Raw genomic sequence first — 72089 nt, forward strand, 5'->3', positions numbered from 1 at the left:
TTTTTTAATATGATATATTAATTATATAATTTAGAAAATTAATTTATAATAATTATTACAAACAATTAAAAGGTTAAAGTTAAATTACATTAAATATGGTTTTTTTTTTTTTTTTCAAACTAGGTGTAACCCCCTGCAAGCCACACACAATAGCAATTAACAAGAACCAAGAGATCTGAGAGGTCTGCTCGGGGACGCCTACTCTTCTAGCCAAGACACAACAGTCCATATACTCTATGAGATTTGAACCTCCATCTGGTGAGTTTCACCCAGTAAAACTTACTGTTAAACCCCATGACACTGTATAAATAGATTAAATATGTTAGGAAATTCACGTTGAGGCATTAGAGGGCTCGATGGCTACCGAGACCTAGCCTCCTTTCCCTTTGGTTCGTGCTACCATTTCCTCGCCCCTTGGTCCACGGTGCTGTGTTTCACTCATCCTCCATCTGGTGTGTCGTCTTGTGGAGTTTGCGTGCCTCATTTTTTACGGGAATTTGTGGTGTGTCGGATGCCGTTGGTGTCAAGCTATTCCTCTGTCATCGCTACAGCCTCTGCTGGTGCTCTCGTCAGCCTCTTCTGCCTGCTTGGTGATGGGTTTTTGCTGTGGTCGTGTTCTGCTGTCAGGCTCTACACTGTCGACAAGCGTTTTACTGCAGGTTTGTGCCGTGGCCACTCCTCCAGCTGCATTTGTGCTCTATCTCGGTGTTTCTTCTTGGCTCCATCGATGGTGGACCCTACCGTTGTAGTGCTTTCTTTGTAGCTGCTCATGCACGCCTCCTTGATTCAATCCGATTTTTTGGACTTTAAGATGTCCATTTTGGGTTTTTATAATTGGTTATGTATGGGAGTTGTCTATAATGCGATTTTTTGGAGATTCTCCGGCCGAATAAATTGAGGTTAAATTTTGATTTGTTGTAGTTAAAATGGTTTTTAACTGCATATTTGGATTCAGCACCCTGAAAAACCCCTGTGACGCCTTGATTGTGCAGAAACTAGCTATCAAACTTGGGATTCCAATAAATTGTGGCCGGATTTTGACCAGAAAAACCCACCGAAAAAGCTTCCAAAAAATCCCACCAGAAAAGCTTCCAAAAAGTCTCATTATAGACAACTGAGTTATGTATGTGGGCCTTTGCATCTCGTTTTTCTTATAGTTTTGACCACGTTTCGTTTGAACGTTTTGTTTGATTGTATTAGGGGCATCAGCATTGTAATTAATTTTTTGGACAGTGTATTGAGGTTTATTTCTTAAATGCATTTTATATATACAAAATGTAATTTAGTTTTTGTTTTTTTAAGAAAAAAATAATAAATAAACTTAAATATATGTGAATATATTAAAGTTTTAATTTATTAAAAAAAACTCATTCAAAATAATATATAGGCTCATTTTGAATATATGATTTTTAACATTAAAATTAACTCACTTATTAAATATAATTGGAAAACAAATTAAAATTAAAAACAAACCAAATAAAATTGGCATATTAAAATCAACTCATATATTTAGACCAGTTCATAAAATTTTCAATTTAATAACTCAAAATTAATATAATTATTTAATTAAATGTATTTTGACTGTGTGTTTATTTTGCATAGAAAGTAATCAAATCTTTCAAGTGTTTGATAAATTTTAAGTTAAGATGGATGTATGTTATTTTTTAAATATTATTTATATTTATATAACATGTTTTATAATATTTTTTAATGTGATATGTATAGTATTGATTGTATAGAGAGATGTTCTCCAATCCAATATAGTAGAGATGTTGTAATGTTATCTTATGTAATCATTTTGACTTAGTCAAATTACATACAAATAAAAATATTTTTTTAATAAAAAATAAAATATAATTATAACTATTAATTAAAGCATTTTGACTTGGTCAAATCACACAAAAAAACAAAATTAAAAAATAAAATAAAATTATGAATTATTAACAATTAAACCAACCTAGATCCATTTTAACTCGAGATCTACCAAGCATATACAGGGATTAAATCTCTTGAGATGCAAAGATATTTGTTTCCTCTCGGCCTTTGGTAGATTTACAGTGAGGATGGATCTAGGCTATTTATATATAGAGCTTAGAAAAAAGGTTTATTGTTGATATTAAGTTTTTTTAATATTTATTAGTTAAATTTAAATATGAAGTTATGGAATACAATGGTTACAAATATTAATTATAATTATAATTTATATTGTAAAATGGATCCTTTTCTTTGTGAAGTAAATTCTTCATTTCATGGAATGAGAAATTTAAAACCATGTATTTTGAAGCCTATTTTGGTTTGCCACTCGAAAACCAAATATAGAACAATGTTCATAGTTTTAGGAATCAAAACACAAACTCTAACGAAAAAGTCTCCAAGGCCATTCTAAAACTACGGAGTACAAAACAAATCATAAAAGTACTAAAAACAAAGAAACTAAGAGACATTCGTGGACATTTATCTGATTCAATGAATTTGATGAGTATGGGATTCTTGTTACTACCAAGTGAGAAACCGAGATTAGGAGGAATTCCTGTAAGCTTCTCTACCCTCTCAAGCTTGTTATACATTGCAATCATGTGCCTCTGAATTTGATTTAGTGTCAAGCGAATAACCTCCTTGATTTTGTTTTTTTCCACACGTACTTTTCCCAATAGAAACTTTAGATGCTAGTAAATGTCAACGATATACATATATTGGCTGTAACTTCCTCTAGTGTGTTCATCATATGGAAGTTCCTATTTTCTACCTCTTCCAGCACCTCATTTTCCATGAGGGTGCACCACTCATTTGTCAATTCCCCCTATACTTAGGTAATTTCCTTTTAAACTAGTTGGGAAGTAAGATCTCTTAATCTGGTAGGTGAGGTTTCAACTCACACCTATGATCTTGAGTGCCCATGCTCTTGATAATAATTTTCTCCCTATTCCCCCTAGCTCTTTGATGAGCCATGGTGTAAGACCATGAAAAGAGCTCGAACCAAATGTTGGTGAATGGCCCCTTCAACTATTAACGAACTAACGAGCTTGAGCTTAATAAAAACAAGAAAGGTGTTGAGGACGTTGCTCCATAGTAAGAATGGAACTTCACCTTAGATGAGGGAGCCTGCTCGTTTTGAATGAATAGTGAACTTTGGAGCTTCCTATGAATGATGATAATAGAACCTTATATGAGAAAATCATGAGATTTGTTCAATAGGAATGAGATAATAGTATTGCAACTATGCCAGTTTGTGTTAGTGATCCATGGAGGTAGCTTGCCTAGGAGGCTAAGGATATCCAGAGTCTTCTATGGATTCAATATATGAGGAAAATCCCCCTTGGGCCCAAAGCATGCAGCTAGAAATACTTGGAAAATATTGCAGGGAATGCAAGCCATGGTGAGGGAAAATGAAACAGCCTGGTTGTTTTGGATTTTCCTTCCTATGCCTCTGAGAGGAACTCCATTATTTCCTTTGGGATATTCATCTGACTAGACTAAGATGTGAAGGATGAGTTCCCTTATAAAATAAACAATAATAGGGAAATTTTGAACTCTAGAATTCTTATGACTTCCCATATTAAAAATAATGAAGCTAACCTAAGTTGTATTCCAAGTGAAATAACGTGGTCTCCTTTACGAGGCTAACATCAAAGTTAGATTTCCCAATGAATGTTGCCTATTGAGTGTGGAATGGGTGAAGGGACATTGTGATGTTGAATCCCCACGGGGATGATACAACCTACCATAAGACTCTGCAAAGGACTTGCGACATCCTCTCTCTAATATTTTGAATCAACACAGGATTGAATGCCAAACTAGTTTGTCAAATGGTGGTCTATTGCACCATCCCTTGCATTCAACATGGCACGTAGGAAAACTTTATGGTGGTGTGATTCCTCATTCCACTAGCATGTGGGATGGTGGGATGCTTAGATGGTGGTAACACAACCCCACCTTCTCATGTCACATGCACCCCATTTGGGGATGATAAATTGGATCTTAATTTATATCTACTCTTTATATATTATCTATATCTCATGCCTCCATATATACAAATGATTTAATTTCCAACCGAGGATGTTTATTGCACTAAGAAGCACATTCTACGACCTAGTATGAGTTATATGTGTAATTCCTTCCATAATCAACCTCAAGTTCACGTATGTCCCTTTTAAAAGATAATTAAAATATTCTCTAAATAAAATAAAAATGTGGACTGTAATAAAAAACCAATAATGAGTATATATATTTGGTTAATTTTAATTAAAATTATTATAAAAGCATTAATAATCCCACATTATTACGGGTTTCTCTATTCTTGATAGTAAAACCTAGTAAGATGAAGACGTGGTAAAAATATTCCTCTCACTCTTAGTCTTAGCCGTGTTAAGTTTCATTTTTGTTAAAACCCTTGTTGGGAAATTAGTTTCCATGAGGGTCTAGGGTGGGGATCTGGTGCAAGATATTAAGTTGAAGATTCAATAAAAGTTGGGTATTCTAGAAAAGTTTCAAAGCTTGATTTATGCAGGGAAATAAATCCATGTGGTCTCCATACTGCAATATTTTCGCATTGAAAATGATTCAACTATCATACTAAAAATGAGATTACGTGGAGGATGTTTTGGATCTATAAACTCTAGAGGTTGATTTTATTTCAAGGAAGTTGTAAAAGGAAGAGTTGAAACACATAAAAGTTTTGATCACCTTCCAAATACCCTTTTCCCTATATAGTGGATCACACAAATCAGATGTCAGATTGCAGAGTAAATTTTAAATAATTCAATGACCTTTACACTGATTTCTAAATTTTACATAATTCAAAGACCTTTACACGGATTTCCATTCTAGAGGAATTATATACAGATTTAATGGATTTTGGTCCAAGATGAAGGCCCTTCACCAAAGGATATTTCCCACCTAGACTGAAAATTGTGATATTGAATTATTTTCTAGGGGAATTTTTGTTGTAAAATTTGATACCTCAAAATTTTTGGATTTTGCATTAAGAAAAGGGACCATGGTTCTAGGGTAGTGCAGGTCTTTTTATGATCCCATAATTTCCAAGATTTTATTCTAATACCATGGTGGTTTCCAAATTGTGAATGTGGGCCACGCTACATAATCTCCCTTTGCATTTTTGGCATGATAAAGTTTTAGGAGGAATCAACAATTCTTTAGGGAATTACTAAAGGTGGATGCACATAGAGTCACAAAAGGAAATTTTACTTTTTCTACGATATGCTTAGAGGAATACCTCAGTAAAGGTTTACTCGATTGTATCATGTTGATTCATAATAATATTCATCGGTATCAACCATTAGATTTAGAAAATACAACATTCCAATGTCATATTTTCTTCAAACTGGAGGCTTACAAAATTTGTGTCCTAAGGGAATGAAAGAGTTGAAAAGAAAAAAACGAGAATCCTAAAGGGGTTGGAAATTTTTAAATCAACATAATGTTGAAGTAGACAAGGAAGAAAATACACCAAACACTACAAATATTGTTCATCATAATTCTAAGGAAGTCATTGAGAAGAGAGGGGCTAACTGGGTAGGACTCGTGATTCCAATTCCATCCAAAGCACCATCAACTAGAATGCACCAACAATAGATTGAAAAGACTATCTCTAAAAGAGGGGTGATCAACACAAAAAGAACTCGTGCATCATAGAGCTCAAACTTTGATAAATAAATCCATTTAAATGTGGAAGAGAATCAAATGGCTATGGTAACTACCAATCCCAACTTTGGTTATTGGCAAAAGGTGGAGAAAAAGAAGGGTAGAAAAGGGTAGTTTAGTGTTTTTCTTCTTAGGTTTTTTTATGGGGTTCTAGGAAATGACTAGTTATGATCAAATGCTTTTTAGCTTTTGCAAAATGTAATTTTGTTCTTTTAAATAAAATTGTGATTTTTCCTTGGGAAAAACCATGTTAAGTAACATAATTTTATATCAAGTTTCTAGACATAAAGCTACAAAAAAAAAACACTTATATAATTCTTGTAATTAAAAAAAAAAATTAAAATAGGTTCAAAAAGATAAATTAGATGAAATTAAAAAAAATTAATTACATAAGGATGGACGCTTAATATTTTTGAAGTCCCCTTGCAACTTAGTTTTTTGTTTCTTATTTTTCTTGTGATTTGCTGCATTATAAGATTCTTCTTGATTTACCCCCTTGTCTCCTTCCAAGTGCTAAGTATGACTCCCTTCAAGAACATTTTCACCCTACTGTACTTGTTCCTTTTCTCTGCCATTATCACTAGAGATGGGTATAAGGTTCAGATGATTTTGGCAATCATAAAGACCTTTTAAGATTTTCTCCTGATCACGCATCAATCTTTCATTGTCGACCCATAGATTGACCATTTCAATCCTCAACTGTTGAACAAATTCCAATAGCATGACCGTGGGTTTTTGTTGCCTTCATCCAATTGTATCCACATCTCACGATTGGCTCCTAAGGTGGGTGTACCTCCAACTCCTCTTCGTATTATGCCTCCACCCTCTTTCTCTTTCTTTGTGTTCACAACATATATGCAATTATTAATCGAATTCCAAAATAGGCCTCAGTTTTGAACCTAGGCTCCGATTCCACTTATAACACTCATCAATTGTCAATAAGGTAAAAAAAAAAAAAAAATTGTATTCCTCGCAATTCACTTAAATTATGCTATTAGTAATTGTTTTTACCTTTGGACTTTATTGTACTTTTACATAAACATATACTCTTGGTTTATCACCTTAGGAATACATTACATCCATATTGGGCCATGAAACTTAGATTACATTGTTGGATATGTCATGTAACATGAGTTCAAGGTTATAATTAAACTTTGAGTGTTATGGTATGATGTTACAACCCATGTAGTGGGTTCGAACTATTGAGGGTTCATAAGTTCGACAGTCTTGTCATCTTTGCCAGAACAAGAGGTGGTTTCCTCTAGACCATCCGATTTCAAGCCCTAGATCCGATCGTAATGGAATGTTGGGTTGGTTTATACCAAACGCTCCCCCTTGGTCGCTCGACAGATCCCTCTCATTCGACTTTGTAGCTCGCACTACTCTACCTTCTTTGGTTAGCATTTGATTTCCTTCATCGACTTCAACCGGGTAAGGGAGGCTTTTAAATATTTAATAATTTATACTTTAATTCCTTTTTATCCTTTTTATGACACTACCCACTTCTGTGTTTTCTCCAGGTCTCTCCACTATGATTATTCCTCACACAGGTAATTCATGCGGATGGAAGGGTTTTTATTTGCATGTTTTATTTTGGTTGGAACGAGTACACCACTGGTGTGTTAACTCTGTGTTCCCTTTTCAGGTGAGATCCTTGTTTCCCTTCTCAACTTCTGGTGTGTGGCTTCGAAGGTTCTGCAACACAATTTAATTCTTGGCACACTTCCTTGTGTTATAGACATATTTGGGCACTGCAACCCCAATCACATATGTCCATAAACCAATGGCTTATAAGTCCCTAAAAGTGTTGTTTCATACCCTAAAGGAGCAAGTTCAGCTGATTACATCATCTCCCAGAAGTTCTCCATGAAAAACTACTCAGAACTAGTTAAAGCAGGACCATACAGATTGCCCAGTGCTAAGGGTGTGATGCATCTCACCTGCCACATGCAAAAAGTGCGATGCATATTGGAAAGCCCTTCTATAGGGTGTGATGAGTGAGAGCAGAAAAATGGCACAAGCAATTTTCTAGGTGGAAACATTGAGAATATTCTAGAAGCTGCACATTTGACACTTGCCTCCCTGAATTCGCCCAAGGATGAGTAAGAGATGATGAAATCTCTAAGTGGAACCAAGAACTATCAGAGATATGACACTAATCAAAATCCCAGAAGCTGACTCACCCCCCTGCAAATATCTATATATGGATCCCTCATCCCAATGATCCAGAGGTTGGAATTTGGTAATTTGCAAAGAAGTGTTGTTGGTTTCTCTTTGAAGACATTGTTGGGTGATCTTGCTTTGTATGAGGTGAAGAGGGCTTTCAAGCTAGGAGGATGGTGCTGGATCAGACCAAGTGGTTGTAATCCTCTCTTCTACTACTTTTATCAATAAAGTTATTTGAGTTTTCCTCCATATTCTTGTGTGTCTCTGAATATTGTGTTGATATATACATTTGTATGGTCAATATATATCTGATCCAATATTGTTTACAGTGATAGATCTCTATGCTTTGATGGTATTGTGTTGCTATGGTTCTATATGTTTTCTTTGAAGCGGGACAAGTAAGGAAGCAGTGGCAAGATTTGTCGAAGGGGAAAGGAAACAAGTAAGGATCCAAGTGAAAGATTGAGGTTGGTACTCTCTGCTTCTTTCTCATCTATCTCTTGTAAAGGAAAGCACAAGTGACTTTAGTTTGTTTGTTTCTAAGATAGCTACCCGTCTTAGTGGGACTAGCAGTTCTGAATAGACACTAGTTTTCCCGGTAACAAAATGGCGACTCCGCTGGGGACGAATTAGTTTGATTGCTTGTCTCTATTTGTTTGATTCATAAACCATAGACGAAGCCTAAAGTTAAGCCAGCTAGCCTTGAAACTGCATTTGCTATGCAAGTGAAAAGTAGATCAACGTTGCTTCAGTCAATCTCCAGGTTTTTTTATGAACTGAACAATTGACTTGCAAACATCCCAAGTGCCCTAGAGGTAGCTCAAGTAACCTCATTAGATCAGCCCCTATACTTTGTATTTACTGACTATCATTAGCTCGGCCTAGATCCCTAAAGTAAGCTGCAAACTGTGACCAAAAACCAAGTTAAAGTCTCATCCCTGGACCATCACACCTTCTCTTCTTGGCAATCTGGATGCATCACACCTCCCATGTGCAGTAGGTGAGATGCATCCCTATTTCCCTGTGATACAGGTGCGATGATCAGATAAGACTGTTTCTACCTCTAGATTTTGGTTTTTTCTTCACTGTCTTTAGCTTTATTCAGGAGTTTTGCTACCTGTGATCAGTAGACCACTGTTGGAATCCCCTTCCTTTGCATCATCCAACCTCCATTGTACAAAGATTTGTGAATGTTTTTATGTATTTTTCACCATTCACAGTTCTCATTTACAAAATGGTAGCTTAATCGCACCGTCGTCTTTTGATTTGAAAGTGTCGCAAGTGTCATTTTCAGTCAAGGAAAAGAATACTTCTCTTTTTGATAGTTGATTACATTGTTACTCTTGTATTTGAACTGAATTAATAGTATTTCAAGTGTCGAAAGCAGTTTTCAATTCAAAATCGTAAAGTGTCGTCTTGTCTCCTTTCGTTTTTTCAAAAGAAAATTGTTAGTACTGTCGCTTTGAAAGAAGATATAATTCATATTTGTACTTAGCATTCTTTTTGTCATTCACACATTAAGAAAGTGGAAAACAAATACATGCATGTGCATTTGAATTTAGACTGCTTGTTGATTTTGATTTAGGACAGTGCATCTAGTGTGTGCTCTCTGCTCTATGTTGAAACGATTTCATTTCTCTTTCCTTAGTGGCTAGGATTTTCATTGCAAAAAGAAGAGTAAACGACTATTTATCATCTTAGATTTCATATTTAGGAGTTGTATATCTACATCACGTGGTGAACCTTAAAGGAAAACTTCTTAAGAAAGATCAACTGTAAAATAAATTCAATGAACATAAAAATGCTTTGGAACCTAATGCACAACATCTAGAAGTCTAGGCTAGAGACATATTCCGGCATTGTAAATCCTGGTAACTGTCGCTTTCATCATAGGTTGGGTGATTCCTCCTCTTTCAGACAGCAAGTGCCAGTACGGATTTGTGCTCCCACGTACCATTGAGTATATATTGGGAGACCACAATATGCTATATCCTTTATCCTTAGGAAGCCTTGTCTGTTGCCATATCGATCATATTGCACTGAACACAACATTCGGGAAGATTGATTGCCGTACTGTAAAAAGTATTCTGCAGTTTTGCGATTGGTTTGGTAATCCCTCCTTCTAGATTTCCAGAGTAGTCTCTTTCGTTCCTTTTAAGACTCCTTAAAGGAAAAGGTCCATTTGAGCACTTGTCACTTTAGGCTCATTAAAAATTGAAGGCGACTAGAGTCATCTTTAGCTTTTTCTCGAATCTTGAAAATTGAAAAAGCAAGTTGTGTCAAAGCGTCTAAAATTTATTTTAATCGGAATAATGTCATTGTTCCCTCGTTGATCTTAGGTTGAGAAAATGGATTCCACCAACCAAGGATTTCCCCTTGGGGGAAATCCTAGTCCTTTCTCCTCTTGGGGAGATGTTGGTGCACCTCATATGGCCACATTGTCCCTTCCAGGATTGACAATTGGCCTGCCGGTATGGCTTTTCTCGACCTCTGTCGTTCAAAGCACCATGATTCCTGAGCAATCAAATCAGCAACTAGATGATACTAGAGTTACCCCCCAACCTTCTACTTCGTTTGTTTCTCCCTCTCCTTCTTCCTCTTTGCTTGGTGAATATAGTAAAACTAAAAACCATGTAAATGAGAAGAATAAGAAAGGGAAGGAGAAGAAGAAGAAGGAGCCAACGACAAAAAGGGGCAACCGTGCACCGTCTAGTGAAAATCCACACACTACACCATCCAGATCTAAATCTCCATGTGTCATCTGCAAAGGGGACCACTATCATTGACATTGTCCTTGCATCCCACGGATCCTAAGGGACTGGTCTCCCCACTTGCACAATCTGGTGTCGTCAACCTCTGACGATCATGTTGAAAGTACACCGTCAACTAGTGAAAACAAAGTCACTCAACAGAAAGGAAAATCTAAATTTCCTTACAGACTGTGCGAAGGCAATCATTCCCTCTACTCTTGTCCCTTCCTGGACGAAGCTGAAAGAGTCTTGGATAACCGTCTTGCGTCACTGCAACAACTCCCTCCTAGATACAAGAAACTCTTGTTGAGTCCATTTCTAGTTGAAAATCCAACTGATGCACCTTTGTTGTCGGTCAAAGCACCTATCATTGAAGATAAACCCTCTAAGTCCACATCGGACCAAAGTCAACAGGTCGAGATGGTAGTTGACCCCATCTTGTCTTCAGAGGATTTACCTTCAGATGATACAGTCACCAAAGAGAATGAGAACGACACCGCTAAAATTCTTTTTGTAAATACAGACTCCGATGAGCATGGGGGAAATTTACCCGTTCCTTTACTACAGGAAGGAAGTTCATCAGAGATGTATCTGCCCATTTATTCAATCCCCCCGCCAAACAACCTAGTTGTCTCCTTCGATTGGAATCTACTAGGCAGACCTCGTTTACCATCTAATGTACCATTCTGAATCATAGTACAAACTTATAGAATGGTCATGGTTGGTACCATCATAGATGAAGGGGCTTCTATGAGTATCCTTTCCTCAATTGCTTGGAAAGCACTTGGTTCGCCATCACTTTTGCCTGAGATGCAAAATCTAGACAGGCTTCGACAAAGGAACCAGTTGACCATTAGGGATCCTTCCAAATTTTCCTATAACTTTGAGAAGGAAAACTGTTTATCTGAACGTAATGGTAGTCCAAGGACCTTTAGATTACAATCTACTCCTTGGGCGTGACTACATTTATAGCATGGGAGCTATTGTTTCCTCACTCTTTTGAGTGATGTGTTTTCCGCATGAAGGAAGAGTGGTCCAGCTCATAGACCAGCTTTCATTCCCTGGTTCACACATAGATAATAGTCAAATTCCATCCCTAGCAGGTCTTTTTATGCAAGGAATGTCTCGTCAATCTCCAGTCCGTTCACCTGATGAACGCAAGTGATTCAGTGGTTGTGACTGAAACCCAGGGGGCATGCACCCTGGTCTACTTCAGCAGAAAAAATTCAGGTATAGGGTAGGATTCCGTGGAGGATATATGACTAGTCTGACACACCCTTCCATTTAGGAAAATGGGATTAGACTGGAATAAGATACCTCTGTCAGAAGGTATGCCTTTCCTGACAGAACAAATGTTTTGTCTGCAAATTGAAGGGTAACCTGGGAAAATCTACTTCGTTATACCTGGGGGCATGCAAACCTTTTTACGTGAAAGTGAAAAGCGACCATTTATTTTCTTGGCTTGTAGGTTCTTAACCCTTTAAACTCATAGGATTGGTCGTTCCTAGCTTACATAATAAAAGTAGTCGGAGCATAATTTCGAATGGTGCAAGCTCCCTAAAAAATGAACCTATCGATGAGACATCCTTATTATACGACTGGCACGAGTAGTTTTACACGAAGTTCAAGCTCGCTAAAACTTAAACCTAGCAATGAGCATATGTTCCACCAGAGTTTAAGCTCATTAAAAAATGAACCCACCTCCAGTAAATAACCATTACGAACACATTATCATCAGCTTTTGAGCCTTGGTCGTGTTCTTACTATCACCTCCACTCTGTTTTAGCCAATCATATGCCTCCATTTGATTGCTTACCCCTTTTGAGTAACAACTGCGATGAGTGATTCTGTTAGCCATCTTCTTAACACTGGCATGATTGGAAAGTTCCAACCCTCGCCCGGAACCAGCTGCTACCCGAAATATCACTCGTTCCTAAAAATCGAGTCTCCTTTAAGCTCTTTTCATCTGACTCGTAAAATACGAAAAGATTGCTGAGCAATTGGCCTCTCCAGCTCGTTAAAGTGATTGGAAGTGCCATCCCTCCTCTAGATTTTAATCTTTTTGGACCTGAGGGATTATTACGTTCGGCTCATTAGAACTATCGAAAATTCATCCCTTTCGCATTGTTTTATACTTTTTCGGACTTAAGGGATTATAGTATGAAAAAAGGAGTATTGGAGTTTCCTTTCCGTCTCTTTTTAGACTGTTTAAAATTGAAAAGGACCGAGTTATCCTTGTCGTTAAACTCGTTAAAACAATAGCGACAAACTTGTCCATTCAGACAAGAGCGAGTTTCACTGTCTCTAGGCTCGTTAAAACATAGTGATGGGTTTGCCCGAAGGGCAAATTATAGAACAAACATATGTTATCCTCGTGAAGCTTAACAAAAATAAAGAGGTACTGGTCAGAAATGATTGGGGAAAATTGGGAAGAAAACTTGAAGAAACTTTATTAGTAGCAGGTCGCTCTTGAACATGACACTTTCACTCCATCACCATGATTGAGTCGGGTTGGGTTATTCCATTCACCGGTCATATCACCATTAGTCCACCGTACCATCCACTTTTTGGGTTAACGCTAGCAATCCATTTCAGTGTCGTTGATATGTTCAAGAGAAGTCACTCAGAGAATTCACCTACCCAACTTGTGTCTCATCCACTGCAATACCTTCATGCTTCATTCTTTCATGACTGCCACCCTAAACCTTGTATCATTAGATTGTTTTCACCTCTACAAAATCATTTTCTCCGTTCTGTGTCGTAGATGTGGGATCCATCAATGCCCTCCTACGACGAGTCACTTCTTGTCGACATCAACTCATTATCCAAGAAGCTGACCTAGGAACAACCCTTTAAGTACTTTGAAGCTTGCATGCCTCAATGGCAAGTTTCTCACTTTCGGTGACAGGTTTACATTAATGGCCTTTGACCGAAAGATTTTGCGTGGTGTTTGACATCGACTCATGTATTCACACCACATGAATTGTACTGTAGTACCTTGAGGGTCATCATCATCATCTGTGATTCCTCTCGCACCTGTTAACATCTTACATCATTGGATAGTAATCAGTCGATGTCCTTCCATGTTCGACATCATAACATCTTTTCACATGGATCGACTTGTACTTTCGGGTGAAGATTGAACGAGTTTTGAAGACCCTAGATCTAGTTTCAATTATTCGGGTTGCGATATATTCAGGAAAATAAAGACATCAAATGTACATCATTGTTGCACAGATAATCATCCAAACTAAGGGATGATGGCTTTACCAGAATCATCAGTCTGCAAACAGACGATTTTCTATCCTATGTACATGAAAATGAATTTATCAAGCTGAGCATGGGAATGCCCGCCTCATCTAGATCATGAAAATATTATGAAGATAATGTATTGTATTGTATCTTATTATAGGTCACCTTCCAGTTCGAAAAACCTCGGATCCTCATTATAAAGCATTTCACCCGACATTAAAAGATTTATGACCTCATGCTTCAGGGGGCAACTGTTATAGACATATTTGGGCACTGTAACCCCAATCACATATTTCCATAAACCAAGGGCTTCTAGGTCCCTAAAAGTGTTGTTTCATACCCTAAAGGAGCAAGGTGAACTGATTACATCATCTCCCAGAAGTTCTCCAAGAAAAACTACTCAAAACTGGTCAAAGCAGGACCATACAGACTGCCTAGTGCTAAGGGTGCGATGTGTTAGCGTTGGAATCTGCCTTAGGCTGAGGGAAGGTGAGACTCAAGGCCACATAAAACCAATCTCAGCCTCGTAGCTAGCCCTACGAGGACAGGAGAGGGCTCTCTCCGGGTCTATCTCGGCAAAAAGGTCTTCAAAGGGGCTGAGATGACCTATATTAGATATTGATTTTAGGCTAGTAAATTGATAGGAAAAGGGGTTTTAATGAATGATGGGGTTTTCTGGGCAGCTTGGGATCAAGAACAGCGTGAGCAGGGAAATTAAATGAAAGATGCAGATTATTACATAAGGCAAGATAGGCAAAAGCTTAACATTCAATTTGAATTTATATGGAATGTGAAGAATGTTTCAGAATGCTGAAAAGGGAATCAATTCATGAATCCTTTTCAGATGGAGGAAAACATAGAACTTGAATACTTTCCCAAGGCAGAGCAGCAAGCTGAATTCTGCCCTTCGCACTTAAAAGTATTCAACAGGCAATGATTATAAGTGAAACAATAAACATAACAAGAAACATATGAAAACAGAGAAAAACATAATGCTAAGTTGTTACCACATGGATCTTATGAAACAGAGCTACAAACTTTCAATTAAATCTCTGTCGACTGTACAATAAAACTCTGTATTTCTCCTCACACCTCTGCCAGAATTCTCTCTCCTTTTTAAATGATTTTCAATACATTAAATAAAACTCAGCTAGGAGAAAACAGATCGACCCAAAAATAAGGGCATTGTTTCAACTGAAGCCATGAAAATAGTAAAAGAGCTACTCATCGGTTTTCATTTGAGACTTTCTGTGACTAATACAAAGGCGGAAGCTGTAGTGTGAACCTTCCAAATCATATATGGAGACAAATATAAGCGATTTGTCCCTATTTTTCTACTAAGGTTGGTATTCCGCGTTTAATTTGGGTTTGACTGTCTATTCGCTTCCATTACCATTATACCACCCAAAAATATGATATTTGACTCCGATTGAATAGAGCTGTCGTGTTTGCATTTCTCACATTTATACTTGGCATCACATTTTATCCAAAATTTTAATGTTGTATACATCGATCTGGATTCACTTCAAAGTGTTATGTAGCATAACAGTGGCAGACACATCGGTCAACATTGCTACACTACCACATGGCTGTGGTGTAGAGTGACACCGATATTTCAACATTCTCACTTAAAATATGCAACTTTGATATTTATCCTCTTCCATTTGGCGTTACACATCTTGAGTAGGAAACTTACAAAGTGAAAACTCCAATTTGCTAATGGCAATAATATCCTAGCATAAATTACCAGGTCCATAAGGCTAAATCATGAGTGGTCACTCATGAATAAACTGTTCCTTGCATCAGATCTTAAATGTGGTGACTGAAAGGGCCTTCTTACAAATGCGTCGTTTGACTCCTGTCTCCACAAACTGGGTTAGAATTTGCCAACCTGAATTTTCGTACTTTTTCCATGTTCAACCATAATTATGGTGCAAGTAAACTTAGGTTGAAGCTCAGACTCAAACGCATGCTTCTAAAACAGGCATAGACAGTGAAGCTTTCGCAAAGCACATTTTGCTTTCACCCAGTGATTTACAGGATACACAACTATTTCAGCAAAACCCAGAAAGTTAGAAGAATCAACTTATATCTGAAGCTTGTCAGTTCATTAATAGTTCACATGCCTGCAGATATCTGTAAAATCCGAGCACTCATGTGTCATCAGTTGTTTGAGAAGAATCTTTGTTTCTTCATCAGGACGGATATTGTCTTCTATCATAAGCTTTGATATTTTGGGAGGATTTTTACCAGAATGCACATAAGTACGAAGCAAACAGTTGTAAATTTCTGTGCTCACAAATTTCAACCCTCTTAAGTATTTTGAAAAATTCCTCCGCACTTTTAACATCACCTTGCTTCTGCCCATACTTGCGCCAATTAAAGCCATCATCAGAAGGTCTTTCTGCAACAGGATAAACCGGTGGTAAAGATCTCTGATTGGATTTAGTAGATTGTGAAACCATTTCAGGACACCGAGTTGTTTTATTACTTTCTGGTTGTGCTGGCATCTTCTGTTGACGAGAAACTCCATAAGTATTGGCATCAGCTCCTGCATTTGGCTGATAATACAGCTCTACTGATTCACGAGTATATGCATGGTTCAATTTATTTGGTGAAACACATGGGAATGGCAACATCACATCGCTCACTCCACCACTTTACCTCATCGAAGTACTTTGCTCTCGTATAAGTTTTCAAATACTCCCTTAAGCTTCGTTGTTGAACTTTAATTTCTTTCAAAAGATTTAACTTCACATAATCAAATCCTTCCTCATCGAGCAAGTAACCTCTTGAATTTGATACTGTAACTGGCACGGCTCTGGGTGAATGAGAGAAATTTTTCGGGCTCTGAGACTATGTGTGTAGCGTGTTTACCCAACGCATAGCGCACGGCATACACATACCGCACTTGATTTTTAACACGGGCTGTGGGCGTTATATGCGTAGCGCCCCTTATATGGGTAGCGCGCCTCCTGTATGGGTAGCGCGAACCTTCAGTCCAATTCCACTGCTCTAAAACACTCCAAACTTAACTCTAATATTTCAACTCGGCCTTGCATTTCAGTTTTCACGGAAATGGGTCCACAAACGAAGTAGAGGTGGATGCCCAATCGAAAACAATTTATTACACCATTAACATTTGAAGTTGATCATACAAAGAACTAGACCTTTTATCAAGGATCTTCTGTCGAACCAGCAGCATGTGTGATACCTCTAATTTTATGCCACTTTTTGCCTTTAGACACTGCCTTTGTCTTTTAACTAATTTTCCAAGTTGAATCGATAACTCTTGTCTATCTGTTGCAGGGTTGCTGAAGCTGGTGCCATTGAGGAACTGTAGAGCTTTGGAACACTTTTGACAAATTACATATTCTGAAAAAGCACATTTGATGATTTCTTCTTCAAAACAGCGTTTTGAAGAAGAAACAATCTCAAGCCTTATTGACTATGAAACTTAGCAATGGAAACTGAACCTTTCATGCGGCTAAGTCAACAAAACCCTAGACCAAAAAAACTCTTAAAGACTCTTTGCCATCCATGACTATAAATGACGAGAAATGAACCTTGGTGAATTTGACTACAGTGGGTTGACAAGACGGAGTCTAACATTGGCTCCAATGGGGATGGCAGCTGCCGCTTCTTGGAGGTGCCAAGAACAGCAGAGCTTTGGGAGAGCAGATAGTGCCTCTGTCCATTGGGCGATGGAGTCATTATTTCAATCAATCACACAAGATTTTGACTCATTTATTAATTGAAATTGACTGAAAAGATTGAAAAATTGACTTAGCAAACTTCACACTAAAACTGTAATGAAACTCAGAACGAAATGTTTCCTTTTGGCTACTTATTTATTTACAAAATCTACCCTACTTTGCTGTAAAAATAGTAGATCAGGTAATACTGAAATGCCAGATCAACCATTCAAGTAAACCTGAGAATGATGCCGCTTGAGAATGCTTCCACCAGGACACAGATGTAATTGCTGGCAGCCCTTCATGCACGTAATGAGCCTGGTCACGTAAAAGATAGCCTGATCTATCAATCAAATTGAAAAACATTTCCATGTATGTTGCAATAGGATCGCAAAAGCCAGACTCTGTTTGCTGCCCCAACTCCGCAATACATACCTCCAGCTGCACACTGTCAATGCACACATCTGTAGGCAACTCTATTATTTCTTTTTTCGATGGAGGAAGAGTTTCCAAGAACTTTTTAGGATCTATGTTAGTGCTCAAATCTGCCTCAGGCTGAGGAAGGCAAAACTCAAGGCAACATCAAACCAAGCTCAACCGACAGGAAAGGGCTCTCTCCAGTCAATCTAGATAAAATGAGCAATAGGGTGCGAGATGACTTAAAATGGGAACTGGTTTTAGGCTAGTAAATAGATATGAAATGAGGTTTTTAATAAATGATTGGGTTTTCTGAGCTGCATGGGGCAAAGACAGTAAGAGCAGAGATTTAATCAAAGGCACAGATTATTCCATAAGGCGAGGTAGGAGTGAAGTTTAGCAATTAACTTTGAAATAATACGGGATGAAAAGACTATTTAAAGAGCTGAAAAGGACATTAATCAATGAGTCCTTTACAAAGAGAAGACAATTACACAAATACTGAAACACTCATTCGAGGAAGAGCAAATAAATTGGGTTCTACCTCCCACATTGTAAAGCATTCAGCTGGAAATGATAATGAATGAAACTATGAAACATTACAAAGACATATGAAACAGAAGAAAAACATATGCTAAACTTTCACACCACAAGAATCTTACAAATCAAAGTTGCGCCATTTAATTATTTACTCTGTCAGTCAATTGTACGATAAAACTCTGTTTTTCTCCTCCACCAGCTTTCAGAACTCTCTAACCCTTACAAATCATTTGCAATACATTAAATATAACTTAGAGATGTGGTAACTGATCGATGAAAATAGAACATTGTTACATCAATCATCACAAAAATAGGAAAAGTCTGCTCTAAAAGGAGTAGCGTTACATTTGTTTGTTAATAACTAATGGAGAGGCGGCAGCTGTAGCTGAAGACCCTTTAAATTTGTAACTGAAGACCAAAATAGACAGTACGCTCTATTGTGGCAGATATCTCCATTTAAATTTAAACTTTCTACCTTTGACTGCCACTTGTTTTTCCACGTATTTCAGAGGTATTACCCGGATGACATATTTTTTGGTCAACAATTTCCAGATAAGGAATAGAGATTGTAATTGTGTTCTCAGATTCAGTAGGGGAACTGAGATCTTTGAGTGAGGCTATTTTCGCAACCTTAACAGGAATGTTATGAACATTTTCATCTTGTGTCTCAGTACCATCCATATTTTCTTCAATCAGGATTTTCCTTCTGCAGGCTGAACCATTATTGGACTGATCCTTAGTTCCCTGCTTTCTCTTGGAAGATTTTTTGGTTAGCTGACTACTTCCATCATTCCAGGTCTCACACTGTATGTTTGCTTTACATTCTCCTGAGAATTCGAAAACCTTAACTTCATTTTGATTTTCATTGGTTTTATTAGATCCTTTAACTGATTTTGAAGCCATATTCTCCACATTTCTGACAGAAAGCAGTGAGCACTTTGGATTTGGTTCTTTTATTCCCACATTCTCTGAACTGCTAACCCACTTGCCGTCTATCCAATCCTGATGAATCCAAAGCTGTGTTATATTGTACTCCAATTTCTCCAAAGTCTGGCCGAAGTAAATAACATATTTATTTTGAGGCAGAATGCCATCAACAACTCCCTTCCACCAACCATCTTGATCATATGCATCCACTTCTTCATTAAGGAAAAAGCATTGTCTATTCAAAGCTGGAGGTTCGGACCTTATCAGATGTGCTTTTACTTTTTCCTTCAATTTTGATTTCTCATCATCAGTCATCAGGTCCCTGAATTCAACCAAGAAAACACTGCCAATTTTCCTGAGTATGGTTGCAGGAAACCAGGCTCCACTGAAGCCTTCTTCATCACTTGAAACCTCCATAGAGACGCCCTTTTTTAGACTCATATTGGCCTTTTCTCTCTTCAAACTAGTTAGGAGACTGTCACAAAATGCACAATGGTGTGCCCAAATGAGACATAAAGGATTCTGTGAGAACCCAGATGAAAGATTTGGATCATACTCATTGCCAAAATGGATCTTAAATGAGGAAGGTGCACGGATCTCCTCATTTTCTAAAATGATTCAAAGAAAATGGGTAGTACTGTCAAAGAAAGAATGGAAGAATGTGGTGGCACTGAAATGAAATCAGTGTTGATGTTGCGTTGAGGATTATTAAATTGCATCAGGGATGGAAATGGTAGATATTCAGAAATCCAACGCAATGATCACATATTTGATTGATCATAGGCCACTACACACTGCAGGATTTGGATGCTCGTCGATAATAGACATGGCTTTGAAATTCCAATTTCATTAATCATGATAGAGCATAAAGGCAATTGCGAATGGTCTCAAAGCCTCATATCTAAGTGTACACACAAATCTTATTCCAAGGTTTGTCCTTGCATGGTTCTAATTGATGTAGCTCCAACAGAATGCTCCGAACGAAGCTCCAACACTGTATGAAAGATTTTGTTGGTAGCATTGCAAAAATACCCATAGCTATCTTCACAAAAATCCACCATGTTGTTTACACCATAAATCGGTTTATCAAACCAGACTTCAACTTTATTGGGATTCTTATCCAACAAAAGTATCACTCGACCTTTGGTACCAATTGATGGCTCTTTGCTTCCGGTCCCAATTCCTGTACTCGTCTCAAGAGAAAGGGAAACTCTTTTAATTAATTTTACTACTCAGACAGTGAAAACAAAATTCAAACAACTGTTTGTGTATTCTTCAAACTGTGTGCAGGTGGATGGCATATAATAATGGAGATATTGGACAAAGACTAGATTCCCTTCATGCTTTCCCTGTTGCAAGTCGTTTCACCACCAAAATCTGTTGCACTGCTTAATTTCTCAGAAAACCTCATCAGTCTTCACAACGTTTCTAAGACAACAATACTCTTTAATGGTCAATGGAATCTAACTTGTTCTTTGCATCTTCAAAATGTTTCTCAAGCAAGGTTTTGATGAAATCCCTCAAACGGGAAGCTTTCAACAGGTCTGAACCACTATTTTCCAAAGTGCTATCCCAGCTTGTGCTATTGGAGAACAATTTAATATTGCATTGTTTTGCAGCATAAGCCTATAAGCCCATGACTTCCTTCCATCCATCCAGCACTTGCAAGCCGATTGAGGCGTTTTGCATGAAACTCGACGCAAGGGCAAAAAAAATTTAAAAATTTGGCTCTGAGACTGTATGGGTAGCATGCTCACCCAATGCGTAGCGAGCTGCAAGTGCGTAGCGTCCATGGTATTTAACACTGGCTAGTGAGGTTATATGCGTAGCGCGCTCTATATGGGTAGCGCACACCCTGTATGGGTAGCGCACACCTCCAAACACTGTCCACTGCTATGAAAACACGGCTTCAGCCTTCAAGAACACAAACACGATTTCTACCTTGAGATTTTCGAGCAAATGAAATTGTTTGCGTGATTTATATGTGAAGAAAATATCTCATCAAATCAGATTTGATTTAAATTTGTTTGCTAACCCACTTTATAATGTTTCAGCACTTTGACATTTGATCTTTTAATACAATGCTACTCTTTGACTTTCTCTTGCTTTTTCTGAGTCTTTGACTGATAATACTTTGTTGACTTTTGCAGGGATCTGGCATTTGGCTTTGCGAAGGATAACCAAGGCTCCTTCTGAATTCTCAAGACTGGAATCTTGAAATATAAACTCACTGAACCTTCTTCTAGCCTGTAGGAATCATTTGACAAGTTTGTAGACCAACTATAAAACCTTGACTCTGAAATGACTCTTTTCTGGACCACAATAACATCAATGACTGCGAATGACGAGAAATGAAGCTTGGAGAATTTGATTCTGACAAGGGACTGATAGAACCGAGTCTAGCATTGGATCCAATGGGGATGGCAGCTGCCGCTTCATGGAGGTGCCAAGAATCTGCATATCTTTGGGAGAGCAGACAATGCCTCCATCCATTGGGCAATGGAGTCATTATTTTGATCAACGACACAAAATTTTGACTCATTTCTTAATTGAAACTGACTGAAAAGAGTGAAAAAATGGCTCAGCAAACTTCAAACTAAAACTGTAATGAAACTGGAACAAAATGCTGCCTTTGGGCTGCTTATTTATTTACAAAATTTACCTTACTTTGCTGCAAAAATAATAGATCAGGTAATACTGAAATGCCAGATCAACCATTCAAGTAAATCTGAGAAGAATGCTGCTTGAGAGTGCTTCAACCAGATCACAGATGCAATTGCTCGCAGCCCTACATGCACATAATGAGTCTGATCATGTAAAAGACAGTTTGATTTATCAATCAAACTGAAAAACATTTCCATGTACATCGCAATAGGATCGCGAAAGCTAGACTCCGTTTGCTGCCCCAACTCTGCAATACATACATCCAGCTGTACACTGTCAATGCAAGCATCTGTAGGCAGCTCTATTATTTCTTGTTTCGAAGGAGGAAGAGTTTCCAAGAACTTTTTAGGGTCTCAGAATTCACAAGACTGGATCTGATCATTTAAACACTGAATTTCCTTCTCAATTCTTTCAACCACTAACTCACAGACACCAGTTTTAGCTTCAAAAGGAAGCTTCGGAGATTTCGAACATTGAAGCAAGGCACTGAAAAAATCTTCATTAATTTCAAAATTTGCTGACTGATTTCTTACTTCTTTTACAGCTTCACACAGTGCAGGGTTTGCCACATACCCTACCATTGCATAAATGGATCAGCGAGCACTGGAATGTCTGGATCGAGTTAGAGTCACCAGGTGAATGTTTCAGCCTTCATATGCGTCTGACTGCTGTCCACCATCAGCATCAGATCTGCAACTTGATTTCATGTACTGTGGCAAGACAATCTTCAAGTCGAATGTCCCATCAACAGCAAACCATCTTCCCCAGTATGGTCGCCAGATTCGAGCGCTAACATAGTGGCAACCATACTGGGGAAGATGGTTTGTTGTTGATGTGACATTCGACTTGTTGATTGTCTTGTCCCAGTACATGAAATCAAGTTGCAGATCTGACGCTAATGGTGGACAGCAGTCAGACACATATGAAGGCTGAAACATACACCTGGCGACTCCAGCTCGATCCAGAGATTCCAGTGTGCACTAATCCATTCATGCAATAGTAGGGTATGTGGCAAATCCTGTACTTTGTGAAGTTGTAAAAGAAATTAGAGATCAGTTAATAGATTTTGAAATTGATGAAAGATTTTTCAGTGTCGTGCTTCAATGTTTAAAATCTCCAAAGTTCCCTCTTGAAGCTAAAATTGGTTTCTGTGAGTTAGTTGTTGAAAAAATTGAGAAGGAGATTTAGTATTTGAATGAGCAGATCCAGTCATATGATTTCCGAGATCCTAAAAAGTTCTTGGAAACTCTTCGTCCATCAAAACAAGAAATAATAGAGTTGCCTACAGATGTGTGCATTGACAGTGTGCAGCTGGAGGTATGTGTTGCGGAGTTGGGGCAGCAAACAGAGTCTGGATTTGGTGATCCTATTGTAACATACATGGAAATGTTTTTTAGTTTGATTGATAGATCAAGCTGTCTTTTACGTGACCAAGCTCATTACGTGCATGAAGGGCTACCAGCAATTACATTTATGTCCTGGTAGAAGCATTCTCAAGCGGGATCATTCTCAGGTTTACTTGAATGGTTGATCTGGCATTTCAGTATTACCTGATCTACTGTTTTTACAGCAAAGTAGGGTAGATTTTGTAAATAAATAAGCAGCCAAAAGGCAGCATTTCTTTCTGAGTTTCATTACAGTTTTAGTGTGAAGTTTGTTGAGTCAGTTTTTCAGTCTTTTCAGTCAATTTCAATTAATAAATGAGTCAAAATCTTGTGTGGTTGATTTAAATAATGACTCCATTGCCCAATGGACGGAGGCACTATCTGCTCTCCCAAAGCTCTGTTGTTCTTGGCACCTCCAAGAAGCGACAACTGCCATCCCCATTGGAGCCAATGTTAGACTCCGTCTTGTCAGCCCGCTGCAGTCAAATTCACCAAGGTTCATTTCTCATCATTTATAGTCATGGATGGCAAAGAGTCTTTAAGAGTTTTTTTAGTCTAGGGTTTTGTTAACTTAGCCGCATGAAAGGTTCAGTTTCCATTGCTAAGTTTCATAGTCAATAAGGCTTGAGAGTGTTTCTTCTTCAAAACCCTGTCTTGAAGAAGAAATCATCGAATGTGTTTTTTCAGAATATGTAATTTGTTAAAAGTGTTACAAAGCTCTACAGTTCCTCAATGGCACCAACTTCAGCAACCCTGCAATAGATAGACAAGAGTTATCGGTTCAACTTCGAAAATTAGTTAAAAGACAAAGGTAGTGTCTAAAGGCAAAAAGTGGCATAAAATTAGAGGTATCACACATGCTGCTGGTTCGACAGAAGATCCTTGATAAAAGGTCTAGTTCTTAGTATGATCAACTTCAAATGTCAATGGTGTAATAAATTGCTTTCGATTGGGCATCCACCTCTACTTCATTTGTGGACCCATTGCTGTGAAAACTGAAACGCAAAGTCGAGTTGTAATGTTAGAGTTAAGTTTGGAGTGTTTTAGAGCAGTGGAATTAGACTGAAGGTGCGCGCTACCCATACAGGAGGCGCGCTACCCATATAAGGGGCGCTACACATATAACGCCCACAGCCCGTGTTAAAAATCAAGTGCGCTACACGTATGTCGTGCGCTACGCATTGGGTAAACACGCTATGCACATAGTCTCAGAGCCCGAAAAATTTCTCTCATACACCCAGAGTCGTGCCAGTTACAGTATCAGATTCAAGAGGTTACTTGCTTGATGAGGAAGGATTTGATGATGTGAAGTTAAATCTTTTGAAAGAAATTAAAGTTCAACAACGAAGCTTAAGGGAGTATTTGAAAACTTATACGAGAGCAAAGTACTTCGACGAGGTAAAGTCGTGGAGTGAGCGATGTGATGTTGCCATTCCCATGTGTTTCACAAAATAAATTGAACCATGCATATACTCGTGAATTAGTAGAGCTGTATTATCAGCCAAATGCAGGAGCTGATGGCAATACTTTTGGAGTTTCTCGTCAACAGAAGATGCCAGCACAACCAGAAAGTAATAAAACAACTTGGTGTCTTGAAATGGTTTCACAATCTACTAAATCCAATCAGAGATCTTTACCACCAGTTTATCCTGTTGCAGAAAGACCTTCTGATGATGGCTTTAATTGGCGCAAGTATGGGAAGAAGCAAGGTGATGTTAAAAGTGTGGAGGAATTTTTCAAAATACTTAAGAGGGTTGAAATTTGTGAGCACAGAAATTTACAACTGTTTGCTTCATACCTATGTGCATGCTGGTAAAGTTCCTCCCAAAATATCGGAGCTTATGATAGAAGACAATATCCGTCCTGATGAAGAAACATAGATTCTTCTCAAACAACTGATGGCACATGAGTGCTCGGATTTTGCAGATATCTATAGGCATGTGAACTATTAATGAACTGACAAGCTTCAGATATAAGTTGATTCTTCTAACTTTTGGGTTTTGCTGAAATAGTTGTGTATCCTGTAAATCACTGGGTGAAAGCAAAATGTGCTTTGCGAAAGCTTCACTGTCTATGCCTGTTTTAGAAGCATGTGTTTGAGTCTGAGCTTCAACCTAAGTTTACTTGCACCATAATTATGGTTGAACATGGAAAAAGTACAAAAATTCGGGTTGGCAAATTATAACCCAGTTTATGGAGACAGGAGTCAAACGACACGTTTATAATAATACCCTTTCAGTCACCACATTTAAGATCTGATGCAAGGAACAGTTTATTCATGAGTGACCACTCATGGTTTAGCCTTATGGACCTGGTAATTTATGCTAGGATATTATTGCCATTAGCAGATTGGAGTTTTCACTTTGTAAGTATCCTACTCAAGATGTGTAATGCCAAACGGAAGAGGATAAATATCAAAGTTGCATATTTTAAGTGAGAATGTTGAAATCTCGGTGTCACTCTACACCATAGCGATGTGGTAGTGTAGCAATGTTGACCGATGTGTCTGCCACTGTTATGCTACATAACACTTTGAAGTGAATCCAGATCGATGTATACAACATTAACATTTTGGATAAAATGTGATGCCAAGTATAGATGTGAGAAATGCAAACACGGCAGCTCTATTCAATCGGAGTCAAATATCATATTTTTGGGTGGTATAATGGTAATGGAAGCGAATAGACAGTCAAACCCAAACTAAACATGGAATACCAACCTTAGTAGAAAAATAGGGAAAAATCGCTTATATTTGTCTTCAGTTATGATTTGGAAGGTTCACACTACAGCTTCTACCTTTGTATTGGTCACAGAAAGTCTCAAATGAAAACCGATGAGTAGCTCTTTTACTATTTTCATGGCTTCAGTTGAAACAACGCCCTTATTTTTGGGTCGATCTGTTTTCTCCTAGCTGAGTTTTATTTAATGTATTGAAAATCGTTTAAAAAGGAGAGAGAATTCTCGCAGAGATGTGAGGAGAAATACATAGTTTTATTGTACAGTTGACAGAGATTTAATTCAAAGTTTGCAGCTCTGTTTCATAAGATCCCTGTGGTAACAACTTAGCATTATGTTTTTCTCTGTTTTCATATGCTTCTTGTTATGTTTATTATTTCATTCATAATCATTGCCTGTTGAATACTTTTAAGTGTGAAGGGCAGAATTCAGCTTGTTGCTCTGCCTTGGGAAAGTATTCAAGTTCTATGTTTTCCTCCGTCTGAAAAGGATTCATGAATTCATGCCCTTTTCAGCATTCTCAAACATTCTTCACATTCCATATAAATTCAAATTGAATGTTAAGCTTTTGCCTATGTTGCCTTACGTAATAATCTGCATCTTTCATTTAATTTCCCTGCTCACGCTTTTCTTGATCCCAAGCTGCCCAAAAAACCCCATCATTCATTAAAACCCCTTTTCCTATCAATTTACTAGCCTAAAATCAGTATCTAATATAGGTCATCTCAGCCCCTTCGAAGACCTTTTTGCCGAGATAGACCGAGAGAGATCCCTCTCCTGTACTCGTAGGGCTAGCTACGAGGCTGAGCTTGGTTTGATGTGGCCTTGAGTCTCGCCTTCCCTCAGCCTAATGCAGATTCCAGCGCTAACACGATGCATCTCACTTGCCACATGCAAAAAGTGTGATGCATACTAGAAATCCCTTCTGTAGGGTACGATGAGCGAGAGCAGAAAAATGGCACAAGCAGTTTGCTAGGTGGAAACCCTGAGAATCTTCTAGAAGCTGCTCATTTGACACATGCCTCCCTGAATTCGCCCAAGGATGAGTAAGAGATCATGAAATCTCCAAGTGGAACCAAGAACTATCAGAGAGATGACACTAATCAAAATCCCAGAAGGTGACTCACCCCCCTGCAAATATCTATATATGGATCCCTCATCCCAGAGATCCAGAGGTTGGAATTTGGTAATTTTCAAGAAGTGTTGTTGGTTTCTCTTTGAAGACATTGTTGGGTGATATTTCTTTGTATGAGGTGAAGAGGGCTTTCAAGCTGGGAGGATGGCACTGGGTTAGACCAAGTGGTTGTAATCCTCTCTTCTACTACTTTTATCAATAAAGCTATTTGAGTTTTCCTCCATATTCCTGTGTATCTCTGAATATTGTGTTGATATATACATTTTTATGGTCAATATATATCTGATCCTATATTGTTTACAGTGATAGATCTCTATGCTTTGATGGTATTATGTTGTTGTGGTCCTACAGGTGTTCTTCGAAGTGGGACAAGTAAGGAAGTAGTGGCGAGATTTTGTCGAAGGGGAAAGGAAACAAGCAAGGAGCCAAGCGAAAGACTGAGGTTGGTACTCTCTGCTTCTTTCTCATCTATCTCTCATAAAGGAAAGAACAAGTGACTTTAGTTTGTTTGTTTCTAAGATAGCTACCCGTCTTAGTGGGACTAGCAGTTCTGAATAGACACTAGTTTTCCCGGTAACACCTTGTTATAGGTTTCTAGGTCTTACCTTGTATACAATGCTAGTGTTTTCCCCAGTTGAATTTCTGGGATTCGGGTCCACTTTTAGTTGATAGACTATACTTTTTTTTTGACAAGTACAGTTAATTTGTTAATGGCAATGTCTCTGCTACCATTGAAATTGGACATAGATCCATTGTGAGATGTATTAATTAATTTATGGTTAAGGGTTTCTTGTGAAACATGCAACTGAGTTTATTTATGTGAAAAAAGGTTTTTAATGAATTTATGGACTAGCTCTTAGAATACTTTTGTATGTTCCTAGTTTATAATGTAATGTTGAATGCTTCAAATTCTGGTTCGAACAATTGTACGTCCTCTTTTCTTGAATGATTGTCGACCTTCTCGATATTCCTCGGCTTCTGCGAAATGGACCTTCTTAGTATTTTTGTAGTGACAATAATGTCAGATATCTATACCATCTATAGGAATGATACCTATGTTGTTTTATTTTATCATTTGAGGTTATATGGTTATTTCCATATTGAAGTGGTGTTTCTTAGAATGTAAATCTTGTGAATGATAGCGATTATGACCATGAAAGAAATATGGAAGTGAATTTAATACAATTTTTAGTTTTGGGTTTGCAATAGGAAAGTCAGGATTATTATCCCAAAAGGGTTTCTTCCCTACTACCAATTACTAACCATTTCCTGACCCATGTTTTAGGGCTTATTCGTAAGCTAACTCTTATATTAGATTGGTGCCATCTTTTAAATTATAGTTATTTCCATATCAATTGGGGTTTCTGCTAATATTTCATATTTTCTGTTGTCGTGTCTTTGTACTTGCAGTTACATACATCAGAGTATCTTTTAGTATACAAATGTTCTTTAAAATCCAAAATTTTGTATGCGACCCTAAGACCAGATTCTATTAATATTCATTTTTTTTAAAATCTTATTAGAGTCTTTGTTTAGGAGCTCAAATGAAAAGCCACACCTTTTACCAATCCATTCTGGTTCATAATACCCAACCCTTTTCTCCAATAGTTGACATTTGACTGTTGGCCTAAAATGTACATACTGTGTTTTATTTAACATTGTAATCACAGATTTCATATGGGGACTTTTATGTCTTCATCCAAAAATGATACCATTTTGTTCGTAATTTATATAAAATTGTCAGTAATTGCTCACAAGAGTTAGCATAAATAAATTCAAGATACATAGATACTATTTCTTTTACTCAGTACAATGACTTACTTAACTGTATTAAATTTCATATCCATAAATATCTCTATCTATTTTAAAATCAGTATAAGCACTTATCTAGTTGTCTTCTTGTGAGAAAATAACCAAGGGAAGACCGTTCCTCCCAACCAGTGAGATCGGCTATTAGGTCTAGCTTCTCTCATTAAGCCTCCTTATTGCTAGACCAGTTCAAACAATGATTATTCTGTAACCTCAAGGCTACTAGTACAATCCATAATGTCTTTATTAAGTTTCCACTAGTTTGACAAACTCAAGAGAACCCAACAAATCCCATTTTCTTCCTTGACAACGTCTCATAAATGTTTTCTTCTATTTCTTTCCTACAAGCACTCATTACACACACATGCCTTTCCCTTAGAAAATATTTTTCCTTTTATCACTTCATATAAGAAAAGATAAAAGTAATCATGTAACACCATGAAATTAGGATTTTCTTTCACATCTTTCTCTAATCATTTTCTCACTATGCATAATTTTCTTTAAACACAATTTAAAATAAAATAACACATTTCTTTTAAAGTTTTTTTCTAATTACATTAGCTAACAAGTCTAGCATAGGAAAAGTAAATGCTCGTTATTTACATATTCGAGAGCATTACAATCATTTAATTAACATAAAAAAAATATAATATATATTGTTCACATATAAAATTGGAAAAAAATATTATGAATTAAAAAAAAATAATATACAAATTAAAAATTATATAAATATTTGACTTTAAATTAAAGTCTAAATGAATAAATACTTGACTTAAATGTTTATAGACAAAATAAAGAATTAATATAAAAAAATTTAAACTTTAAATAGATTGGATAATATATAGGGAGTTTTGAAGACTATTTTTTTTTCAGAGTTCTTGAATTCCCTAGGGTTAGAGAAGGGAATACAAAGCCTGTAGAGGAGTATGTTGAAGTGCTCACAAAATATGAGCCTATGTTGAAACCTTAGTAATAAGAAAGGCCAAAGACATCTTTAACACCGATATCCTTAATTGAGAAACTGGAGAAATCTATTGATGGATTAAGGAAGCTTGTGGCACGTCGAACTAAGTGCAATATCTGAGTTGTCAAGATGATGAGTATTTCTTTTGTTGTTTATGTATGTATATAGTAGAAGATTGTGTGTGCATATTATATGTGGCAAAACTGATGAGTATTCCTTTTGTTGTTTATGTATATATATAGTAGAAGATTGTGTGTGCATATTATATGTGGCAGTCAATGCTTAAACATTAGAGTTGTTTTTTCGTAACAATAACTAGATAAACATGTAAGAGAAGTGATAATGAGTGTGTGCATATTGTATGTGGCAGTAAATGCTCAAAGCTTAAACATTAGAGTTGTTTTATCTCGTAAGAATAACTACAGAAACTTGTCAGAGAACTGAAAATGAAATTGACATTTTATATATATAAAGGGGAGAGACTAAGAGAAAGACACCGAGAGAATATATTCTTTTATATATTTTATTATTTATATATTTAAATTGATTTTAATATTTGAGTATTTTATTATATAATATTATTATTCCCCATTAAAAATTTCGAAGAAACCTCTTTCTTGAAACCAGTACTTAAGTTTACAATGTTCCCACATTCAAGAAACTAACACAGATATAAAGTGATACATCTCATATAATGAATGGCATAAATTTAGAAATATTATAAGACTACCAAATTGAATTATTTTTTTTACCTTCATGATATAGAAATACTAATATTATAGGAATCAACTTATTTATATTTCATTATTTCAATAAAAAAATGCATATGCAATTGTATCGGTTTATAATAATCAAAAGATTTATATGTTATTATTTGAATAACAAACCAGAGAAGTAAAGATAATCCCTTTGTTGAGCATAGATATTATTATGATTTGAGACTCAATATTTTCAACTCGATAATAATCAAAATATTTATATTTATTATTTGAATAACAAATAAGAGAAATAAAGATAATCCCTTTGTGGGGCAGAGATATTAATATGATTTGAGACTCAACCTTTTCAGCTCGATGACTTCTCATAGGGAAAACCAAATGCAATCATCGATAAAAAAGAAAGAACGAACCCTGCAAATTATGTTAAATTTTTTTAAAAATGATAAATATAATGAGTGAAATGGAAGTAAAGACAATCCCTTACTCTCCCGGAGAGATTAATATGGTTTGAGACAACATTATGACTTTCAAGAAGGAAAATATGTGTAGTTACAGAAAATATGGAGAGATTAATACTATGTTGCACAAGATTCTGGGTACTTTTGATAGGGGAAAGAGTATTTGGCATGGTTAGAAGTATTCCCAAATTTACAAGAGACGACTTTAAGTTGGGAGTGGACTAATATAATATATTAAAATTTAATATATATTAAAAATAAAAATAAAATAATTTATTTATTTCCATTCAAAATGTGCCAATCAAATTCTACCTTGCAAAAAAACATGCAAAATATTGAACTTCGAAACATTGCCAAAAGAATCAAAATATTAATCTATCAGTGATTTCTCAATCAAATTCCTTCACAGAGAAAAAAACATGCAGAACTCCCAAACCAAAAAAAATATTTTTATTACTTGATTTCATGCAAAGCTATATGTTAAGTCATTGGTTCAATTCTTCACCCTTGATGTAACCTCACCAATATTATATATATTACATGTAATTATAATAGAGATAAGAAAAAATAAAATATATATTAGTAGTAATAAAAAAAAATAAAACAATAGAGTTTAAATCCAATGTTATTTTAAAAATCATTTGTATAATAAAATTATAAATTTCGAAGTTAATTATATTTTATACTTAAATAAATATGAGAATTAAATAAAAAACTATTTTTCTAATAATATTTATATTTCATGATTTCAACTGTTTTTTTTTTAGTATTCCATTTTTTTCCATTGAGCTTGGGTGATAATGATGGTTTTGCCATTGGCCAACAATCTTCTTAAATTCTTTTATATCCATCGCCATCGCGTATATGAGTGGAATGAATAGCTTTCCAATGACAAAGATCACGATTGGCCAGATGCCGCATCTTCATTTGGATAGAAGGGTTTTCCATAAACAAGTTGTTTCTTTTAGTTCCAGACCCACATCCAAAAATCTAAACCCAACGGCATACCCTTCCCTTCACACAGTGCCATGAGGTTAAGAAGCACCCAAGCTGGCAATGTCAAATACGCCTACTTTTGCATTTATTCATTGCACTGAAGCTCCCAAAACCTCAAAAATCAGATGCAGTGAAGCTCTTGAAAAGCTCCAAAGTACTGGTTGAAGCTTCCAGCGGTTTTGGAGCGTTTCCGATCAGCCCCCAAGCTCCCAAGGGAGCTTCGAGTATGTGGTCTCCAATGCCTAGGATATCCCCTAGTATGATTTGCTCGAGATAGAAAATAAGTGCAATCATAGAAAAAAAAACATAGGTGCAATCACAAAAAGATAAAATAAAAAACAAAACAAAACAAAAAACAAATCTACAAACAATGTTAAATTTTTTTAAAAATGATGAAGATAATGAGAGTGAAATTAAATATGGAGTCTTACTTGTAAACATTTGTATGCACAATGATAAATAACATATGAGATGTGATGGTACACTATTTTTATTGTCACCCGACTCTATTAATTTGTTACCCACTAGAACTAGGATTCTAGAATTGGTTGATGGTTGAGTAAAATTGGGTGGAAAGAACGATTTAGTTTTAGGTAATATGATTATTATTTACTTAAATATAGTTTTAGTTTTAGTTTTATTTTGACTACAATATGTCAACCATGATCCCAATAAAAAATGGCTAATTCTTAGGGTGACCAAATTTAACCAATGATCTCGAATACATGTCAAGAAAGATTAAATAAGACAAAATTTTAAGCCAATCACATATGCTAACATTTTTTTTAATTAAAATAAAAAAAATACATTAGAAGTTATCATGGTCAATGCTAAATTATTGGTGGTCAACAACATATCGATTATTATAGTCTTTCCTTGCCAAGTACTACAAGATACAAGATGAAATCTTATTAACCATTAATTAATTAAAATGTAGCTTAAATATTTTATAATATTTAGGTTACTTTTATAATAAATATTATTAATTAAGAAGTTCAAAATTAATAAATATGGTTAGTTAATAGATTTAAATTTTATTATTATTATTAATTTTATCAATTCATGTGAAAATTCACTCAAATCACATTTTGCTATTTAATATATATTAAAAATATTTAAATACTTAAAAAATGATTTTAACACACAAATTAAATTTTAACTAAAAATATATATATTATTTAACCTAACATCATTAAGAAATTAAAAAATTATTAAAAATAGATTGAAATAGTTATCACTCAAGCAACATTAAGAAACATGTAACTTTATAAATAAATCAACTCCATTTTTAGTATTTATATTTTTTAAGGAATATATTCAACCTATTTCCCACTAATATATCTAGAAAAAAATAACTACTCTTTAAAATATATTTATCTATACATTATATAGAAAATGTAAAATTTTCTAGACAACGTTCTCAATAAAAAATTTATTATTACAATAAGAGATTATTATTACTTCTGGGCAGGATTGGATTCTCCATAGTGACAATGTAGAATTACAATTATCAAAATACCTCAATTTAACACTTGTTAGTAATATATTTTTGAATAAAGGAATATTTTACAATGGGAATTAAGTTATATTCTATAGGAGGGTGATTTGAAATTTTGTCAGTGATCAACACACATTCTACTTAAAATAAAAACAACATATTTTCTAAATAGAAAAACAATGTGGGCTATAATAAAAAAAGTAAACGAATATGCATGTTAAGTTAGTTTTAGTTAAAATTATTATAAAACATGAATAATTCCAAGAGTACTATGGTCACTTGATTTGTTGTTAATTTCACATCAATTTAAAAAAAGAGATAAACTAGTTAGAAGTAAACTAGCGTGAGTAAGATGTTTAAACCTTATAATTTTGAAAATTATTCCAACACATGACTCAAATAAACTATTTGATGATCTATGTTAACTAATTTATTTGGATATCAAATTTATATGTGTGTGTATGTATTGTATATAATAAAATATTCGATATTCAAAGAAAAGAAAAAAATGAAAGTTAAAAAATAAAATAAAAGATATCAAGTAATTCTTTATAGGAATAATGAGAAGAAGATGTGCAATTCATTCAATTGTTAATAAAGAATTGATATGTGATATTTTAAAAATATTTATAATAATAAAAAGGTCAATGTGGGACATCAATAAAATATTTTAATATTCATGATTAAGTAATATTGAGCTATACTTAAAAATATATTAATAACAAAAAAAGGTTTTAATATCAACAATGTAGTCCATTGATAAAATGTATCAATACACATGTTATCTAAAATATTTTAATGTCAAGCATGTGTTTTTTAAAATTTTAGTATATATCATGTTTTTTTTATAACAAAATATATCTACAATATGTTGAGAAGTGGGAAATTACATATGTTGCATCCAAGAGTGCATACTCTACCTCTGAGAGAGGAAACTAGAAATAGAAAACTGAAGGAATCTACGCCAAGAAGGAGAAACTAGAGCCCAAAGGTATTATAGTCTGCAAAAATGACTCACAATTAAAAAAAATTATGCTTCTCAGATCTAGCATTATAATTACTGCATGAACAACCAAAAAAGGAGTGCATCGATCCATAAGGTTGCAGGGCACATGACAACCAACCCTACAGAAGAAGAACACTGAGGAGGCTTGCTCAGAGGCCAGATTGGATTCAGAAAACCAACTTGAAAGTCACCATACCATAGAGAAGATAAATTTTGCAACACTGAAATTTCATTATTGCCACACTAGTAACATAATTAAATTGCATTTCTGCCATGCTGGTGCCACATTACACCTCGTCAATGCCTTGAGCCTGCATACTAACAGGGTATGCAAAAATCTCCTCAGTAATATAATGACCATAGGGACTAGGACGAGGAGGGGAGGAGGGAGAATCAACTACTAAGGGGATAGGAGCATTGGAGGGGGGGCGGGGGGGATGGGCCACAGAGGTGCATGGAATGGGTAGGGACGAGGAGCCAATAAATGGATAATGGGAAGGGAACGGAGTTCAAGAGGAGGAGGAGGGAATCTTAGCCGGGAACTCGACGTGGAGGAATCTCGAAAGCCACCTGAGCAAGAAGACAAAGTGATTATGGTGAGTAATGAGCTCTGTGATCCAACGAGAGGCTTGTAGCCTCTCTTGGGCCCTTTCCTTAAGCTAATGAGTGAGGAGGTTCCTGAGCACCCAAAGCATTAGGTGGCCTCTATGCATTTCTACCTCCTCCATGGTAAGGACCTCCCCGTGAATGGACTTAGGAGTTCCATAATAAAACTTTGTGATAATGGTGGAATCATCAAAGGTGGTGGGGAGGCATCCCTGACATTTTCCTCTGCTAGGGCACCGTCCCTTCCCCTTATCATGTGTCATGATTAGATGGTAGATGATATGAGCCAAAACATCAAAGCGAGAGAAAGAACTGATGAGAATGAAAGAGGACGAATCGAACTAGGATAATGGAATTTTCATGGTTCTAAGTTTTTTATTGCAGAAGCATAGGAGCAGAGTATCCTAGTACAGTGAAAAATGGAGCTCAGGAAGAGGAGTAAGGTTTAGGTCTTCCACTTGTTAAGGGAGCCAAGACAAGTGGGGGTTTCTGACTATGGGCCTTAGGAAATGTGTTAGAGTTTGTAGGGTCACCCTGATCTAGGGAGAGGAGATCTCATTTCGCCAAATATAAATACTAAGGAAGCCAGTCCATTTTTGTTGGGGAAGAAGGAGACCGATTTTCTTTGGTCGGTGGTCATTAATTCTTGTTTTAGTGATATGGTAAAGAAGGGAATTGGACTTACACTTGATGTGAGAGAAAATGATGGCTTCTTGTTGTGAGAGGATGTGGGCCAAATGTTGAATAGGATATTCCAGGTACCATCCTATGGATTTGTTGGTGGTTGGGGATCTATTCAAGATGCATTTGGAAATTCTGATGGTGATATCGAATTCCTCTTCAACCAAAAGAGGGAATAAGTAATTATCTTGTGTGATTTGGAGACCTTCGATCAGATCTTCAATTTCTACTGCATTATTTCTCTTGAAATTGATTTGACCCCTGTATAAGTGACTGATTTTCCTTGTGTGATTCCCTAAAACTCCATCGATACCAGCTTCACCCAAGTTTCTCTTGGAGGAGGGGGAATCTAAGAATAGGGAGAGTAGGCATGTGGTTGGGGTGGCCAGGTAGAGGGGCCAAGATTGGGCGGTTTGATGTTCCACTGAGCTATGATTTCGTTTTTTTATAAGGGAGCTTGATGATCCAAGTGCTGGAGATCATCAAGCGATCTGGAGGAGTGATTGAAGATTACGTGGTTATGCTCATTCCATACCTCCCATGCCAAGAAGAGAGGGGTAGAAAACTATATGCAATTGAGGATGAAATTGATGAAAGGTGAGATGAGCCATTGGATGAGGGTACAGGAAATACAACTCAAATCTATGTTGGATTTGAGAAAATCATGCTCCATCGTGCTAGAGAGGTTGTTAGTGTAGGGACATGTAAGGAACAAAAGATCCAGTGTCTATGGATGTCCTTGACAAATAGGACATCTAGAAGGACCTTTAAAGCCTTTTTTGATAAGATTGTCCCAGGTGAGGGTTCAACGCTTGGTAAGAACCCACAAAAATGTTTTGAATCTTTTCCAAGTGTTAAATCTCCATAACTTGGCCAGGAAGGGGTCTGGCTCAATGGGGAGAGGAGAGGAGTGAAGGTTGTAAGCTTCTTTTACTGAGAATTTTCCTGAATTCGTGTAGCCCCACTAGAGAATGTCCTTTCATTTCCTTTTACCAATTGTTCTTTCTAGAAGCTCTTGATGAAGGTACAAACGATTGCGATCATTTTCCTCCTTTGGACATAGAATGTCTATCGCCCACCTACGATGATCAAGCCCTTATGATTTTGATCATAATTGTTAAACTAATATGTGCCCCGTGCTGAGAGCTTGAGCTTGAATGGGAGGGGTCAGTAGGACATTGGTCAGACTTAGTTGTTGTTGCCAAGAGGCGTTCCATAAGTCTATTGCATATCCATCTCAGATCTCCCAGAAGGAGTGGGAGTGAGCATAAAGTGATCTTAACTATCTAAATTATATATTAAAGAGCTTGAGGGGGTGTGGGATAGGCAGACCAAATATTTCTAGGGAGTATTGTTGGCATATTTTTCATGCCAAAGTTTGGCCCATGGTTCCTGCTTGTGTTTGATCCATTTCCGCGAGATCTTGGCTCCCATGACTCTGTTTCCTTTTTCCGGGTCCCTAAGACCCTAACCATCAAGATATTTGGGGAGGCAGAGAATGTCCCATTTGACTAAGGGAAATTTGTGCTTAAGATCATCTTGATCTTCTCCCCCCATAAGAAGGTATGCTAGATGTTCCTTATGCTTTTGAGGACCCATTTTGGAACAACCAAGACCAAAAATATATAGAGGGGCACAACCTGGAGGACAAAATTAAGGAGGATGAGCCTACTAGAGATGTTGAGGGCTTGATGGGTCCAACTATTAAGCTTATAGGATATATCTTTGATCAAATCTCGCCAAGAGGAGTGCTTGATTGTAGAGTTAGTGAGGGGGTTCCCAAATATGGAGGGGAAAGATGTTGAGTAAAAGCCAAAGCTGTGCTAGACATTGTGTTGAGTGATAGTGGGCATATTGAAGAAGAAGATTTGGGACTTGTTCAAGATGATGTCCAATCTAGAGGCCAACGAGAAGAGGTTGATGATGTCTTTGACCTTCTTAGCCTCTTGGACTGAGGGATAATTCATGCGTAGTGTCATCAATGAATCGTTGGTGAGAGAGAGATGAATTACTGTGGATGGAGAGGCCTCTAAGGGAGCCTTCAAACATGGAATATTTGATGGAGAAACCAAGGCCATTTCCCATGAGGATGAAGAGGAACGAGGGAGAGTGAGTCTATTTGATGAATTCCCATGGAGGGAAGGAAGGTTTTAGGAGGGGATCCATTGACTAGGATGGAGAAAAAATGGGTGGAGATGACAGACGTGACCCATTTAATCCATAGTGATCCAGAGCCAAAGGAATTTCGGATGTTCTTGATGTAATTCTAAGTTAGGTTATCAAAGGCCTTGGACATATCTAGCTTAAGCAACATTCTAATATTTTTGAGAATTTTTAGTGAGCGAATGGTTTCATGGGCTAGGATGACGCCATCAAGGATTTGTCTACCTTTGACATAACCTTATTGCTCCTAGGAGATGAAGAGGGGCAGGAGAGGCTTGATTCTATTGGATATGACTTTGGAAATGCTTTTTAAAATTAAATTGGATAGGGATATAGGCTTGTATTTACCTGGTGAAGCAACATTGTCTTCCTTTGGAATGAGGGATAGGAAGGTGATGTTGAGGGATTGCAGAATGGATCTAGAACTTTTGGACTCATCCACCATATCATGAATTTCATTCCCTAGAAAGTGCCAACATCGCTTAAAGAAGGAAATCATGAAACCATATGGGTCAGGGGCCTTTCTATCTTCCATTTAGGAGAGGGATTCCAAGACCTTTGATTTTGAGATTGGCCTCCTGAGTGTTGCATTGTGCTTTTTCATGACTAAGTGTGTTACATAGTATTTTTTTCATGCCTCCTGTACTTCCCGGTGTCATACCCTGAAGTGCCTGAAATTTAGCAATCATGTAGTGTACGGATCCTGATATGCAGTTTAGGTCCTCCCTCAAAACAATGATGGAAACATGCCTTGAGCCTTCCGTGAAGAAGTAAGTTCTAAAACCCTAATTTAAGGACCACCGCGACCCTCACATTAGCAGCTAGTACTGGTGATAAGTTTCACCATATTGGCCTCACATTGCCAGCGTGCTTTTTACTTGGATATTCACTTTGATCCCTAAAAGACAAGTTTTCCCAAAGAGAACAAGAATCTTCTTGATCTAGAGGCTTCCAGAACGATGAGATGGAGGTTGTTCGATGTGGATGTGGTCGCATTCTCCCAATATTTCCCTTTGATCTTATCCCTATGAGCTACCTCCTTGAGATTAGGGCCTTCTCCTATCTTTGGAGAGATACTAAATCCCTTTCCCTACCTATATATTCATCTTCTCCCATTCCCAAATGGTTGGTCTCTGATTATTTTCACCTTAATGCTGAGATAGTGCCTACATGCTACTCATTTGGCTTGGAGAAGGAGTGCTTGGAGAGCTTGAGCTTGGACTTGGACATTCACTTAAGGACACCTTATTGACATCAAGGCTTGGTTGTATGCTTCATCCTTTATTTCAGTAATATATACAACTATTGGTTCACTTTCCATAAATTTTTGTGTTAACACATCATTTATCTTAATGCTCCTTGATCTGTTAAGTCAATTACTTTCGATTATGCTTGTTGTACTTATATGCTTTGTTGTGTCTTTAATCTCTTTTGCATATATTCAAACGCTGTGAGAAGTAGAGCTGAACCCGAGGTGTAAGAAATTCAAGCTCTTCAACAAAGGAGTACGTTATAGCATTAGAACGAGGTAGGCCATCTTCCTCCTCTCTCATTTCGATTGTAATTTATGAAAGTGTCTTGTAGATTATCAGGTAGGTTGCTAGTCCCACTCATCGGTCTAGAGGGATCATCTCTATCAGTAAAGAGGGTTTACCTAGACAACAAAGTGGTGAATATTGGCTAAAATTTGATTGGTTGCTTCCCTTCGTAGAGTTGTTCGCCCTCGAGAACGTTGGAGAAGTGATTGAAAACCTCTTGTTCTATGTCCTCTTGTGTTTCTACTATTGTGCCTGATTTTATTTCGAGGAGAAAGATTTGATTTTTGGCTCTGTGTTGAATGGTGGATTTGTGAAGGAAGGAGGTGTTACACTCTCCCTCTTTCAACGAGTGCACTATGGACTTTTTCTTCTATAATATTTCCTCTTATTTGTAGGGATCCTCTAACAGGTTAAGAAGAGTATCCTCTCGAGAGGTAGTTTCCTCAGAGAAACCATGGAGGATAATTTCTTGTTGAAGAGAGTTCATTTCCTTTTCTAGTAGCTCCTTTTCACGAATTATGTTGCCAAACTCTTCTTTCATCCAATTTTTTATAAGAAGCTTGACCTGCCTAAGTTTCTACTAAAAAATGTACATTTTGGACCCCTTGCAGATGTCCATTCCTTTCAACCAACCCTTAGTCTTGGAGATGAGGTTAGGGTTAGAGAACTATAATTGCTCAAGTTTGAAACGTTTCTTTAGGGGATTTCCAAAGCTTCTCCATGTAAGGGCTAAAGCCTAGTGGTTAGAGCCTACAGAGGGAAGGATAGATCTATAGATTTCTTGTCCATTAAGTAGGAAATCCTTAGAGAGGAGGAATATTTCTAAGGAAGAGGAAATCTGGGCAGATCCCTCTCTCTTATTGTTCTAGGTGTACAAGTCATTGGTTTTTTTGATATCAATAAGATTGGATTCCTTAATGAAGGAGATTAGCATTTCAGATTCATGGTCTAGTTGGTGGAAACCACCCTTATTCTCCTGGAGAGAGGTAATGATGTTGAAGTTTCCACCGATAATCCATTTGAAGTTGTCAAGAAGGGACCGAAGGAAGTATAGTTTCTCTAACAAGGCTAGATTTTTAGAGGGGGTTTGGGGACCATAGACATTCAAGATGGGTTTGCGAATGTATGTTCTGAGTAGATGGAAAGAGGATGTAATAATAATTGGGTTTAGAGAGGGGGGTTCCATACCTATAAGGGAGGTGTTCCAAGCTATGTCTAAACCTCCTGAGGTTCCTTTTGCATCCACTGCTATGATTTTGGATGCATTCCATATCTTGGAGGTAATTGAGGCAAAATCCATACTGGAGCATTTAGTTTCTAGGATGAGCAAGATTTTAGGTAGGTCTTATTGGATATTTCTACGAAGAATTATGTGATTTGAGGGGTTTTTCATTCCCCTTATGTTCAAGGACATGATCTTCCTAGAGAAAGGTTTGGTTGAGAGGAGTGTATCTCCAAAATGTACTTATATTTCCCTAATTCCATCAACTTTCAACCAACCATGTCTAGTCTTTGGAGGGTTGATTTTTTTCCTTGCTTCTTGAACTCATTTCCACCTTTATTTCATTCTTTATTAGTTATTGTTTAGAATCCTAGCTTCATTTTAGATTTTCATTTATGAAGAGTTGCAGCAACGAGATGGATCTGCTTTTTGATAATCATGTTGGTTGTGTTCCTTCATAATGCATCTCTCATAGGTATGAGGTCTAGGCCCCTAATGTTTGTGAAATATTCCTCTTCTTCCATGAGAGCATATTATTCCTAGGTTGGATGGTCCTATGTCGCTAGGGTTTCCATGCCTTCCTAGATTTTTCCATTTTTTGTGGTCATAACTTGAGCTTGGGTTGTTCTAGGTTCAACATCAAACAACCCTTCAGAGATTTCTGATATATCCTCTGGTAGATCTTCCAGAGCTTCGAAAATATTTCTTGACATGGGGCATTTAGTGTGTGAGGATTGTCGCTTCTTCTTTGTGTGCCTCCATTTGGGGGGAATATTGGTGAAGTCGTCCTCATCTTCTAGTTTAAGGTTTGAGGCTAATGGTTAGGGGCTATTGAATGGGAAATCCCTGAATATATGGCCATGCTAATGGCATTTCCTGAATCTGAAGGGAACATGTTCATAGTCCAACATTTGGAGCCAATATATTTCCTTGGATTCCAAGGCTATTACTTATGGGAGAGAGCCATAAATGTTCATGTAGATTCACATCCTTGCATAGGTTGCATAGAAGCCTTGGCAAGTTTTCTCTTAGAGATAGATAAATTTCCCTAGATTATTACCGATGTCCTAAAGAGTATCATGGTCCCAATATTCGTAAGGAAGGGAGTAGAGGCACACCCAGACTGATGCCCAGGAGATGTCCTACTTTTCTGGGATGAAATGTGGCAACCATTGTCTCATACATAGATCATTTGAGTTTAGGAAATAGGGTACTCCTTCTAGGACAACTTTCTGGCCATCTTGATGGGTGAACACCACCGTGAAGAGGCCTTTGGATCTTGGCTTGATGTTATAGTGTGCTTTGGATTTCCATTTCTAGGATATCCAGTGCATGAACATATTTTTCATCTCTTATTTATACTTTTAATTACATAATCTCTATATAAAATTGATTTAAAATTATGTTGCTTAGTACCCATATTGAAATGTTTTATTTATGGTTGAGAGTGAAACATTTATTATTATTATTATAACTAGTGTACATTCATTTTTGCTCCACTCCAAATCTATTAAACATTTGGAGGGATCAAATCTCTCAAGATGAAATTTTCTTTTTAAGTGCAAAACTTAAGGAAATAGTTGCACGTGGAGAGGTTTTTTTTTTGTGAGCAGTTGGAAAATTTAGAATTACATGAATCTATGATGGTTATTAATAGTATTATTTATACTTATATAAATTTCAAATATCTATATATTAAAATATTTTCATTTATGATCTATTAAAATCTTAATTATGCACGAAGTTATACATCTCATTTATATTGCATTCTAAAATGTATTTGTCAATAAAATTAAAAATTGTGGAGGTACTATTCTAAAAAAGACATACCTATTAGAATAATCAATGATAACATGTGAATAAAATCAAATTATGTATAAAATATGGTAAGTAACCCCAACAAACCAACAATTTCAAGTTATCTAACGTTGTTAGAAATGTATGGATCTAAATATTTGATGATTAAAAGAATGGAAATAAATATGAATATAACTATGGTATATTTTAGCCTTTATCAAGTTTCATGTTTGACTTCTATGAGGAGAATTTGAGAGTGTGCATTAAATATGAGAGATAAAAGTTGTCTTGAAAATGTTAGACTTTTACATATTTTTAATGGAAATATCTCTGAAAGAAAGAAAGAAAGAAAGAAAATTACTTTAACGTCCACAAGGCTAAAGATAGCCCATGGGACAAATTGCTTCTTCATTTGCTTGATGTATTTGGCCCTTTTTCTTGAAGCCTCACAATAAATGCTTCCAGCTTTTCGACAAACCCCTCACTAAATAGATTATCCCAAGAGCTAGTTGCCAGCATATCTGCATAACTTTCCCTGTTGTCTTTGAAGGCCTCACATTCTAAAATGAAATGCTTTTTTGTTTCCACTTTTCCAAAAGAACAAAAAATTCATACTCTTTCCTCCCACACTTCTTTTGGCCTTTTCGAGCACCCTATTTCACAATAGAGTTGATGAAAAATAGTCCTTAACTAAGCAATAAGAACTTTGGTTCTCCAAGAGATATTGATCTCTATGTATGGTTTTGGTTGATGACTATGATTGGGCTTAAACACTTCAATATAGTACTTTTCCTTTCTTCCTAGCTCCTTCTCCCAAGTACGCTTGTGGAATTTATCCATAACAAAAGATTTTATCTCTTTGTTGTTTATGGGACACGTGTTCAAGCAAATACCCCATTTACTAAACCATTTGTTATTTTGCTACATCCAAGTTGTTTTTCTATTGCACATAATGTCATTAAAGATAACCTTATGCCATCTACCCTCTTCCATTTGCTCAATTTTTTTTAAAATATAATTATGACTCGCACCATAGCAATTGCTTCAATAGGAGAAACCCCTCTTTCACTTAATGCGATAGCATAAGGAACTGCACTTTCAATCTTGAATTTGTTTGTAATCAAACACTTCTAAATTTTCTCAATTTGTTTCCATTGCATGTCGAATGTACTATTGGCCCATAGTTCACAGCCATAGAAAATCAGCGGAGTCACTAGAAGCCCAAAAAGGCTTTGAGTGGTTTTCCAGTGCCATAACTCTGCCTCTCTACACCTATTTTGAAAAGCATAAAATGCTTTCCAACCCCCCAAAGTTCATTTCTTTCTACAACTGTTCCAGCTTGGAATTTTGTTGAAGTCAATTCCAAGGTATTTGTAATCCGCAACTTCTTCTAGAATGTTGCCTTCAAAGTAGAGCTTATGATGGTTATGTTTTCCTTTTTTAGAGAAAACCACTACTTTCATTTTGCTGATATTGACTTGCATCCCACACTCCTACAAAAATTCTCAAGGGATAGTAAATGCTCTTGCAAACCAAGAGTCAATGTAGCAATCATGATAAGGTCATCTGCATACAAAAGAAGCCTTATACCAAACTTGCCCAAATAGATACCATCACCTCATTGCGAATTTAACCACTCCTCAAGCTTGTCGATATATAAACCAAGAAGAGGAGGAGATAGTGGGCAACCTTGCATGACTCTGATATCACTTCTAAAACCTTCAAAAATGCTTGCTAAAGTTCTAATTTGGCTTTCACTTCTTCATATAGCCTATACAAAATTTCTTTCAAATGTTTAGGAACCTCAAGTTCCTCCATTTTGTGCCAAAGCTTGTCCCTAGAAGCCATGTCAAACTCTTTTATGAAGTCAACAAAACAACAAAAGACTTCCTTTTTCTCCCACACTTTTTCAATGATGTGCCTTAAAGTTATATTTTTTCAATAACCTGCTTATCCCTTTGTTGAATAATATTTAGATTAACTCAACATTTTCATAGAAATATATTTAGTTTTTATTTATATATAACTAATTTAATACTTAATTATAATCATTTTATTTAAATAATTCTATTACGAATCATTTTATTTAAATAATTCTATTACGAAATATATTAATACTTAATTATGATTTTAAAATAAATATATATCATTATTTATTTACAAATCAAACAAAATAGAGAAAGTTTAACTTTTATTATTAAAAATTTAATGTTAATTCAGTCTTTTGCACAGGATCCAACCTAAATGACAATAACTTATTTACTTTCTATTTATATGTAGCTAGTTTAATTTTGTTTTGTCTATTTTGTTTTTTTTAAGTTTAGGAATCAGCAAACTTAAATAACATTAAATTTGTATTATTAAAAAATTAATGTTATTTAATTCTTAGCACTGCTCCAACCTAAATGATGACAATTTATTTAGCTAGTTCATTTTTGTTTTGTTGAATAGTTTTGTTTCTATTGTTTATAGGAATCAGCACAGGGATCATAGGCTTGTACCTTTTTCATCGGACTTGTGAAGTGAACTATTCCTGGAATACTCTACTGTTGATATTACATTTTTATGTTATGTTTAATTTAATCGTTATTTAATTATATAATTTTTATGAAATATATTGATAATTTAATTGTTAATTATGATTTTAAAATAAATATAAATTATTATTTATTTACACAAAACAAAATAAAATTTTATTTTATAAAATATTTAATTTAAAAATAATATTATTAAATATTCATTGTTGAATTTGTATACAATGTTTCGAAGCAATAATGTAAAAAAAACACTGGGAAAAAACTTTATCACCAGTTATTACTTTAAGCGCATGGGCTTTTTACCTAACTAATTTAAAAGCAAATACTTCCACAAATTAAATTTGAAAGATGGAGTCCACATTTATTGAATTTGTATAGAATCACACTCTCTTTCCATTAATCTATCAGTTTTTATCACATAGCTGGTTGAACGGGTCAACAAATTCCCATTTACAACATGAAGAAAGCTCTATTGTTGCATTATCTTCAATAACTGGCAACTCTTCTTCCTCTACCGTACATTGCAGAAGGGAACAACAAATTAACGGCAGAAAATAACTGGTATGTTATTGGCCAGTGAATGTGAGTTGTATACGTTTACAGTTAGATTTAAGCAAGTGTATTATCGAATAGTGAACATATAAATTCATGCTCATTAACTGGCTAATGGCAAGCCAATTATTTGTTGCCGAAATTAACAGCTTCACTGGGACTAGGCTACTAGCAGCTTGTCATCCTCTACCAGAATAGCTTACAAAGCATATCAACACATACACCATCACCAATTTGTTTCTTCAAGTTACATCAAGACAGTTAAATAAGTCAAAATGAGGGAGAGAATGAACATTTTCTATCTTGAGTGTAGTACATGCTTAAATTCTCTCTAACTAAAGTCTCTTTGCAAGATAATAAGGATGTACAGGAAAAATAATTCTGGAATCCTTCACAGTGAAGAGGCCAGCATAAAGAATTGCCAGGAAGTCCTTGAAATCTGTTTATTTATATATGAGAATCATTTAGTTGTGCGCTGATAAGTGTCACTTTGGGGGACTTCCATGTGGGAAAATTTTGAGAAATACCAGTCCCAGAATAATAGAAATCAAACTTCTCCCAGCTCAAGTAAATTCTTAACCTAATGTGAAAACGAGAGTCCCAGAATAATAGAAATCAAACTTCTCCCAGCTCAAGTAAATTCTTAACCTAATGTGAAAACGATGGAGTAAAAAAGTATATGGCCAACACAAACATAGGACTCTCTTTTCTTTCTTTCTTTCAATCTGCTGTGGTTAAAGGAGATCTACAGAGAGGACAGCTCTTCTGTTGGACATCAAGCCATTTCCTCAAACAAATTTCATGATAAACATGACAACAATTAATGAGCAGCAGTACCTTCTCATCTATCGCAAACTCGCTCAAGCAAACGGCACAGATGGCGTCGTCGTTTTTAAGCTCATCTCCCAGTTCCTTTTGTATCACACCAAACGTTTCCAGGCGCAGCACTTGGTTCTGATCCTCCTCACCCATAAAATCAGGGCTTGACATTGCATCTTCATCTGGCCAGACAACTTCAACAGTTTCCTTGAAAATCCCTAGAACGCGGTAAATCGAGTGCCTTACATATCCAATTAAAAAGGCAGCATGCAGCAGAAATTTAGGAAGTGTGATATAATGCAGAGGGGTTCCCATGATGACCAATCACAGATAGTGAGTTTGGAGATACAGAAATTGATTTATAAAGCATCCACTCACATCACTACCTACCATCTCACACTCAATGAATCTGGCGAACTTGAAGTTGCTTGGTATACCAAACCCAATTGAAATTGCGTGGTATGTCAAACCAAATTTCTGGGCGACATGCTTGTGTGACCAACTATCTGACACATTACAACGTAAAGCAATGTGTCACGCACCCACCATTGCATTTAATCACAACAAGCAAGGACAACGATCTTTCACAACGTAAATATCATCTGATGTCTCATCAACATCAAATAGACTACCCACTTCTACAATCGACACCCACACGCTAAGGGTTTTGATTAGTGGGGCTAGTTTTTCTCCGGATTATAGATGCACTGGTTGTTGGGTTGTTTCAGGTATTTCTTCTTCGAGAAGGGAAAGGGCTATGTTCTAAGACTTTTATTTGTAGTTGTATTATTTTATAGGGATTTTGTATTATGATAAAATTTTCCTCTCAGTTCAAAGTTTATGGGATCCTTAAAGCAGTAAGACTTTTATTTGTCGTTGTATTATTTTACAGGGATTTTGTATTATGATAAAACTTTCCTCTCATTCAAAGTTTATCGTATCTTTTAAAACGTAAATGATTTTTTTTATTGTATCTTTTAAAACGTAAATGATTTTTTTTATTGTAAAATCAATTAGTATATTTAAAAGTTAAATTTATTTTAAAATTAGATTTATTAATTTTTTAATATGTTTTTTTTTTTTAATTTATGTTATTTATTAAAAAATTTAGATTTCATGAGATAGCTTCCAAATCAAAATAGATTAATATTTTTTTAATTATATTAAATGTCACTTATTAATAGATTAAGATTATTTTAATTATTTTAAATGTTATCATGTTTGTGTTTATAGGTGCCTTCTTTATTTGAAGTTGAGGCATTGACATTTTTGCTAATTGTTCATCTTATATGGTATACAATTAAACATGTTAATAGATTATCTTTGTCTCATTTACATCAATTGAATTTTCTTGTATTTATTATTTCATGATTTAATATAAGTTTAAAAATTCACTTTTACAAAGTATGTTTAAAAACTTATTAATCTATCTTAATATGATGATTAATGGGAAGTAGAATGGCATGTATGAAAATTTTGTGGGAAGTGAACAACATATAAACACATTTATGTTATATATGAGAGTGGTTGAAAGGGAGTTACTATTCCTCAATGTCCGTTTAGGGATAAATATGCCAGATATCATAGTGGTGGGAAGTGGAATCGCTATGCCTAAACTACTACACCCAAACTACTAGGCTTGAGTGGTGGGAAGGGAAATTGCTATGACAATTGAAAGTACAGCCCTCACTGATATCCCTATGTGGTCAAAAGTAGAATTAATATGATCACTGAAATTACTAAACCTAAATTAAGTGGTGGGAAGTGGGATTACTACAACAATTGAAACTGCTACACCCAAAGTTAACCTGTGTAGCACCTATGAAATATGTAAATGTTGTGGGAAGGGGAATGGAAGCATTAGGTGGTGGAGTATGAAGGTTGTGTGACACAAAAAGATAGAAAAGATAGATAAACGCCTTCAAAATAAGCCTCTTCAAGGGGACAACCTCCTTTACATTACACAAATGAACAATTTTTGGATGATATAAATGACAAAACCTCCTTTCTATATATAGGAGTCTAAGGGGTCACAATATAACCAAAGTCGACCTAACAATAATAATATAAGGGCACAAAAATAACAATAGTGGGCTTCTATAGGGCACAATAATAACAATATGAGGAAAATAGGGGCACAACAATAACAATAAGGGATACAATTACAATAGTAATGGGGGAATCACTGGTATTATAGGGACCTAGCATGCCCCTCTCCTTAAAAATAGTGTTGTCCTTAATGCTTGAGTAGTTCTGGATGCTTCTGTATAAAATTCTCACCCTCCCATGTGGAATATTCAACGGGTAAGTTCTTCCACTTGATGAGATACTCTGAAATTTATCGATTTCATATCTGTCGAGTTCTTATTTATTTGACTGCTTCAGGTTCCAATATGATTTTTGCTTCCTCATCAAGTTCTTGCAATATTGTTTGAACTTGGAGCTTGTCACCTATAACCTTCTTTAAGCATGACACATGAAAAACTCAGTGCACTCGGGAAGTTGTAGGAAGCTCCAATTTATATGCCATAGTACCTATTTTTTGCAACACCTTGTATGGACCATAATACTTTGGTGATAATTTATTATCCTTCTTAGCTTGCTTGAGGGACATTTGTTTATATGGTTGTAGCCATAGGAATACCTAATCACCTACATAAAAACTTCTTTTGTTGCGACGTTGATCTGCTTGCTGTTTCATTCTATTCTGTGCTAAGGTGAGGTTATCCTTTAAGAGTTGGAGAACTTGTTGTTAATGCTCGATGTGATCTTCCACTGCTTGAACCTTATAATTTTCTCTTAAATATGATGTGATGGATGGTGGATGATATCCATAAAGTGCCATAAATGGGGTCACTTTTGTTGTAGTATGGAAGGGAGTGTTATACCACCATTCAGCCAAAGGCAACCATTCGACCCATTGTGTTTGTTTATCAGATACAAAGTAACGAAGGTATCCTTCCAAACATTTGTTTACTATCTCAGTGTTTGCATCAGATTGAGGATGATAAGATGAGCTATGAGCTAACTGAGTAGCAAGACAGGAAAATAATTATGTCCAAAAAATTCTAGTGAAAATGGGATCTCTGTCGCTTACAATAATCTTTGGGTTTCCATGTAGCTTTTGAATTGTTTCCATAAATGCAGTAGAAACTATACTCGCTTCAAATGGATGAGATAATTCACAAAAGTGTGCATACTTGGTAAGTCTATCAACTACCACCATGATAAACTCTTTCCTTCGGACTTGGGTAAACATATGATAAAATCCATTGAAACCTCCTCCCAACATTGGCTTGGAATGGATAAGGTTGTAATAAACTTGGGGTCTTAATTATTTCAACTTTATTTTGTTGGCAAACCAAATGTTCCGCCACAAACTTTTGAATATCTGATTTAAGGCCATCCCAAAAAAATTCCTTCTCAGCCCTGTGGTAAGTTTTTAGAAATCCAAAATACCCTCCTAAGGGAGAGTTGTGAAATTCCCTTAGAATGTTTTGTTTGTGTTGGGAATTCTTACATAGGTATAATCGATCTTTGTACCACAACGAATCATTTTTCTAGCTAAATGTATCGGATGTAGTGGGATCTTGTTGTATCTTTTGAATGAGTGCCCACACTTCTTCGTCATTCTTCCATTCATCCTTTGCTTCGTTTATCCAATCTGGTTGGATAAAGGAAATGGTGCAAAGAAATGCTTCCACATCCTCATCCTTTCTTGAGAGTGCATCTGCCACAACATTTTTCTTCCCTTTTTTGTAGATGATTTCAAATTCATAACCCAACATCTTTGTGACCCATTATTTTTGCTCTTCTGAAGATAATATTTATTCTAAAAAGTATTTAAGACAATCATGATTTTTTTTACCTTGAAGTGTCTTCCCATTAGGTAGGATCACCATTTCTTAAGTGCATGTAGTATTGCCAATATTTCCTTCTCATAAATAGATTTGGGTAAATACTTTCCTTTGATTGGATTACTTTCGAAAGCAATGAGTCTTTCTTCTTGCATTAAAACAACACCAATTCCATTCCTTAAGGCATCACATTCCACAATAAAGGTTTTTGTGAAGTCCGGTGTAGCTAAGACCCGTGCTTGGCACATTGCCTCTTTAAGATGTTCAAAGGCCTTTGTTGCTTCTAGAGTCCATGAAAATGCATCTTTCATTAATAATGTTGTTGGAGGTGTTGCTATTCTCCCATAATTCTTAACAAAATTGCAATAATACCCTGTCAAACTGAGAAATCCTTGTAGATGCTTTATGGATGTGGGGATTTTCCATTCCTTAATGGTTTTAATTTTGCTAGGGTCTACCTTAACACCTTCATGAGATACAATATGACCCAGATATTCCACCTCTTGTACTCTAAAGAAAAATTTGGAGCTTTTTGCATATAATTGTTTCTCATCCAATAGTTTGAGCACCCTGTTAACATGTTGAACATGATCCTTCCAAGACTTGTTGTAGATTATTATCTCATAAAAAAATACTAACACAAATTTTCTAAGGAAAGGTTTGAAAATGGAATTCATCCATGCAACCTATCCAATAATTCATCAATGATAAGAATGGGAAATTTATCTTTAATAGTGATCTTGTTGAGCTCCCTATAATCTAGAAACATGTGCCATGGTCCATCCTTATTATGAACCAATACTACTAGAGCAGAGAAAGAACTTTGACTAGGTTGAATTATACCAGCCTCTAACATTTCTGCAGCCATACATTCAATTTCACTCTTTTGGGCATAGGGATATCTGTAAGGCCTGATGTTTGGAGGAACACTTCCTGGAATCAAATTAATAGCATGATCATGATCACGAATAGGTGGGAGGCCTTTGGGAGTCTCAAATACCTTGGAATGATTGTCCAAGGCTTTTCGGAGATCTGAAGAAATAGATGATTTCGATGTGGGAACCTCTAGTGAACATAATTGTGCAATTATCCCTTGTTATTTCTTTAGAAGCTTTGTCATTCCGTTAGTGCTGATTATCCTTCCCGATTTCCCTATGATACCCCTTAATTCAACTTCCTTTCCTTTTGAAGAAAATTTCATGAATAGTTCTCGAAAATTAAAAGCTATTGTACCCAAGGATTGTATCCATTAGACTCCTAGTACAACATCAATGGAACCCATTGGAATGGAAATCATTGGGCTATTCGATACATATTCTCCCATGGATAGCTTGATATTATGGCACTTTCTTAAGCAAGTTATGGTTCCTCCACTTGCAACCATCATTTGACACTCTGATGCTAGATATAGGAAGCAATTCAATTCCTTGGCTATCTTACAATGAATAAAATTATGGGTACTTCCCGAATCAATCAACACTATTACCTTTTTCTTCTTGATATGCCCTTCTATCTTGATAGTTTGAGGAGTGGTAATTCCACCCAATGCATTACAAGATATGGTCGGATTCATTTCTTCTTTCTCTAGGGTTTGTTCCTGGTGTATATCATCTTCTTTTGATGTTTCTTGTTCCTTTTCTTCCTTCTCTTCACAATCTATGTAAAATAATTTCTTCTAAACACACTTATGACCTTTAGTGTATTTGCTATCACCATTGTAACAAAGCCCTTTTTCTCTTTTTTCTTCCAATTGTCGTGGTGTCAACCTTGTAGGTTGTCAATGGCTAGAGGCAACAACACTTCCATCTTTATGATTGTGAGTGGTAGGCTTCCTTGTTGCCATAACTTTGCTTTCGAGTTTTCTTTCCAACCTTAACACCTTATCCAATGAATGAGGTTCCCAAAGTCGAACCTCATGTTGGATGTTATCCTTTAAAGTTCCTATGAACACATCAATCCTATGCTCCTCTGGAATATATTTTACCCTTATATTTAATTTTTGGAAGTCCTCAATATGCTCCATCATTGAACCCTTTTGTTTGAGATTTATCAATTGGCTAAAAAAAGTGTTGCTTTTTGTATCCTCATAGTTTGCTATCATTTCATCTATAAAAATAGCCCAAGTGACAATTTGTTTACGAGAGAAAAGCCATCGATACCATACAACTGATTTGGTTCCAAATATAAAGTTGTAATGCATACCTTTTAAGTGTTTTAGACATTATAGAGATCAAAAAATTACTCCATCTATAGTATCCATGTTGCGGGATCCTTGCCATCAAACTTCCTCATATCAATCTTTGGAACATGGTGGTTCTTGAGTCCAATGTTAGAGTCTATGAAATCATGATTAACATTTATTTTGTTCTCATCATGAGTTTCCTTTACTACTCTTTTGCCATTTGTAAGCATTTCTTGTATAATTTTTGTCAAAGCTTCCATCTTAGCCTCCATGCCTTTCTTTAAATCATCCATCTTAGCTTCCACACCATCAATCTTAGCTTCCACGCCATCCATCTTAGCTTCCACGTCATTCATCTTAACTTTTACGCCTCTCTTTAAACCATCCATATTAGCTTCCACACCATACATCTTAGCTTCTACATCTTTCTTTAAACCATCCATTTTACCTTTTGTCACTTTTTGTGCGAGTGGAATTTGTTGCACTTGTTCTCGTAATTTTGATATATCATGTTGCATTTATTCCTCTTCTTCATGAGTCACACTAGAGCTTTCAGGTTGCTTACTAGGTGTTTCCATTTGATTTCTTCTGGTCATCAATTACTGATAATAATGCTTCACTATGCCCTTTGAATTCCTTCAAACTATTTTTTGAAACCAAACTCATGCAAAAATTTAAAAAAAACTACACACCTTTTTTCACTTTGTAGGAGCTTGATATTGAACGACTGTAACTCTGTAATTTTGGATCTCCAAGGTCTAACATTGCGACCTGCAGTATCCCTCTGTGCCCTCTTTCTAATGCCACCAGTCTAATAAAAATTTGATTCCTCAAGAAGGAGTTATGCCCCACCTCCCAAGATGACCTACTTATGTACTTGTTTAGTAGAGTGAACTTGTACGATGTTCCACATGTTACTGTTTCGACCTTTGCATCTAAAAAACATACACAAAAGGACAGTCTGTCGTCATCCTATAGCTTCTACCAAAATTTCAATCTGATACTTAGAGAGAAAGTTATGACGATTTTCCCAAGGTCACCTGTTTAGAATGTAACTTGGGAGTCTGCAAAATCCCTAACTTCCTCATATTATATCTCCAAAAATATAGTGATACAAAATCTGAAATGCGGACCCTAGCTTGACAAAGATTTCAACTCAAATGGGTTTTAATTGCAGAGTCTGAACCTACGTAGAAAAAAATTATAGCGCAAATTCCACGATGACCTATTTGAGATGAAATTATGGAGCTTGCAAAAACCCTAACTTCCTCAAATTGTAGCTCCAAAAATATAGCGACAAACAATTTTAAATTTGGACCCGAGGTTTAGACCAGTTTCATCTCAAATTGGCTTTTGTTTTAGCTTCTGAAACTTCGTAGCGTAAAAGTTATAGCGAAAATGCCACGATGACTTGTTTGGAGTAGCAAAACCCTAGAATCCAAAGCTCCGATACCAAACGTTATTAAACTAGCTCACAAAAAGATAGAAAAGATAGATAAATGCCTTCAAATAAGCCTCTTCGAGGGGGAAACCTCCTTTACATTACACAAATGAACAATTCTTGGATGATATAAGTGGCCAAACCTCCTTTCTATATATAGGAGTCTAAGGGGTCATAATATAACCAAAGTCGTCCAAACAATAATAATATAATGGCACAAAAATAACAATAGTGGGCTCCTATGGGGCACAATAATAACAGTATAGGGACAATAGGGGCACAACAATAACAATAAGGGATACAATTATAATATTAATGGGGGAATCACTAGTATTATAGGGACCTAACAGTTAACCTATGTAGCATCTATGAAATATGTAAATGTTGTGGGAAGGGGAATGGAAGCGTTGGGTGGTGGAGTATGAAGGTTGTGTGACACATTGTCCCAGCTTGACCTTCGTGGTGGTTGACCGTTTGAAACTATTGTGAAAGCCCAAATAACATTCACATTAATGAATATGAATGTTATTGCAGAAGCAAAAATTCACACATGAGTCCACAATAAACACAACTTACCAATTTGTAGCAGAAACATAAATTGCAATTATTATGAGAAAACATTCGTCAAGCTAGGAAAGTTTTTTTTTATAAGTATGTGGTTATCTTGAATTTCCTAAATGCATATTTTTATTATCTAAATACACTCTTTAATTATATATTTCTAAATAGAATTTATAGGAGAAATCCCAAAGAAGAGTTAAAGGTGCTTCACCAAGAAAGGAAAGGTGCATCTTGTGAGGTATATAATAATATTTCATTTCCATCAATGTTGTCATAAGTGTGATATGAAAAGCATTATTTAAAAATCTAATTATAAAATAATATAAAACATTTTTTTTTGTTTAAACCCTACTAGTAGCCATAGTGGCCACCTTTGTTGAGTTTCTATTCACTTGAGTTCCATTCAAATTCCTCCTCAACTTCTCCAAAGCATGATACATATCTTACCACAAATACTTTTCCTATGTTGTCTTCTTCATTTCCCACATGTCAATCCATGCATCATCTATCATTCATGAAGTCTCTCATTGAAGCAACTTTCTTTGATGAATTGTAGAACTAAACATTAAATAATCTACTATGAGACATTTTCGAGCATACTCCCACTGATGCCATTTAGCCATAATATTATTTATGCCTAAAATAATATTAGGTATAAATAAATTTGAGTTTAACATAAGTTTAAATTCATAGTTTAATGTTTAAGTTCAATATAGGTTTATATTCATAGTCTAGAATAGGATACTCGTTACCTTTTCCCAACTAGTGATATACCTTTCTAAATGCCACTAACTCTTTGTTACCTCAAAGAAATGCAAATGGATGTTCTTGTCTCATGTCATCACTGCTTTCTTCGAGGACATGTCATTAATCTCTGTAGATCTAACCTTCAGTTAGTGGCTAGTCGAGGTGGAAATCACAGGATCAAAAAAAATGAAAATAGAAACTAGGTATAACTAACATGAAAGAACAAAGAATTGCATTTTCAGAAATGATATAAAAAAAATTAGATGAAATGGAACATAAAATTTATCGAGAAAGAACATCCATGATTCTTCGGAGCACACCTACATATGATTATCTCTATCTCTCATGTTATCATTCCAACACCTCAGTCGGTAGCTAGAAGAAAGTGGTGTTCAAAGACACGGACTCCATGCACTCCAATATGATAGTGAGAAAATAAAAGGTGAACATCCACTATTTATTATGAATAGAATGAACAACTGATGGAATTAGGAGAGGTGTTTCCTTAGCTCATCCTGAATATTCCAGTGATAGAAATTTGTTGATAATATTGATTTTCCTATCATTGTTAATATCAAAGGAACCAAGAAAGTCAACTATCACAAACACAGTGTTGGTCGTGATCTACTTGTATGGCTATAATTTTAAATATTAGTTTTTTCCACTGATATTAGTTTATGAATGGAACAAAATGATATATAGATTTATAACCAAATCACATAGACAAAGTGAAACCTGACTTATATTAATAAATGGAATGTGTTGAACTTGTATAAATTTAGAATGAAAAAAATTAGCTCAAATGGTGGTATCTTATCTTTGAGTAGATATGTGATGGCTACACGACTTTTCCAAATTGTCTTACAGTGAGGATTGGAAGCATTTTTCTCATAAAGAAGGAATGCAAAATCTTCTACATCCAAAAATCTAACCCTTGAAGATGAAATTCATAAAGGCCTTGATGGGGTAACTTGGAACATCAACTTCTCAGGGTTGTGACTTTGGCATATGATGTTCGTTTCATGTGCTTAGTATCCCATTGGAAAGGTATAACTAATAAGTATACTTGTGACTACACTAAGTAGATCGGGATTGCTGAGTGTCCATTTCAACAAAAAACATCATTTAGGGCCTCAAAATAGCTTCGTAATTTTAAGACATATAAAAACTATAGAGAAAATCTCAAAATAGAAATTTATGTTGTCAGCTAATGGAATAGGCGGGTGGTCATCAATATCCACCAGGAATACTCCCTTCTTAGGAATAAATGGTCTTCGTTTTGATGCATGCCTCCATTAGATGGGCAAACATTTTCTAAACTTGGCCCTTGGCGAGCCACTTGTTTTGGTGTAAGAGTTGGCCTGCTTTTCCAACCGAATAAAGATGGGTCCTGTATTGGAAAGTGATCTTAATCTATATGTTCAAGACCTAATCAATCACATCATGTTCAATGCAATATGGGTTGAACTATGTTAATGTCATCTACTATGTAATTTCTAATGTGCCAAACAATGTTAGAATGTATGGTCGTAGGAAACCCACATTGAACACTGGGTGTAGGCCAAGGAAGGCCATATACTTAGCTCAAAATAGTTCTCACCCATAGCATTTTTGATGGATTAGGTTGTACAACGAAGTGGTATAAGCTTATGATGAGACCATCCAAGGTTGTCCTTCTGCAAATGCAACCAAATATTGTCTCCCACTTGAAACTTGTGTGGCATTCAGTGCTAATCATTGTGTTGTTTGTACTTAGTATTGGAGTTTTACAAGATATCATGGACCTATTGGCAGATGTTTTGAATTCATTCAATAAAATTGGTAGCTTTGTCATCTTCAAATTGAACATGTACATATCATGTTTGTGTAGTTTCAAGGGGTAGTGCAACATCAATTAGACCCAATAATTGAAATCATAGGCCCACTTGAAAGGGGTTATGGCTAGTTGAGCTATGGAGAGATTTATTATATCTATATTGAACATAGGGGAGATTCCAATCCCATGTGAATATATGCTCAGTTTGTACATGCAAAAAATGTGTATGATCATCCTATTGACAACCTCTGTCTAGTCATCATTCTAGGGGTGGAAGAAAGTTGATTTCTTGAGCTTGATGTACAACAATGACCAGAGGATTCACTAAAATGCACTTAGGAACTTGTGATCCCAATATAATATGATGGTCTGTGGGATATCAAAATGTAGACATACCCATTCGAAGAAGATATTGGTGATGGATTTTTTTGTGATACTCACCTTGTAGGTAGTCATAATGGCCATCTTAGAAAATCTATGAATGACCACAAACAAAAAAGTCATTTCCATGCTCGGTAGAAGGAAGGTAAGACATATATTCCATTGAGATGGATTCCCAAGGATGAATAGGAGTACGTAGAGGGGTGTACAAGTTTTTTTTCTTAACAGAATATTTGACAAAGGCATAAGAAATGCAAAACCTGATATCGTTGCCAACATCTTGTCAATGTTTCAACCAATAAAAGTACTTCTACAGTATTGCTACTATCCTCTCCACACCAAAGTGTCCTATTTCCCAATTTTAATGTGCCTCCTAGCTCAACTTATAATGCTCACTTGAAGAAACATCAAGGTGGCCCAAGTAGAAAAATAGTACAACTTGGAGGTAGAAGTCTAGGACTTGCTTACCTTTCATCAAAATTGGGTATGTCGCAGCAAATTTTGAATCATTGTTGTATAATTATGGCCATGCAAAGGTCTTGTGCCCATAGGTGTTGGGAATTGTCATTAGTGCCAAAACTGAGGGCTGAAGGAGGTAGTTTGTGACATGATTAATTCTACTCTTCTTATATTTGATGTTAAAATGGATCTGTTGTAGGTATGTGTAGCATTTTTTTATGGAAGTCAGTCTATAAATTCCCTTGTTTTTGTAAAATATTGTAGAGGCATGTGATGATTGTGGATGCTCATCTCCTTTCCAAAGATACAAATTTTCCATTGCCAACAAGCCTACATGATGGAGTACATGTTCTTATCATTGGTGAGGTATCTCTAGAAAGTATTTGAGAGTATTTCAATATGGTAGGCCATCGGATGTCTTTTTTGAATGAGGACTACACCAATAACATAGTGAGAAGCATTAGTCTCAAGATGAAATGGTTGTTATAGTTCTAGAAGGGTGAGGATTGGTGTAGAACAAATACAATGTTTCATTTCTTCGAATGTCTTCTATTACCACTAGAACAAAAAAAAATATTTTACTCTACCCCTGGTCACTTGACCTAAGGGCTAAGCGATATAAGAAGAATCTAACATGAATCTTTAGTAGAAGTTAGCAAGTCCCAAGAAGTTATGAAGCTTTGTTAGAGTAGTTAGGGTTGGCTAATCTCGAAGTAATTGGATCTTAGTTCGATCCACATGCACACCTTTATCTTCAATAATCTAGTTTAGTTATTAATCCTTGTTTATGTAGAAGGAACGTTTATCCAAGTTAGCACATAGATTATGCTATCAAAGATTGTGAACGACTTACTAAATATGGTGCAAGTGTTCTTCGAAGATCTTTTTGAAGATGAGGATATCATCAATATATACAACCACAAAACAGTTGGTGAAAGGCCACAATATTTCTTCCATCAGCCTCATGAAAGTTCTTGGGGAATTCATCGAAGCAATGGGCATGAGAAACCATTCAAAAACACCCTCCTCTGACTTGAAAGTAGTCTTCTGTAAATCAATTCATTCTATTGGGACTTAGTGGTAGCAACACTTCAAATCAATATTATGATAGATGTGGCCCCCTTGAGTTGGTCAGGAAGGTAATCAATCTAAGGAATTAGGAATTTGTTTCTGACTATGACTTTGCTTAGGGCTTAATAATAAATTCAAATTCGATAGGTACGATATTTATTCTACATGAGCAATATTGGGGTTCCATAGTGTGAGGAACTCGATCAGATACTCCCTTTTTGGAGCAACTCCTAGATCTGTCACTTAATTTCTTAATTTTCCAAAAGAGAGCGGTGATAGATTGGCTCATTGGGTAGAGGTGCACCGGGGTTCATATCAATTTAATTCTCACTTGAAAGTGTAGATATATCATTGTGGGTGACAAGTAGATTTATTTTTGTTCCTCTATGACCTTTTCCACTTGCATCTACTTCATGAAGGAGCCTTGCATGGAGGCCATATATGTGGCCAAAATATTCTCCTTAATTGAGAGAAAACCAAGGAGAAAACAAATTTCCTTGACTAGAGATGACCTTATTAAATTTCTTAGCAGAGATCAAATAAATGGAAGTAGGAAGAGCTACCTTTATTATGATGTATAGTTGTCTACCCAACGTTATAATAACACTACAAAGTCTACACTCATATATGACATGACAATTCAACAAGTATGGATGGCCTAAAATAACAACACAAACTTTAAGGTGAGAAACATCAGACAATACCTCATCCTTGAATGTCTTGATGTTATAGGGTAGGTGGAACTATTGGCTAACACAAAGAGCTCCCCCTTGGTGTAGCCACCTGATGGTGTATGGCTATAGGTGTGATGTTGTCGGTAGGATCAACTGCTTAACAACTTCTACTGAGATGAGTTTATTTTTCTTCTCGATATCAACAATGAAAATTGAAATACAAGGGAGCACCCTTCACCACATCAATGATTGAAATAGGTACTCACCTTCCTTTGTACCTTCTGCCTCACTTTGCTAGACCATAGTGGTAGAAACAATTGAACTGGGTTCTACATAAATGAATTGTTTCTCCTTATCTAGGTATATTTCAGGGTCAGAATCTATGTCTTACTCTAAAGCTTATAGCTAGGTCACCATTTACTACCTTACGTGACCTTCATTAGTGTTATGAGAGCAATTCTTGTGGAACTCACACCTCTTTCCTGTGTCTTTATTCATCTTCCCATTACCATTTGTTCTTTACTACTTAGATGGGTTATCTAGAGGTGATATACCTTGGATGTAGCCTTTGTCCTATAATTTGGGGATGCCATTTCCCTACTTCTGTTGTGAAGCATTAACAGATCCAAAGTCTCTCTTATTTTATTTAATTTTTTTCTCAATTTTGACAGCATATTGGTATGTTTCTCCAAGCGAGGAGATGTCTGGGAACTCCATTTCTTTTTGGACATATCTATGTAAAACACCACAGTAGTTGAGTAACATATTTTTTTTAAGTCTTTGATACCCAACTGGATGCACAAGGTATGAAATATATTTATGAACTCTCGCATTATTTTGTCCCTTTTCTTTCATAGTGTGGTTCATCTCATGTACATCTCTTTCTAACTTCCAACAGGGTAATATATTTGTTCCTTAACAACATCCTAAAAGAATTCCAAGTGGGTGTGAATGGAAACAATCTAGATTACTCCATCACCCTTTTGTCATGGTAAGCTTCCCACCAATACTTGGGAGGGAGCCTTAAGGAATGAAAAGGTAATATTTTTCCTATCGAAAAGAATTGTGATAGAAAAATACACTTTTAGTAGATTTAACCATTTGTTTAGAGCATCTGCATCTATCTGACCTTCCAATATAAGAATATGAAAATTAACTTGTACTTTGAAGGGGATGTTTCCTCCAAAGTGGCCAATTAATGAATATGTGTCTCCTATTGGCATCCATCGAAGGATATGTGAAAAATAATCCATCATCTCGCTCCTTTGTTTCTCAAGGATTCCTCGAGAAACAATTTGAAAATATTGATTAATCCCTCATATTTTTTTTCTCCAGCTATGAGAGGTCATTGGGGTCAATGAGAATGGTCTTTTAAGGGCTCAAGCAGTTCAAGTCCCAACTCCTTATACACAAACTCAATGGGGACATGCATAAAAAAATAGATAAAAACTAACCACTCTGATACCACTCATCCAAATTTATGAAGGGAGCATAATGATGTACACATTTATAACCAACACATAGAGATATAGTGAAACTTGAATGATAATAATGAAGGAGTTTTTTAAAAAGTATAAATGAAAAATTAAAATAAACTTACTTGAATGTTGGTAGCATATCTTTGAGAAGAGATGTAATAGCTATGTGTCTTTTCCGAACTATCCTACAATGAGGCTCAGGGGTATTTTTATCATAAAAAGCAATGAGAAAGCCTCAACATCTAAAAACCTAACCCCAAGAGATAAAGCATGACAAGGCCCTAATGGGGTAAGTTGCAACTCCAACTTCCCTGGGTCGTAAATTTGGTATATAACCTCTTTTTGGCATGCTCAGTAGCCCGTTGGAAAGGTCTAACTTGAGAAGTACATTTTCTGATTGGTTTCTCAAAAAAACGTCATTTATGGCATCAAAATGGTTCTGGAAGTTTTGTACCTAAAAAAACTATAGAAAAACTACAAAAAGAAATTGTGTTGTGAGTTAGAGGTCTTTTTATCATAATGAAGAAGTGAGAAACCTTCAACATCCAAAAACTTAACTCTAGGAGATGAAACATCAAAAGGCCCCAATGGGGTAAGATGGAATGTCAACTTCTTGGGGTCGTAAATTTAGTATGTGATCTGTGTTTGGCATGCTTGGTAGCCCATCATAAAGGTCAAATTGAGAAGTATGTTTTTCAACTGCACTCGGAAGTCTATGATTGACTAGTGCTTGTTTGACCAAAAAATGTTATTTAGGGTCTCAAAACAACTTTGAAAGTTCAAGGCCTAAAAAAACTATGGAAAATTGTGGTGTAAGTGAGTGGAATAGGTGGGTAGCCATCGATATCCACTGGTACCAACCACAATCTCAAGCTTCCAAATTTAATATAATTTTTATATGCAATAATATTTACAAAATTTATAACAGTTTTTATTGTGTTCATATGATTAGGGCATTCTAGACTTGGAAATTTCAATAAACATACATTTCATATTTGGTGCATAACCACACTTGATCAATGAATATCAAATTCATTGCATATTATTTGAATGGATATTATGTGAAGGTTAAATTAGAAAATGGGTTGTTTACAAATCCCATTCCATCCTATATCTTATACTGCCTTACAAATTATTATTACATAAATAAGTAGTTCGACTCAACATAATAATAACTATATTTTTAAAAACAATTAGATATGAAGAAATACATGAATAACATTTTAAAGTAATAAACATATAATAAATATTCAATATGCTTTCAAATTATAAAAAAATTGAATTAGTATTTAAACATTATACATTGTGATTATCTGTATGAAATATTACATATCTATTAATTTTACTTTAAACAATGAGAATTTTTTTCAAACTAGTAATAAGATCAATTGTAATTAAAATTATTACAAAGTACTCTCTGTGAATACAAATTATAAATTAAATACAATTCAAATTATAATAAAATATCAATATCAATATATAGTGTAAATATCATTAATATAAGTTATATATTAAGTGTTGAACTAGATTGGATCATTATATTGTTTGTCATCCATCTCAATTCATTTAGAGTGGAAAAAGTGGAGGAATCAGTTCCTGGGACCGTTTTTACGAGTGGGGCCCAGTTTGGAAAAACGGGGTCTAAAACCTTCTGAGAGCAATTTGAGGTATGAAATGACTTTTTTGGGGGGTAAGATTTTTCCTCTATAGAAGTAGAACTTTCCATGTTATTTCTAACACCAAGTAGCTTTCGAACAACACAAGAATCACATCAATTGAAGTTTGTATGCGAAAGTTATGCCACTTAGAAGTTGACCTTCATGTTTTCACCACGATGGTTCGAGAGGATGTCGCGTCATCCCCCATATTCATGGAAAACTGGATAGTCATGTGATTTTGATGTGAAAGACACTAGAAGATTCTATTTTGTAACTATAGCTAAGAGTTGAGGTAGTAAAACTTAACCACTAGTAGGCTATCATGTTGTGTTATCACCGAGCCACTAGGAGGAATAGGCATTCCATTGTTCTGATTGAATTTGTTCCATAGATGAGAAAAATTAACCAAGAGGGATAAGAGGTACAACACAAAAAGAGGATTTGTGAATTGTACTAGCCCATGGGCCACAAGCCATACTTCTTTATACCTGCAACCATATTTCCAAATAGATAAAGGGAGTGGAGCAGCCTCACCTTCCAACTCAGTTTTCTCCTTAAAGGATTTCCTGAAGCATATTTGTTAGACAATTGGGATTTCATTGATGGCTAGTGGCAGTAAATGTGTTGGCATTGATCTCAACAATCATGTGAAAAGAGTTGACATTGCCTGATTGCTAGTGACAACCAGTGTGATGGCATTGATGCTAATCATACCATTATGAATGTTAGTGGCAACATAAGTGTTAGCATTGATGTCCACTAGGCTAGCTATGATGGAAAATGGGCTAGAATTAATGTACATGGTGTGTAAATCTGAGTGGGAGTCCCAAGATTAGTGCAGTATCTTATGGAGAATCATCATAGTAGTAGGCTTATTAAAGAAGTCATAAATAGATGACTATGATGGTTGGGATTTCTAGATTTTGGAGGCATATCTGCATCATATGTTCAACATAAAGGCCCATGGAAATGGTATATTTGGAATGTGCCTAATGAGATCTTTCCAATGGTATGCTAAATCTTGGAAATGACCCTTTGGATTGAATGTTTTGGTTAGAAAAAGTTATGACTTAAATTCCTTGGGATAAATTCTCGAAACCCCAGAACCCCAGTAGGTCAAAAGTCTAGAAGCTTATTTAAAAAAGCTAGAAGATTATAGTGAACTAGGGAAATGGGAAGCTTGGAACCCTATAAGGTCAAAATCCCAGACAATCATAAGTCTGAAGGTTTATTTCAAAGAGTTATGGGATGGAATTGAGCTGGGGTAGCAGGAACAATGTCTGGAATCTCAAAGGCATGGAATCTTGCAAGCATGTAGTTATGGTAGTAGAGAATGAAAGCCTAGAAGCCTTTTAATTAAGAGTTGTGCACTATAGTGGGTCTGACAAATGAAGGTCTTCAAAGGCCAAAAGGTAGAAGGTGGTCCAAGACTGAAACCTTAAATAAAGAGGATCACAAGCGGGTATTGATAGTAGTTTCATAGGTGGGCCAAGCCCAAATGGTCAGAATCCCAAAAGGTTGGAATCTTGTAACATTTTGTTAAATGAATTTATTAAAAGTGTTGATATAAGGGATTCGAGCATTTATTTAGTAGGAGGTCACTTCAGACATAAAACCATTTTCAAAGGAAATTGCTTGCAAAACTAAGGATCGAGAGACCATTTTTTTCTCCTCCAATAGGACAGGTGGCATCATATTATTGTCCGAAGATGACGTTAGCATGACATAATGTTGGACATGTGGCAAGAAATTTTGTCATTTTCATTGTTATGAAATGAGCTCACAAAAAGATATAACAGATAGATCAACGACTTCAAAATAAACCTCTTTGAGGGGCAAAAGAACAATTCTTAGATGATACCAATGAAAATACCTCCTTTCTATATATAGGAGTCTAAGTGGTCCCAATATAGTCAGATCCTACATAAAAATAATATTGTAGGGGCACAACAATAACAATACTGGGCTTCGATGGGGCACAATAATAACAACATGGGGACTAAATGGGAACAACAATACCATAAGGGGGTTGCAATAATAACAATAAAGGGCTACACTAGTAGTATAGGAACCTAACATGCCCCTCTCCTTGAAAAAGTTGTTTCCTCAACGCTTGAGTTGTTCTGGATGCTTTTCTATAAAATTCTGGCCCTCCCATGTGGAATCTTCAGTGGGTACGTTCTTCCACTTGATGAGATACTCTGAAATTGATCGATTTCGTACTTGTCAAGTTCTTGTTTCCATGACTGCTTCAGGTTCAAATATGATTTTTCCTTTCTCGTTAAGTTTTGAAAATGTTGTTTGAACTAGGAACTTGTCTTTCCTTAAGCATGAAAGATGGAAAACTGGGGGCATTCGGGAAGATGCAGGAAGCTCCAATTTGTATCCCATAGTACCAATCTTTTGCATGACTTTATAAGGACCATACTACTTTGGTGATAATTTATTATCCTTCTTAGCTTGCTTGAGGGACATTTGTTTGTATGGTTGTATTCGTAAAAATACCCAGTCGCCCATGTCAACACTTCTTTCATTGTGATGTTGATTTGCCTGTTGTTTCATTCGAGTCTGCACGAAAAGTGAGGTTATACTTTTTCTTCTTGATATGTCCATATATCTTGAGAGTTTGAGGCCTGGTAATTTCTACCAATGCATTACAACATATGGTCGAATTCATTTATTCTTTCTACGGGGTTTGTTCCTGGTGTATATCCTCTTCTTTTGATGTTTCTTGATCCTTTTCTTCCTCCTCTTCACAATCAATGTAAAATAATTTCTTCTCAACACATGTATGACCTTTAGTTTATTTTCTATCACAACTATAACAAAGGTCATTTTCTCCTTTTTCTTCCAATTGTTGTGGTGTCAACCATGTAGGTTGTGGAAGGCTAGGAGAAAAAAAAATTCCATCTTTATAATTGTGAGTGGTAGGATTTATTGTTGCCATAATTTTTCTTCCAATTTTTCTTGCCAACCTGACTGCCTTCTCTAATGAATTAGGTTCCCCAAGACGAACCTCATGTTGAATTTTATCCTTTAAAGTCACTATGAATAAATCAATCCTCTACTTCTCTAGAATATCATTTACCCTTATATTCAATTTTTGGAAGTCCTCAATGTGCTCTGTCATTGAACCCTTTTGTTTGAGATTTATCAATTGGCTAAAGAAGGTGTTTCTCTTTGTATACTCATAATGTGCTATCATTTCCTCCGTGAAAATTGACCAGGTGACAAGTGGTTTATGAGACCAAAGCCCTTTATACCATTAAAATTGAACTAGTTCTAAATATAAAGATGCAATACGCACGTTTTGTAACAGTTGCACGTAATGTAGATTAAAGTATTTCTCCATCTGTAGTATCCATGTTATGGGATCCTTGCCATCAAACTTCCTCATATTGATCTTTGGAATATGGTGGGTCTTTAATCCAATGTTAGATTCTATGAAATCATGGTTGAAATTTATTTTTTTCTCATCGTGAGTTTTGTGTACTACCTTTTCATCATTAGGAGGCCTTTCTTTTAGCAACTTTGTTCCACCTTCCTTCAAACCTTCCATGTATTTATTCAAATATTCCATGACTTTCTCGAAATATTCTTCCCTACCATCGATATTAGCTTCCATGGAACATATAAAACTATTTATCTTAGCTTCGATCACATTCTTCAAATCATCCATCCAATTTTTCTTACTAGGTGTTTCTATTTTCTTGATTTGAGTAATTCTTCTTCTTCTTGCTTTTAGCAACTCGATCTTGAATCTATTATATCTTTGAAATTTCAGATCTCCAAGGTTTAAAATTATGACTTGCATTAGCCCTCTTTTTCCTCTTTCTAATTCCACTAGTCTAATTGAAATTGGATTCTCCAAGAAAGACTTATGCCCAATCTCCCAAGATGACCTGATTATATATTTTTTCAGTAGAGCGAACTTGTTCGACATTCCACATGTCACTATTTCAACCTTCGTACATGAAAAAAATACTCAGAAAGTTACATTCCTTCCTCTTTCTGTAACTTGCGACGAAATTTTAATATGATGCTCAGAGAGAAAGTTATGATTATTTTTCCAAGATCACCTATTTGGGATGGAATTCAAGAGCCTGCAGAAACCCTAAATGTCTTGGACCTTATATCATAAAACATAGTCAAACAAGGTCTAAAATTCAGGTTCGATCTTCCCCAAGATTTTGGCTCAAATGGGTTATAATTGTAGAGTCCGAACCTTCGTAGAAAACAAATTATAGTGAAAATGACACAATGACCTGTTTGAGATGGAATTCTAGAGCTTGCAAAAACCCTAACTTCCTCAAATCATATCTCCAAAAATATAGTGAGACAAGATCTGAAATTTGGACCCGAGGTTTAGAAATATTTCAGCTCAAGTGTGTTTTCTTTGTAGCTTCTGAAAATTCCATGATGACCTGTTTGGAGAAGTGAAACTCTAGAATCCAAAGCTCTCATACCAAAATTTACGAAACTAGCTCACAAAAAGATAGAAAAAATAGATCAATGACTTCAAAATCAGCCTCTTTGAGGAAACCTCCTTTACATTACACAAATGAACAATTCTTGGATGATACAAATTACAATACCTCTGTTATATATATAAGAGTCTAAGTGTTCCCTATATAATCAGAGCCTACATAACAATAATATTGTAGGGGCACAACAATAACAATAGTGGGTTTTTATGGGGCACAATAATAAAAACACGAGGACTACATGGGCAAAAAAAAACCATAAGCGGGTTGCACTCATAACAATAAGGGGCTACACTAGTAGTATAGGGACCTAACATTTAGGTAGCAAAAAGGCCCATATATGGGTGACCCATGGATCTCTCATAGGTCGACACATGGCACAGATGACATCAACATGATGTCACCCTCGTAGTGAGCATACCCTAGAGGTCAGAAATACCATAATTATTTCTTAATTAAAAAGAGAAAGAATAGGTTTTTGGGAGCACGGAAAGGTAGCAGAGAAAAATGGGATGTCATAACCTTTTGTTAAAATAATTTTGTGGAATTGTCAGGATAGGGAGCTTCAGGCCTTAGCCTTAGGACATGGTTATTGGAATTAATGAAGACTAAGGGTGTATATTTGTATAAAGGAAAATAAGCTCTCGTACGCTTTCGAAGCAGTGATGCCAAATCTCATCCCAACAAGTTTTTTACTGACCAATGCATACAATGGGTGATCCCACATTGAAACATAATCCCAAAGGAAAAAGTTGAAGGCTAAGAATAATCCCAAGACAGGTTTTTGTGTTCTTCTATGACTAAGAGTGTGGAAAAAGGTTATAAAGGGAATTTAGCCCCCGCAGGCTGGTAGAGAGGTCTACCACCAAGAGGCCTAGCCAAAGGTCACAATACCTAATCCTATGGTGGAAGAGTAGAATAAAGGGCTAGTAGAGAAAGAGCTAAAGGGTTGCTTCAGAGTGGGCAGAGAACAGAGTGCAACATGGGATGAGTAGAGGAAATTTTGTAGAGGAGAACAAAGTTTATATCAGGTAGAGTAGATGCTATGTACATAGAACATCAGTTCCTTGTTGAGTGTGGGTTGGAACGTGCACACAGGAAGTTGGTGCTTCCATCTCTAGTGGGCTTCTGAATAAAGATTAGGGGTTGGTGCCTCCTACAAGTTGGTGCTTGCATAAATCCAATGAGTTGCAATTTGGTTCTTGCAATAAGTTCATGAAGTTGATGCTACAAATGGTGCTTCTAGTAATCTTACCAAGTGTCTACAAAAGGAGGGTGTTGGTACTTCCTGCTAGTGGGTGCCAGTGAACAATCTGAGGGATTTGGTGGTTCTTGTTAGTGGTGGATCACAAACACTTATGTAATGTAGTAGGTGTTATTATTACATTAAATGATAGATAATATTTGGTGGTTTTTCTCCTGCAAGGGTATCCACGTTAAAATTTTTGTCCAATGTTTATGCTAGTCTTGGTGCATGTGTTCATGTGTTCATTTATGTTGTGACACATGAGATGTTGTTGATTTCCCTCATTTAGTGGATTCCAAGTTTAAATGGTTAAATATAGATGGGATTTTTTTTTAGTTATTCATAATACTTACTCACCTCCCACTTCTCATTATTAACATTGTTTGCAACAATTGGTATCAAATCTTGGTTCCTTTTGGAGGAGCTTAACTGCTAGAAGGTAGAGCAGAGGGAAACAATGGCTAATCAAGTTTGGCTAACACCAGAGGTAGTTCCATATTTGAATGGATCAAAATATGAGATCTAGAGGATTAGAATGGGAGACTATTTAATGGTAATCAATGAAGATATTTGATTGTCTGTAGAATATGGAGAGAAGAACTAGTTTAATTCAGGATCCAAGGAGATTATCTTGGAAGGGTTGTCTAACACAGATTTTGATAAAGTGAGGCATTGAGAGATAGAAAAGGAAAATTTTCATATATTTTAATGTCTATATGGAGGAGAAAGCAGCAGAGAAACATAGGATATTGATTAACCTTGTTTATCAAGTAGTAAACTTGAATCTATGAAGGTTGTTGATAGTGAGAAGAAGAGAGGGAAGGAGAAGAGGAAGGCATCTCAAAATAAAGATGCTCAGAAGATTGAAAATCCTTCTTCTAGTGTTCAAGCTACTGCTCATCACTCTCGAGTTAATGATGGTGAATCATGAGGTATGTTATTTCTCTGTAATAAATGTAAAGAAATAGGTCAACCATCACCTATATTTTCATGTGAATCACTTGAAGATGGAGATAGAGATGCATCTAGTAGTAGTAATGAAAATATACCTAATTTAGTAGAAATAACAATTGAGGGATCCTCTAAATAAGAAGATAGTACATCTCAATAAGAGAATAGGAGTATCCATCGAAGTGATGAAAGTGGAATATTCATTAGACATGTGGAATATTCCATAGGCACAGAGAGGAATGTAGACCTCTGTGGAAGTTAAACTAGCACATTAGATAGTGAAGAGAAGGATCTTTGTGAAAGGATATTTTTTTAGAAAAATATGATCTTTGCTCTAAAAGAGATCAAGGTGTTATCATAAGTGAATCTCAAGTAAAAGGAAAAATTGAAAATTTATGAGCTTGAGAATGAAATGTTGAGAAAAACAATAGTTCATCTAAATTCTCAACAAGAAGAAGCTATTGGACTAAATGGGATTTTGACCATTAAGAAAAATGATAGAGAAACCCTTTATAAGAGAATACAAGTTGAAGTAGTCTCATTGAGGCAAGACCTTGAAAATGTAGATAAGAAATTGTCTCACTATCAGAAGCTTGAAGAGAGAAACATGGCCTTGGATGAGATGCTTGCTAAGTAAATATTTCCTCTCATCAAGATTGGTTTGGGCTTAATTGAAGAATCATGCTCCAAGGAAACAAAGGGTGAAGGGTCAGTTATCAAAACAAAGGAATTTAAAGACTCCAACTACAATAATAAAAAAGGGTTTGTTGGACAATAGCAGTAACGAGGATGGAAACAACAACAAGAGAAGAAAAGGTAGTAATAGATAAATGTGAAGCAAAAACAAGTATAGTAGTAGAAGAGAGACAGTCAGTAACAAGAAATAATGCAAGGCAGTAGTGCAATCTTCCATGGGAGGCACATGAAGAACCAACAAAGACTTTTGCCCCTTTAAGGACAAAGAGCTCAAAGAAAAGGTATCTTCAATCCTAAAAAGCCTTTCATGGTTATTGTCTCTCTTGTAGTGATTTTGGACATAAAGCCATAGATTGTAGATGACATGTAAGAAAAGAAGTTTTGTTTGGTAGCAACAACCTGAGAATGCACAAAGTAGCCAAGAGAAAGAATTTTGGCTACAATAGAGTTTCGACAAGAAGGTTGTAAATAATAGTAATTCCTATGCCCCATTCTTGTGCTACGTAAAATGCTACAATTGTAGCAATCTTGGGCACATGGAAGTAGGTTTCAGATGGGAGAAGTCGAGGCATGAATCCTAGGTGATGTAGCAAGATGTAGCAGCTTGAGGTTTGAAGGCAAGAAGGAACAATAGAAAAAAGGAAGTCAATTGTGTCCTTAGTGATTTGCATCATAGGATCAAGAAGAGAAGGAGGGAAAAAAATCTAAAAGGAAACCAAAAGAATGATTCTCTTATTCCTATGATGGTCCCCTTTATGACCGTCAACTAAAATACTAAAATACTTCTCTTTTGCAAAAAAGGAAAGAGGTAGAAAAAGGATTTAGGTGAAGAGAGAGGAGGTGAAGCAGAAGTTTCCTCGAGCCATGAATAGGTGAGAGAAAGCTCAAACATGGGCAAAGACACAACTTGAGGATAATGCCTCTATTGGGACATGGAAAATGAATATGTTGAATAAGGAGGAGGATGATATACTCAGGGGGAGAAGAACTTTATTTATCTTCAGTGGAGGAAGAGAATGACATCAAGGGAGGATGCATAAGTCATACATAGGAACCTAGAAGGAATAGATAGAGAGGTGCATCTGATTGTTAAAGATATGATCGAGTTCTCATGGTGATCATAGTAATGTATCATTTATTTCAAATGTATAAGTATATAAAGAGAGATGAGAGTGTAACCAAAATTCTTTTAGGGGGAGTACACAAAAACATTTTATGTTTTGGGAGAAGATGTGTAGCAGTAGAAGTGTTGAATGACAAAAGGCCCAAAGTCAAGTTAGGTCCACAGGATATATCCCCATGCAAATGTAAGTAACTGGATGTAGGATATCATAGAGAATTAGCTTGGGGGGATGGTTTATTAAGTTGTAGTAGGCAACAATTGTTAGCCTCGAGAAGAAATATTCCACAGGAAATGAAAGGTTTCAATCTTGGGTGAAATACTCTTATTTAATTTAAGTTATGAATTTGATTTTTCCTAACAATCTTGTGTTCATGAAACACAAAGGGTACATACTTTTAACGTATCGTAGCTTCCAATTCGTATCACTATATCAATTGGTGGTCTAGGTTTTTATGGATCAACCTTTTGTGCAAATGGAAATTTCTTTTTGAGAAGGAGATATTAGAGTTTTCCTCATATTTTTTCCAATTCATATCAATTTCTTGGTGTAATTGGTGTCATTTGAAAAAAA

At 35.9% G+C, this 72089-nt stretch overlaps 1 protein-coding gene across 1 annotated transcript; it reads right to left on the reverse strand.

Annotated features, from left to right (window-relative positions):
- Positions 1-16602: 16602 nt before the first annotated feature.
- Positions 16603-47008, reverse strand: LOC149179661 (uncharacterized). Its single transcript, XM_089413612.1, has 4 exons — positions 46712-47008; positions 21166-21298; positions 18957-20016; positions 16603-16804 (listed from the first exon to the last, which is right to left on the reverse strand). The coding sequence occupies exons 1-4, from the start codon at positions 47006-47008 to the stop codon at positions 16603-16605; spliced, it is 1692 nt and encodes a 563-aa protein (XP_089269738.1).
- Between the last annotated feature and the right edge of the window lie 25081 nt (positions 47009-72089).

Source organism: Pinus tabuliformis, chromosome 3_2 (assembly GCF_031772625.1).
Source record: "Pinus tabuliformis cultivar Carrire ecotype Pingquan chromosome 3_2, CPIR1, whole genome shotgun sequence".
In the NCBI taxonomy this organism is placed as follows: Eukaryota; Viridiplantae; Streptophyta; class Pinopsida; order Pinales; family Pinaceae; genus Pinus; species Pinus tabuliformis.

Excerpts from the sequence above, each read along its gene's own strand:
- LOC149179661 (XM_089413612.1), bottom strand. The coding sequence starts at position 47,008 with ATGGGAACCCCTCTGCATTATATCACACTTCCTAAATTTCTGCTGCAT. Across the intron at positions 21,299-46,711 it reads AGTTTGCGATAGATGAGAAG|TGGACAGTGTTTGGAGGTGT; the intron begins GTACTGCTGCTC and ends TTTTCATAGCAG. Across the intron at positions 20,017-21,165 it reads TGCAGCTCGCTACGCATTGG|AAAATGAGGAGATCCGTGCA; the intron begins GTGAGCATGCTA and ends GAATCATTTTAG.